The following is a 69,496-nucleotide window of genomic DNA, read 5'->3' on the forward strand; positions in this document are numbered from 1 at the left end:
GCACACTAGTCGAAGAAACATAGCTTGGCTTCAAAACCAAATTTACATCAGTACTAAACAACATGGCTCCTTTGAGAACCATCAGGGTCAAAACCCGCTTGGAACCACTTCTCAAATACAAGTCCAAGCTAGCTAAGCGCTTCGAAAGTGATCTCCAAACCCAACTGGGCATCCTAAAAACCCAACGAAACAAGCTAAGAAACATTGTAACTACCATGACTAAATCCGCTAAAAGTAACTTTATCAATGATAAAGCAGAGGAAAACAAAAACAATCCTCGGGAGCTCTGGAAGCTACTAAACAATCAACTAGGCTGCGGTCAGAAATTAAAAACCAGGTTTACAAACATAAACATCAAATCGAATGACACCCTCCTCATCACTGACAAGCTTGACGTAGCCAACTACTTAAACATCTTCTTTACAAACATTGCAACAACGCTGGTTAACAAACTGCCCTCCCACGTTTTGGTGTAGAGCACATCAAAGCCTTCTACAAAAACCTAGGTGTTTGTAAAGATGATTTTAAACTGACAATGGTAACAACTGAGGAGGTCACTCACTGGCCATGACAATATTCCCTCCAAATTTCTCAGAGACTCGGCCATCTCTATAGCTCCAATCATCACCCACATAATAAACCTCTCCATCAAACAGGGACAGGTCCCCCAAGATTTCACTGGCCAAAGTAACTCCCCTGCACAAGAAAGGGAGCAGATTAGACCCCGGCAACTACTGCCCTATTTCTATACTTAGATCCATCTCAAAAGTGATGGAAAAAATTGTCTATGAACAGGTTGAAAAGTATCTTGCCACAAAAAAATGAATGTATGAATTCCAATCTGGCTTCAGAACATCCCACTCCACTGACACATGCTGGATGCTGGCAAATACCTCCAAAAGGCTTTTGACACTGTGAACCACTCCATACTGGTTAACAAGCTAAAAGCAATTGGTTTTGATAGCACATCAGTGAGCTGGATGCAATCCTACCTGGAGGGGAGAGAACAGATGTTGGAGGTGAACGGAACACTGCCCCCCCCACCCCCCCTCCCAGTGAACTGTGGCGTTCCACAAGGAAGATTACTGTTCCTAATATATGTAAACGACATCTCGGACAAGAATAAACTGCAGGTTGAAAAGGCCCTCAGCTCTGAACTCGGTAGAATCTGCACCTGGCTCGCTGATAACAAACTATCTTTACACCTGGGAAAAACTGAATCCATTCTTTTTGGATCAAATAGTAATCTCAGCAAGGCAGACGGCTTCTTGGTTAGAGTGGGTGACAATATTATCACACGAAAAGATGAAATTACCTACCTAGGTTCCATCCTGGAGACAAATCTTTCCGGTGATAAAATGCCCACCAACGTAATCAAAGAAGTCAACCAAAGAACAAGATTCCTGTACAGGATCTCCTCACTGGTCAACAAAAACACCTTGAAGACCCTAACAGGAGCCCTCATACAAGGTTTCTTCGACTATGCATGCACCTACTGGTACCACAGCACCTCTAAGGCCCTTAAAATAAAGATCCAGACATCCCAAAACAAACTGGTCAGGTTACTACTTGGCCTCACTCCCCGAACCCACCTCACCCCTGCCCACTTTGACAGGCTGGAATAGCTTAGGGTTAACGACAGAGTACAACATCTTGCAATGGGTCTGGTCCACAAGATTCGCTACACCACCAAGATACCCATGTACCTGTCTAAATACTTCCTTAATGTCAACGAAGTCCACACCAGAGGGAGTTCAACAAACCATGTGCAACCCAGATTCGGCACAAACAAGGGACTAAATTAATTTCCTGTTTTAACTACTGTAGATGTGTATATTCGTAGGCCTACGTCTGTAAATGTTTTGATGAATTGAAGTGTAATGCTTTATGGTGTCATCCACTCACAGCTAACAGTTATTGTATTGAGTTGTACTTGAAATGTACTGTAATTCTGCAAACTGTTAATAAATCAATCAATCAATCAATCAATCAAACCATACTTCAGATCAGAAGGTGGCGGTAATGCACCAAAAAGCTGAATGCCAACCACCGTACAACAATAATAGTAATACGAAGAAGAGTACCTTATCGGTATCCGTAGTAATGCTAAACTTGTAGCTAGCAGGGTACTGTCTGTGTCAGTTGAACTAATTAAAATAAATATCAGTTTATTTTAGCTGCAAGTAAAGAGTGGAGATATAAAGTCCTATGACTTGAGTCCTATAATAACGCATAGCGGCATAGACAGACAGTGGTGGAATTTAAGCTACGAAACAATGAATTAATCGTAACCCAACACAACAGCAGACTGACTTGCAGCCATCAAGATATAAATAATACGGTAAATTATATTCTTAGGCCTATATGCCACTGAAAGTACGTTGCCGGTTATACACAAATATGTTCATAGAGAAATACTATTCAGAACTCAGGTTGTAATTGTATCATTTGACTGGGTTTAAAGTAAACTCTAAAGTTCTAAACGCACCCTGTTTTCAAGTTGATCAGTAGCCATGGTTCACATGACGCTCGTACTTCACGACAGTCATGTTTCAGGGCCAGTTGATCAGAATCAGATGATGCTCTCTCTGGCTAGCTCTGGTCAATAGCCCCCCTAATGCCCTTGCTGCCTTGCATTAGGGCTATGGACCAGAGCTACTCTCTTGCATGCAAGTGATGCAACAGCATTGAAAACGACCGCCATTCCATCTTAAGGTCTAGTGGGGTCAAGGTTATTCCATTTCCATAAATTATACCATGTCGGCATGAGCCTGAGCCATATATATTTGTGCATGTTCACTAAGCATTCATAATGGGTTAAGTGAATTACAGCTGCAATTCGAAACTGGCCCCCCGTAAAATCTGAATCCCACCCACCCCTTTTCCCCCTGTTGTTTCTTTCCCTTTTTACCTCCTTTATGATTAATTCCCGTTCTTTTCTTTGGCTTTATAGAAGTGTATATTTGTACGTCTCTAAATGTTTTGATGAATTGAACAAGGTGGACCCTCTTGTAAACAAGTGTAATGCTTTATTGGGTCGTCCACTCACAGTTAACAGTCATTGCATTGAGTTGTGCTTGAATTGTACTGTAATTCTGCAAACTGTTAATACATATTTCAATCAATCAAATGGAACTAAACTTAAAACACATTTTTCTATTCACAGGTGAGAGAACATGGTTGTGAATCTCTGCCAGACGCAATTTCAGACCACAGTGCATTGTAACAAGGTATGATGACGCATTGCAATGTTACTTGATAAGCACAGGCCAAAGGTGATATAGAAGAGGGGAAAAAGGCCAAAGGTGAAAAAATGAAACATATTGAGAGACAAGATCTTGTCCTTCAAGATGTTTCACATAATCACACACTGTGTGGATTGGGGAACAGATTCACAGTCGACCTTGCCATGTGCTTGTTTATGCTCTGACATTTTCTATATTCTATAACTATATTCCTGGCCTATAGTTAAGTGTCCCTGAGCAACACACTTACCGTAACTTAACCCTAACTGCTTCCCCCTCCCCGTCATATGTTTTCTCCCATCGTTTTGTCCACTGAAAATGGAAATGGAAAAGTGGTGTATCAGGCCTACTAACCTAGATACTAAATGTTTACAATAAAATACTTTTTAATTAACTTAATTAACTTAAATTAAATTTATGCATTTTATGTCAATGCATGTTTGCTTAGTTAGGGTTGTTTCTGTACAGATAAATACCATTCTCATTCATTGTCTCTTTGGCATCCACATGTATACAGTTATGTGCCGATGGGTATGACGTCACCAACCTTCTGTCAGTCGACCCTGCTGTCCGGAGGCGGGGCTTTAAGCTGGAATACTTCCTGCGTCCACCTGTGCAGGTACATGATGCTGTCTGTTGTACAGTTTTTATTTTACTGCTCATTATGACTGCTCATCTTTGATCATAGCATTGTATTATCATTAATCTGTCAAATAATTCATACCATTCTCCCAGGTGACTCTGAAGTTTGCCATCCAGGTGGAGCTGTGCCGAGTGGATGTGGAGCTATGGTCATGGGGCATGGACCGAGGACAGGCATGCAAGAAGGTTGAGATCAGTACCAGCTCAGATCCTCTATCTGCCCTGTCTCCTGGGCCATGTCAGGACTCTAAGCAAGGCCAGCGAGAGGACCAAATAAAGACTGTGGGCCCAGGCCAGCATGGGAAAGCCCAGACCCAAGAAAGACACCCGCAGCATTTAAACAGTAGGTCTAATGGACCTGTGGCGTGTGGGGAGTGGGATGAACATGAGGAGCCCCAACTTGAGGAGCCCCAACAGAGAGGCCGTGGTAACAGGCAGCATAGGGCCCCTCTGCAACCTCAGTCAAATATTGAGACCAGTTATGCAGAACCAGAGTTTAAACTAATGGGCCTCTGTGAAGTCAGGGAGAAGACCCTGGTGTGCTTCTCCCATCCGCACTTTCGGCCCCGGACGCCATTTCTCTCCCCTCCTCCACCACAGCCTGCAGACTGCCATCAAGAACAGCTGTGGAGCAGGCAAGCGTGGTCACTAGGCTCTGTGACGCAGCTTCGCGTGACAGTACCGTTTGGTGGCGCTGGCTCAGCGATGGGGCTCAAGGCTCTGGCAGTGTGGGGACTGCCTGCTAAATGCTGCTCTGCAGCCGAGGTAGAAAGATTTAAGAGTGCCCATGAGTCAAGTCAAAGACTGCTGCCATCACCTAGATTTTGGGCTCCATCTATGAATCAACCAGCACATTTACCGCCAGCAGCCACACCTAGGTATATATTAACTTTTCTTGATGTTGTATAAGTGAGTGATTGCACAGGTTTTGTAGTTGTGATGTTTTGAAACGTGCACAGCTGGTGACTACTGACTAATGATTCATTTTTATTATTTATAAAATAATGGTCCTATTCCTCTATTTCCTACTTGGTATTTGTTAAGTATATATTCTAATTTAATTGTGTTGTTTATTACACCTCAATGACCTCATTCATTGTGTCATATGTCACTCACCTTTCTATTGGTTATGACACAAATGAATACACTGGATTACCAATGCCATAGTAATTTCCTGTTCACTATGTTATGTGACTGCAGTTGCCTGTCAGTCCCAGAAGAGTTCCTTGACCCCATAACCCAGGAAGTGATGTCACTGCCAATGCTGCTGCCCTGTGGCATGTCGGTGGACAACACCACCCTGGAGGAGCAACAGAAGAGAGAAGCCACTTGGGGTCGTCCCCCCAGTGACCCTTTTACAGGCGTTCCGTTCACTGCAGCCTCCCAGCCCCTCCCCAACCCTCAACTCAAGAGCCGCATAGATCGTTTCGTGCTGCAGACGGGGCTGGGCCTGAGAGAGGGAGCTCTGGGCAGACATGGGGAAGGAGAGAAACCCCTGGCGTCCAGGCTCTTGGATTATAAGGTAGAGGGAGAAAACAAGGATGCAAGTACAAGTAGTAACAAAGGGATAGTCAGCCATGCCATCAACCATGATGTTAGTAACAGACACCTGGAGATGGAGCGCAATGGATTAGGAAATGGAAATGGCATGGCAAATCCTCAGCCTGGGAGATCAGGGGCTGGTCCTCTCACCAAACATATTGCAGACTCTGTAAGACAAAACAAACGAGAACGAAGTGGGAAAACCAAGGAAGCCCCACCACCACCCACAGATACCTTGATCAGGTCTAACCCAAACAAACAGCTGTTACCTGAATGCAAAAGAACAAAAACGGACAAAGTCTCTGGTGAGTAGCATATAAAAAGAAGATATAACCAAGTCAGCCCAATGTAGGTTCAGTAATGGTGAATTTACTCAGGCATGCGACCCGCCCTTCACATTCTGTCTCTTCCTCTACAGCTCCGAGCAGCAGCTCTCATGAGCAGCGCTTGTCGTCCAGCTTGGATGAGGCCCTTGTCCTGGCAATGCGTGGTCGACCGTCCTTCACCTCTCACCACTCCCAGTCGAGTGGGGTTACCATTGATACTGACACAGAGCTGGAGCCACCTCGCACCTCTCAGAGTTCCGCTACAGAGTCCCCAACAGGTAGGATCGGTTTTGGGATTAAGACTGTGTCTGTGATGTACTCGTAATATTATAGCGGCAACACAATTGATACTGTTTCCAATCTTCACAGTTAAGCTGTATGTCACAGCACTGTCCATCAAGGCCCTTTCCCAGTCCCAGTTTCCTAGGTCAGGGTTGTGATGTACTGGCTTCATTGGCTTACAGTCCAGTCAGTTTTAAGTTAGTCTCTCGAGACAGACTGTTGACTCACATCAAAAGAGGGCACTGTTTCTCCTTTATATGCCGTTGGGTTCTCAGATTGGTCTTAAGTAAAAATGGGCCCAACACAGGACAAATTACTTTCTTCAATACAAAACAAGACCTCTGATGTATGGATATTAGATAGCCATTAGATAATGACTTGGCAAGTAATGAAGTGAATGTTTATGAGCAGGGAACAAAACATCTGCCCAGGAATTTAAATGACATTGGCCCCAATATCATCTATTCGTTCATGAGATATGACTGATTCTATTTTTTTTGACCATGACCTAAATATTAACCGTCTCTGTGGCCTGGGGCAGCCAGCTGAAGTTTTATGAAAATCCAGGTAGGGTAATGTGAACAAAAAAGACTTGAGTGATAATAAAGGTCCAAATTCACTGATTCACAACAATTTTGAAATGCTTCTGTCATACAGTCTGGAGCATGGAAGTTCTGAAAATGAACAAGCGATAAAATGGATGTGACGTCCTCCTCCCTGCTTCCGTTTCATCTTTACAGTCGTGCAGATTTGTTCTGATATAAATCGAAATAATTTTAGCATACTGTATATAGCTTGCTGCTGAATAGAAACGGAAATAGTTCTCTGGCTACACATGACTATAACAGAGGTCCGCCGTGTTGGTGGTGTGTATTATTGTTCATGTGGAACTGACATTAGTTCAAATCAGTTCAAATTCAGTCAGTGTCAGTCATAATAGTAAGTAGGAGAAAGGGGTATAGGGTGGAAGTCCCACAGAAAATACAAAACCATAACATACAGTAGGTATACAGTAGGCTACAATTTCACTGTAGCATGAAATTACAGGTTTCCAAGAGAATAATCTTGTTACGAGTTTAAGTGTGTCTTCATGCTACAACAAACAACAGGTGACAAATAGCTTTTGGATTGTTCATTAATTTATCTGAAATGCTAATTTGTAGGAGAGTTGTAGGCTCTCATAACAATGCTTCAGTGTTGTGCTACTTCATTGATACATTCACTGCAGTTTATATTTAGGTGTATTTATTGCCAATTACACTATTGCCAAGCGCACTTCCGGTTTCCTTGAACACATACACTTCCGGAGTCCGTGACTGGATGTTGAGTCTTGTGCTTCCCCCGCGGCCGCAGAATGCTAAATCAAGCAAAAGAGGATCTAGTCATCTAAGTGAATTTGCGCGGTGACATGGCTGAATGTTGGTCGCAAGCTGTGAAATTGGAATAGTCATAATTGGTCCTAAATTATTTAACCACAAATAAAAGGCATTATTCTTAAATCTTAAATGTTATTGTATGCAAACCTGAGTCTAGGTGACCCATTATAATGTGGCTGTTAAAAGATGAATTGGAACATTTCAGGCTATTAAGATTTCTGTGCAAACCTCCTAAGTCAATGATAAAGTTCTCCCTCTCTCTTGTTTCCCAGGTGAATCAAAGTGTTCTCAGTGTTCCTGCTCCCTCTCACAATACGCCACATCTACGTCTGTCTACCGCCTACGTTGTGGTCACTTTCTATGCCGCTCCTGCCTACACAGAATGTCACGGCCACTAAACACTAATACTTTAGAAACGCAGTCGCACAGTCACATATTGTGCCCAAAATGCCATACACCTGCCCCCTGCAGTGACATAATACGTGTGCATCACTAACGAATCACATTCAATGGTGATTTGACAGCATTCCAATGCAACTGAGACCTGAGAAGTCATTGAACATTATGTTCTATTTAGGTGGAGATAAGCGTTGAAGACTTGAATTCCTATGTACTGTATGCCTAATGTTTAGGAAAGAAATCAAGGAAGTCTATGTAAGGTTACTTGTTTGCTAGTTTCTTTTGTATTCTTTCTTTTCATTTTTGTATATTAAGTTGCAAAACAAAATCTCATTAAACAATATAAAATACGTACATGCTGTGAGACAAGTCCATGTATGCCTTGGGATTTTGTGATAGCCACACATTATTATTGCAATATACAAATACATTATTTAATGTACTAATTCAGCACTCATTTCCCAATAAAACTGTAATTTCTTGAATTAAATATACATTTCTACACTTTCAACAAAGTGTCCCTATTTCAGGCATGTCATTATACTTGAAAACATTCACTTTTTACTTTCCATATTACCTGCCACTCATTTTCAAAAATGTTGCAAACATTGCTCTACATCTGTCAAAATGCTGGGTGTTTGAGCTTGTAAATGTACTGTTTTTGAAAACCACTGCATCATAACTGCACTATGTATGTATTTGTTGCTATTTCTTCATTTATGTTCTTTTGATATTACTAGACAGGTTCTCATGGATTCTGCCTAACCAACAATATCAATGAAATCACACTTAAAAAAACCCTTGTTCACCTCCCACTTCTCCATCTCTTTTTGTCTCTTCTTGGAGATGCACATGCGATTGCAGACTTGGATGTGAGGTTGTTATGCAGTGATACGCACATCACTTGCTTGAGGTACTGGGTTGGAAAGTATGAAGAAAAAGAATAGAGCCGCACACTCATCTGCTCTAATGTAATTTAAAGTTTCGAGCCAAGGCTAGTTTGACAAGATGAAGAGCCTTGGCTCGAAACGTCGTTAAATTACATTGGAGTAGAAAATTAACGTTTTGGGGACAGTGAAGTAGAAGAAAAAAAAGGTATATAGAACAACTTAAAGAATGTAAGAAGGCTATTTAAAAAAAGAAGAATGCCAAGAGTCATAGCCACTGACCTCTACATGCTGTATTAACCCATCCTTTCTCTTTTTGCACAATCACTGAAGCTTCATTGAAGTATTGTCATTCTATGTCCTCGCTCAAAGTCTTCAGTCTTTTTTTACGTGGAATGTCAGTAAATGTGTAACCGGTTCTGAGAGGTGGAGAGAAAACATGATTGTATTGGTTTTCAGCCTGCACAACAGCATAAAGGTTTATATGTTTCCATGACAACTTGATAACACTTAACCAAGATCGTGATCCTACATCTGTTTAGTAAGAAGACTGAAAGCAATCCATTAATGTGTCACAATTTCCATCAGTGACATCATGGGAAGTGGGAACAGATAGAAGATCAAATAGTGAGTGGGTAAAGGGAACGTTTATTAGAAACGGCTTCAGATATAAATGAAAGAGTTAAGTTATAACCTAATAATAGGTTGTGACATGACATGGCTGAATGCTGTTCACAAACTGCCATCAAATATGTGACCAGATTTGACTGAGAGCCTGCCAAAATCTAAATATGAAATAAATGCTTAAACATGTAGCTAGGTGTAATTTTAGAGTCCACAGAAGTGAACCTTTCAAGCCTGTTTTCTCAACTCGCTGTTTTCTGCAAGACATTACTCTATAAGCCATATCTCCAAAACTGGTGGGTCAAATTGAACAACCAATATGTCAATTTGAAGCTATGATTCCCTGCTTTAACAAAATAATCCAATGGCAGTCCCTCAGTCAAATGTAGTCACATATTTGGAATAGTTGGAGTTGATCCATGCTCATCCACTATGAAAGGACTTTCAAATCTACTTGTATTTCTTGAATCAGTGTTATCAGTTTAATCACATTCTTCTCCTCCCTTGCATTCATGTTCTTCTGTGCAATCTTATTTAGCATTTACCAGTTAATCAGCTGCATAATCTGAGGAACATAAGCCACTGCATGCAAAACACAGCATTGACATTGAAAATAAGTAATTGACCTAGACCCATGTCTATTCAAAATTCTAATCTTGTTTTGTGCCTTTCCCCACCAAAATGACTTAAATGAGATCACCTTTCACAACATGTCATGTTTTAATACCTTTGATGTCAGATATTCCATCCATAAACCCATGGGATCTACCATCTCAGTAAGATGTGTGTGTGTTGTCTTGTCAAGCTACATCTTGGTAAACACATGTGCTCAAAACAGCTAATGTAGCCTACTTAATCAGTGCGCTCATTGGAATAAATCTAATTAGTTCAATTTGTTGTTCATCTTAAACCGGCCTTTTGTGTGTCCCATCATGCCACCCATTAGAAATGTGTTGCCAAACTAATTGTAGCACAGTCTTGAATACTGACTAGCCATCTTCTGCAGCCAGTTTAGGTACATTGTTGTTTTCGTGTGTATATTTGTTTGATGGAGCATATGTTATGCTGAGAGGGATGTGGCGCGACCTTACTCACTTTCACACAACCTCCCAGCCCCCCCTCCCCTCCTCCTCCTCCACTGCGCGTATGAATAACAGAACAAGATTACACTGACGTCAAATGTGACAGTCGAATGCTTTGTCAGAACACTTCCATCCATGCCTATAAGTAACGGGTCCTCTCAGGTATCTGTCAGAAAGAGGAAACTGTTGCTTTTATCCAGACCATCAGCCATAATGCCTCATTCCCTATCTCCACTGTGCCTGTTCCTGGGACTCCTTGCACTGTCCTCCGCCTGCTACATCCAGAACTGTCCTCGTGGAGGGAAGCGTGCACTACAGGAGACCGGACTCAGACAGGTAGGGAACTCTGATTTATTGTCCATAAGGCGACAGTGTCACTTTAGAAAAATAACTGACACTTATAGATATTTTTTTTTCTTTTCTTTTTTTGTGAAAGGTCTCCTCCTCCCGTTATTAGTTTTTTATTTTACACATGAAACTTAAATGTCACAGATTTTAACTTGAGAAGTGCAGCCAAATCATCTGTGTGCCACAAACTATTCTATTGTAACTGCTCCATATTGTTAGATTTGGCTTGGTCAGATAATATATTTTGTAGAACTTGGTCATTTGAATAAATAAAACGAAGGGAAGATGATTGTATATTTAATTGACCAACAGGATGCTGCAGGTTAGTGTAAAGTACTTAGTGACTGGATATAGCCTAAATTCTGACAATGTTCTGTTCCAGTGCAAGTCATGTGGTCCTGATGACAGGGGTCGTTGCTTTGGCCCCAGTATCTGTTGTGGGGATGGACTGGGCTGTTTGCTGGGCTCCCCTGAAACAGCTCATTGTGAAGAAGAGAATTTCCTGCTCACTCCCTGCCAGACAGGAGGGAAATCCTGTGGATCTGAGGGGGGACGCTGTGCTGCCTCAGGACTCTGCTGTAACTCAGGTAGGTCTAATCGGAGTCTGATTTTCTGTCATTGTGTACTTTTAGTTAGTGTATGATGACTAATGTTTTCTCATCGTATTCTTTCTGTCAGAGAGCTGTGCTGTAGACTCTGACTGTCTGAGTGAGGACCAAGTATTCGAACCAGTGCACAGTGCCACAGTCACAGGGAACTCACCTGCACAACTGCTGCTGCGCCTGCTACATGTGGCCACCAGAGGGCAGACTGAATATTGATACCTCACAGGTTGTCCACAAAAACAGTGTCCTTAAAAGGACAACTTTGTTTTTTTTAGGTTGTTATTAGAGAAAGTAAAGTGTTCTTTTTTTTCATTTGTTGATTTCTTTAGTTTTAGCGATTTTAACTATTTTTGACGGGGGCGGGGGCATTCGAACATGAGGCTAAATATGTATTTCTTTATTTTTTTGTATTATTTACTATAGTCCTACTAGACCCCATCTGGCCACAAAAGATCACGGGAACTACTGGTGTGAAGGAGGAGGTGACAAACCTGACATGTTGAGCCTACAACACACAGTATGGGAGCCCCCAGTACCTCTACCTCCACACCAGTAGGTCCCGTGATCTTTTGTGGCCAGATGTAATTTCTTGGGGTCTAGTAGGATTTTAGTAAATAATAAAGAAATGCCCCCGCCCCCTGTAAACAATCACTAAAATCGCTAAAACGAAAGAAAGCAGCAAATGAAAATAATTTAACACTCACCTTTTACATTCTCTAATAACAACCTAAAACATGAACCTTGGTTGAAAAAAACTAAGTTGTGGAAGACCATCTCTGCTCCATTATACCAATGGACAAAGATTATCTGAGTGCTTTTTAGGGAATCCTGGCCTAGCCAGTTTCCACTTCAAACTTTATTCCCATTCCTAATCCCTTTACTGTTGTGTTGTATTTGTAGGGAATTGGTAGGGTAAGAGAAAAATAAATATATTTCCAGCTTGTATAGTTATTTGTTTTCTCGTTTTTTTACATCGGGGAAAGCAACAGCATGAATACTTAAAAAAAAGCCAGCAAGAATATTGAAAACAGCATTGCATTTGTCCACTTTCACAGAAATGCAATGCACATACTTGCCCAGTGTAAACATTATTTTTCTGTTTAATGTAATATCTAAGATCCCAGTACTACAACAATGTGAGATGAATATGTTGACCAAGGTGTTTGAAGATTGTTAATGAATGTTCTGATTGATACCTGACAATTCTTGGACACATGCCCATTGTAAATATGAAGTGCTTTATCTAAAAGCCCAAATACACTGAAATTAAACTACCACCTGATAGGCCTACAATTATCAAATGAAACACTGCTAAATCTTTAGTGATGTGAACTTGTAATAAATTACAATACAAAATATACCACTGCCTAAATATCGGTTGTCTGTTTTTTCATTTATTGCACAACTTTTACGGTAATTACACCTTACACAAACGGTTGAATATTACTGGCAAACAATGTTACTGGTTTGTCTTGTCTGCCAGGACTTCCCCTCCACTAATCCACAAATCAGTTTTTGTGTTCTTTAGTTTAGCAACTGTCAAATCTACTTTCGATCAGTGTGCATTTCTGAGTGCAGTGTGCAATTCGACACAACGTTCTCTGCAATGACATGTCAAGTCTCATGCAATTAATTTTCATGGCCTGTTCACAATTTTATGCTATGAAAAATGTCCCTTTTGAGAAAATTGCAGAACCCTTCTGTCTGTGACAATGTTTATCTGAAGGTTTTTTTTTTATCCATCACTAATCGATTTAAGTCAAATGATGCCATTCTTTCTGCTACTGTGGACATACAGTGAAATTGGGAAATCGGGATAAATAATTGTAGGTGTTGTAAATTGTCTTTTATCATCTTTGCAAGAGAAGGCTATAAACTATAGTAATTGTATACAATTATTTCCCACACTTTCAATTGTCCCAAAGGACTACTGAAGAATATCGAAAATAACTAAAGTTTGGATTGGTTAAATGTAGAGGACACGTTCAAATCGGCCCTTCCTTTTCCAGAAATGAGGTGCGAGTCAGACCTACAGCAATCTGGGAACCCAGGGGGGCGTAGGTTGTTTTGAATTTGCAGCTGCTGAATCTGTCTTGAGAGATTAGACCTACAGTAACTTGTTTCAAAACAAACTTTTATTCTGCATTGATTGCACAATACAAGACAAAGTCTATAAACCACACATGAACCTATAATGCTAACAGAATCAGTTTCTTAGTATGTTCTGACATACTGTACAATGAATTTGTCTTGCTAAGGTTGGTGCACTACACAGAATAATTACAGTAATAGGATAATATTGAGTCTAACATGGGTAAATAAATGTGAGTTATTGCACTTGTTTTTTCATAGAGGGTAGTAGCATAGGCTACTGTATTCATTCTGCATTGCACCTGTATTATGGACACAGGAGATCTAAGTGGCAACAACAGAAAAGGGGCACGCATGAGGCCCAGTGAGGAACAGGGGGCTTTGTGAGGGGGCGGGGTGGGGAGTAGTTGCAGTCTCTAGGGACTTTTAGCTTTTACAGAATGAGCTCATGGTATATTTATTTATATAAGTTTGAAACTTTTAGGCAAGGAGAATCAGGTTAGAACTTAGAAACATCCCTGATCATGAACAAGCAATAGTTTCCTCACAAAAAATAAACGGAATCATTATATACAGAAACTGTCGTGCATTTTTGGCTTTATTGACTTCAAATTTGTCAACACAACAATGAGGAGGCATTGGTGCGTGTCACTACGTGACAGTTTATTGAGACTGGGATGTCTGCATGACTGTGAGCCAATTGCGTTCACAGACGTGTTTTAATGCTTATTATTCTGAACTTGTTATATCTTGCCCCTGAAAAATACTCCTTATATTATAAAAACAAACTAAAACTATACTGAATACTGAAACAAAAACTAAAACATTTCAATTAAATAAAAACGTAACTGAAACTAGCAAGTCATGAATCTTATGCAAGTCATGAAGCACTCATGACTTGTAATTGAAAGTACTAGACCTGTACGTGCCCGTCGCAGTCGGCCATCGGCCTACTTGGGAACGATGCAACTTGGGAACCTAATGATATACGTTGTCATATCACCCGTTTTAACTGTCAGCCGGTGTCCCACATGGAGATCTGTGTATGTGCCTGTGTGCCCGCAGATTACTATGAAAATCTGAATAACCTGTCAGTCAGTCCATCCATCACGCCACCATATATGGCCGTCAGTCAGTCACACCTCGTGACACACTCCATATATGGCCGTATCCATATATGAAGATCTCGGCACTGACCTCATCAGACCCTGGAAAGCCATACACGGAGAAGACTGGTGGTCAGAAGTTTGATTATGCGCTCTGCAACTGTCTTTTCGCTGGAGAACCTACAATCCGTGTTTTGTCTGTATGTAAAATTGTCATAAGATCACTTCATGGTCACCAAGGGGCAAGGGCCGTTTTAATGAGCCCCATGCCTTATCTTTTTTTTAAATCCTGTTATTGTGACCATAGGTCACAGTTTACTATGAAAACCTGCAAAACAGTCCGTCCGTCCATCACGTCTCGTGACACACTCCATATATGGCCAAATACAGAATTCATTCCATATGTTCATCTGACCTCATCAAACCCTGTACACTCAAGACACTGCCTGCCCCCGCTGCCACCATATCATTTTATTTTAATATTTCAATTTTGTCTTAACTTGTATTGTTTTTGATATTTGTCTTTTGTAGTGTGGTTTTGTCTCGTCTTATGTGTTTAATTTGATATTTTATGCCCTTATTTTCCCCTTTGGTATATTCTAAAGTTTGACCTACCTTATTGCACGGTAGCAAACCTGTCCTGCATCCCTGTCTGTTGTGAGACTGTACCTTTCTCTCATGCCAGGCCAGTGCACATCAATCAAATGAAACTACGGTACTATGGTAGTAAAGCCTGTTGGGGCTTGTATACCAGAATGTCTCTCTCAACCACAAAATCTAATTACAAATTAGAAAGAAAGAAAGACATTGACATTTTGACAAGTTATGACGTTACTGTCATGAATAAATGCATTTGTTTTTGTGTGTAGTTGGCTACATGGCTATGTACACAGGCTCACACCCATATGAACATGAACATTTGAACTGTGTGTGTGTGTGTGTGTGTGTGTGTGTGTGTGTGCGTGCGTGCGTGCGTGCGTGCGTGCGTGCGTGCGTGCGTGTGTGTGTGTGTGTGTGTGTGGGGGGGGGGTTACTTGCACGTGCATGGGTTTGTGTGCATGCTCTATTGAATGACAAAGTGTGACAGTATTTAAGCAGTGGTGAAACATTCCGCACCTCATTCTCCCTGCGTGGCCATGGATCCCAAAGCTGTGGTGCTGCTCCTGTGCTTGTGTGCTATAGCCATCCCTTCCACTGAAGGTAAGCACCTACAATCAATCTGGATTTTAAAATGTGGAAACATGTTTTCATTTGTGAAAGACAATTCAGATTATGTTTAGCTCTAGCTCTGGTCCATAGCTCTAATGCGTTAGAGCTATGGACCAGAGCTAGTTTAGCTCTAAAATGTGTAAACTGTATGCGCTGACGAAGGGGTTGTACAAGGAGGAGGTGAATTTTGATATGATGCCCATACATATGTTAAACCTGTTTTCACAAGCTGACATTCAATTGACTATCAAGTGACCATACCTGTCTGTTCAGCTGCCCGTTTAAAGTCAGTCTTGTGTTCACCATTAATATAAACAATTGATTGCTGGTTGATAGTTTTCCCCCATGATTTCTCCCATTAAATGCCCTTTATTGTGCCCTTTATTGTGCCCTTTATCACCAAAGGTACTCTCAGATGCCACAAGGTGCCAAACCATGTGTTACTCTTTAAAGCTTTCACACTAGCAGATACCCCTTTAACCTCAACTAGCTCCCAGGAATATCCTTGAAGCTTGACCTATCCTAAACATGTAATTGTTTTCACTTGCATTGTACCACCAAAGTTATTCCAGATGATTCTAATCTCTTTTACCCCTATTGTAGGAGGTATCCCAAAGTGCTGTACGGATCTCACAAAAATACGTTTCTCTACACAAATGCTGTCTAAGGTTGCAAAATGGGATATGCAGCAAAGCAATGGCGCCTGTGACATCAAAGCACTTGTGTAAGTTGCAAAGACAACACAAAGTCAGATCGTCACAGTGCTTATGTCGATATCACACACTTTAGTTGCTTCTGTACTGTTCTTATACTAACACACTGACGAAGAACAAATTGCTCTGCTAAACATAAACACAATTGCAAGATTACATTGTAACTTGTGTCTTATCTGGATTCACAGACTGTATTACAGGCACTTGGATAAGCCTGTGTGTGCCCATCCCAAACTCCACGCAAGGCTACTGAAAGCACAGCTTCTCAATGGCACAAAACAGAAGATTTAGTGGAATTTGTGGTTTCCTTTCCTTTTATAAGACTTTGTATTTTACAAGCTGTTGGGCATGTTTTCCTTTTTATTGGTGATTAATCGTGTGATACTATAGTGTTATAACTGTGGCTCACTACTTTACTTGTATAATCAATGCCATAAAGATATATCTTTGTAATCAGAATAATGTATTAAATCTGAATATTCCAAATGCCTCTGTTTGAAGAACATGTCTCCATTTTATAGGAAATTCTATAACATCTAATACACAGTAAGACAAAGTATAGCCTAGTATTAGTTATACTTATTTTAACTCGATAAAGCCTGGTTGTGGTCTAACAGAAAGATTTATTAAATAGGAATTTACAATTATGAGTGATAATTTGTACCCTTGATATTTTTTATATGGGGAAACCCTGTGTTGGATGTGTCTGCATCTAGCATTTCCCACCATGTGGTTATGAAGACGCAGTGGTGGAAACTAACTAAGTACATTTACTCAAGTACTGTACTTTAAGTAATTTGGAGGTACTTTTACTTTACTGGGGTGTTTCCAATTGTCAGTACTTTTACTTCTACTCCACTACAGTATATCTCAGAGGCAAATATTGTACTTGTACTCCACTACAATTATTTTAAAACTTTGTAGATTTTGATCAATGATCAATACAAAACACATGAACCACTTCAGCCCTATATTTTGGCCATTTAATAATAATAAGTTGTAATCTGTCAGTTGTTTTCTTTGGCAGTCCAGAAAAAAAGTGCATTGCAGTAATCAAGCCGAGAAAAAACAAAGGCATGGATCAGCGTTTTTGCATCGTCCAATGACAAATAGGCTCTGATTCGTGCAATATTTCTAAGGTGAAAAAAGGCAATCTTGGTGACATGATTAATGTGTGAATTAAAATTCAATTCAGAATCAATAATGACCCTCAAATTTGAACATAGCAGATCTAAAAGCTCACAATGCGTCGCACCGCAACTTTTAAAAATATGTTTTATACATTGAACAATCTACTTTTGGTACTGTAAGTATAATTTGATGCAGATACCTTTGTATTTTTACTCAAATAAATGTTGAATACAGGACTACTTGTAACAGAGCATTGCAGAATTGATACTTTTACTTTACTAAAACATGATAGACATATTTTCTTTTATATGTTTTATTATTTTATGTTTATGATCACAACTTATAACCAATGTTGAAAAATAACAGTAGATGTTTTTCTATGTACTGTACACTGTTTTCTGTAATGTGTTAGTGAAATAATGGCCTAAGATGTGGACAACAATGAGTGAACAAACTATGTCCACAATGATAAAGAGACAAACCGGGTTGAGTGTGCCATTCAAGGACTCAAAGTGACTGGAGTCAAAAACAAACTTCAGACCGATGTTATGATGTTTCAACCTATGGACATTTGACAACTGTGAACTGACTGACATATTGAACATTTCCTTGGTATAAAATGCTTGGTATGCTTGATATTATATTATTCAGTGATTCATCTTGTACCATTTGTTTATACTTCTCTCTGCAACTGTAACGCTCTCTGAATCTGAACTAAAGAGACAACTTGAGTGATATACATCTACATTTTCGGTGTCAGCGTGTCCAATTCTTTCAGGTTCTTTCAACCTCTATTTTTCATAGGGTTGAATATTTTCATTTTGGTTAAAGGTTTTTAAAGGGAACTTTAAGGTGAATTGACTGAGTTTGGGTTTCTGTTGGCTAACATTTCAAAGCCATCTTTTTACTTCTGTCAGTACATATGACTGACATCACTGTCATCTTGTCAAAAGACAGCTGCATCATCAAGAAAGATTTTCATCAGTGGATGAAGAGTAATGACATCAGTTAATTAGGACTAATTGGATTGATTCCATGCCAGAACCTTTAAAGATGGGTATTACCGTATTATTTAGTAACATAAGCTTTTGATAGAATAAAGGCTTTAATCATCATTATGGAACCTAAACTGATCTTGTCTACACTTGCTCTGGGAACACTGGTGGACAGGTTTCTGAACTGCCCACAGCCCAGTCCTACTAGACACAGACTGTAGGAAAAAAGGTGGTATTTTATCATGAACATTAGTGAGGACCAATTATATTAAAGATGGAGTGCTGTGATTTCCCCCCCCTAAAACATGATCATCAGGTACTATGATTATGCTAGGAGGAAGATTTATTTCTAAAAAGTGTACAGAAAGTGTTAACTACATAAACACATGCAAAACAGAAAAAAGTACAAAAATCACGGTATCTTTAAGATAGGTTGAAAGGTGGTGAAGTGGTCCTTTAAGTTTTATCAGGAAAGGCCGTCCGGGCACCTAGGCTGACAGCGTGTCGGGGGTTTGAGTCCCGATCCCGACGACCTTTCCTGCGTGTCTTCCACCCCATCTCTCTCCCCGTTAACTGTCAACCTACTGTGTGTCTATCAATAAAGGCAAAACGCCCCAAAAATATCTTTACAAAAAAAAGAGGAAGTAGCCAGGACCCTCATGCTTGCATAAAAATATGTTTTTTATGACGTTGAACAATGTGAAAGCCATAGTGCCAAAACTGCAATGTGTCGATGAAGACAATACAGAGTGAGATCTTTGTTCGTTCATATTATGTCATCAACAGTGAGTCTTGGCACCTAGCTGGCATGGCTGTTTCGATCTGACATATAAGCAGAAAATCATCTTTGGTCAAATCGCTTTTGCCAAAGCTTTTGCCAAAACATGGCCAGAGGAATATGCTTTAGGTCTCTTGAAGACTGGCTTGAGTCTTCTCTGTGCAGTGACACATGCCAAGACAGGTTTCTCCATGGGGATGCATTCGTGTTGTCACAGCCCCCTGTAGTTTGGCCTACTGGGGCCTGTGTATTCCTGTAGACCTATGCATTTGGCTTCCCACAGGTTCTGCGTTGCCGATCAGGTGCATTGGGAGCACCTGGCCAGTGTTCCCAAGGTGCACTATAAATGGCTGGGCGTTGGCCACGCTCAGTCTCTCTCTCCTTACATGAGAGCAGCAGCACTTGTTTGTCACCATTCAACACCCCACCCCACCCCACACCACACTCACCACACATCCACTCACTTACATTACTGATCTACTGATTAACACACCCCACTTAGTACATTAGTATTGTTTGATGCATATTAAGTTGTTTATATTGTAAATAAAGATTGGTTTGTGCACTTTTAAACAGCCGTGTGTCTTCCTCCTTTGTTATGGCCCAAGAGCCAGGTCATAACATGGGGGCTCGTGATTTGAACTCGGATTGGTCGTGACTTTGTTAACAGGTAAAGTAACTAACTTCCTGTTTTGAACTTGTAGATTGACAAATTAGTCATGGTATTTGGTGTTGGGAGGAGGTGCACGGTAGTTAAAGTGTTTTGGATGTATTTATTTGGTTAACCAGTTTGGTTATAGATATTTGGTTTTGTGCTGGTCATTTCATGTGTATTGCTATAGTGTTAGAAGTTAGGATGGGTGTGACAAGTGTGTTTTGTCTGAGGCTTGGTGGTCCCTGTGTAGGATTAATGGTGTTTCCCCCTGTGGGACTCGCTGTATTTTTTCTAATTTGTTGATTTGTCTTTGTAGATTCTGTTCCACACAAGATGGGACAGGGTGGTACCACTGGGATGCCTTGTCGGTATGGGGGACTCAGGAGGGCTACTGAAGACCAGGGCAAGTGAGTCAGTTTAGTTTTTGGTTAGGCAGCTGAGGTAGGGGGATCACCGCACCTGTAGGCACGCCTGTCATATCTGTCCTGGCTTTGCAGGTTTGGAGAGCATTTTTTTTGTTAGTTTTTGTGTGTTGATTAATTGTAAATTAATTGTCAATTGTAATTGTGAATTGTAAATTCACTTGTCCTCATAGTTTGGTCCTCATAGTTTTCTGTCTGAATTGGTTGGTCCAGCATTTTGTTGTCAGTATATATCTTGTGAGCTCCATATGTGGGAGCTGTTGTTTGAAATTGGTAATGGCAGGAGTAGTCTTCACCAGGCTGGTGCAGCTGGGAGACAGTGTTGTATCTGTCAGGCTGTAGATGGTTGGGAGGTGTAGATTTTGGTTTTATCCTGTAAAGTTTGCGACTTGTCTCGTCAGGCCGGAATGGCTGGGAGGCAGTGTTCGTTTCCCCTGTCCTTCTGACATATGGGTCGGTTGGGGAGGGGGGTTTGGTCAAGGGCAATGCTGGATGGATAGATGTGGGGCTTTGTGCGCACACTCCCGGTGAACTGGGAGGAGCCTCCACCCTCTGTTTTATTCAGGTTGGCCTTATTAAAGGGTACTGAATGACTGGATTTTGTATATTGGATCAGAAAATGTTGTGGGGGAGTGTCTTATGTTGGACAACGTGAACTGTGTTTTGTCATTTTCAAGTCTGGCCTGTTTCTGTCTCGTATCTACCTATGTCCCTGTTCCTCTACTCTTAAATGCATCAAGAATACCGGTAATCTTAGTTGCTGATAGAAGGCCTGGTGTGCTGGATGCAGATTGAATTGGTTGAGCTGAAATTAATTTTGGAGTTTGTCTTAATGTTGGTTTATAGTTATCTTAGGTCAATTTTGTCTGGTACGTTGGTTATATTGGTTTGACTAAGTTGGTTTGGCAGGTGTATGGTTTGCGCAGATTCCCATCCTTAAAAATAATTGAATGAATTGACTATATAGCACTTTTGTGTTGCTGATTGTTAAAATGTGTAATGTCTGTTTGCCTTGTGGTAGACTGGTCACTGGTGTATCTAAGCTGCTGGCAGCTTTAGATGGTGAAACATCATGCCACAGTGTGGTAGTTGTATATGCTGGGGGGGACGATGGTCTCGGCTGGCCTTCCGCCTCTGAGAGTTGGAGCTCCAAACAAGCTGGTGCTGTTGTGCATTAGGGCTAGAGCTGACAGGGTTACCTGCCCCTCAGCCAGTTACTGCCACGGTTAAAACTCTTAACATCAGCAAGCATATAGGTTGTGCTCTATTTTGTATTTGTATTGGTTTGCTGTTTGCATCTAAATTGGGTGGGTAAGTCTGTGCAAACGGTTCGGTTTGGTGTGGGAAAAACAAAACATCTGCCAAACAGACTTGAATTATTATTGATTGCTAAAGGTCACAAATATTTAGTACATTAAATTATTAGCTGATAGTGTCTCGGTCCCTTAAGGGTCCTCGTTTTGTAGGGGGAGGGTGTCACAGCCCCCTGTAGTTTGGCCTACTGGGGCCTGTGTATTCCTGTAGAGTAGACCTATGCATTTGGCTTCCCACAGGTTCTGCGTTGCCGATCAGGTGCATTGGGAGCACCTGGCCAGTGTTCCCAAGGTGCACTATAAATGGCTGGGCGTTGGCCACGCTCAGTCTCTCTCTCCTTCCATGAGAGCAGCAGCACTTGTTTGTCACCATTCAACACCCCACACTACACTCACCACACATCCACTCACTTACATTACTGATCTACTGATTAACACACCCCACTTAGTACATTAGTATTGTTTGATGCATATTAAGTTGTTTATATTGTAAATAAAGATTGGTTTGTGCACTTTTAAACAGCCGTGTGTCTTCCTCCTTTGTTATGGCCCAAGAGCCAGGTCATAACAGTGTATCAGAGAACATTGCCTGAAGTCTTAGCACTCTCAATTGTACCTCTCACTTTGCTTTTGGCGATCAAATAACTTGGGTTCTAGCCGAGATTGTTTCATCACTTATAGAGTGCTGACAATCTAGCATGCTTGAAGCAAACGGACCGAAAATACATTAAGAAAACAAATGATGGGGACATTACCAAAGAAACTGTTATGCACAAAACATGTCCCAGCAGCTGACTTTTATTTTCCTGCCAAGGAGTTATTGTATTGATTGATTGATTGAAACATTTATTAACAGTTTGCAGAATTACAGTACATTTCAAGCACAAACTCAATACAAAGATTTAACTGTGAGTGGACGACCCAATTAAGCATTACACTTGTTCAATTCATCAACACATTTAGAGACATACAAATAGACACTTCTATATAGTCAAAGAACAGAACAGGAATTCATCATAAAAGAGGTAAAAAGGGAAAAGAAACATATACAGTGAGGGGAAAAAGGGGTGGGCAGTGGGGCAGGGATTCAGATTTTATGGGGGCCAGTTTCAAATTGCAGCCGTCCGTAGGTGCCGTTTGAGAGCGGTTTTTGATTAGCATATCTTAATGACTGTTGGTAGGGCGTTCCACATTTTGGTGGCATAGGAGCGAAAAGAATTTAAGTGATGTAAATAGGGTGCGTTTTGCGTCCCAAAACGCACTTTATAGTTTTGGGCCGCACTTAAAAAAAACCTCTGCGTCCACGGGATGCACTACTGTACTCAGGAAAACAAAAACAATCCTCATGAGCTCTGGAAGCTACTAAACAATCAACTAAGCTATGGTCAGAAACTTAAAACCAGATTTTCGAACATAAACATCAAATCTGACAACACTCTCATCACTGACAACCTTGATGTGGCCAACTACTTGAATATCTTCTTTACAAACATAGCAACAACTCTGGTTAACAAACTGCCCTCCCACTCTGGGCTCTTTGGTGTAGAGCACATTACAACCTTCTACAAAAACCTAGGTGTTTGTAAAGACGATTTTAAACTAGTTATGGTAACAACTGATGAGATAATTAAGAAACTGAGTGCCCTCCAACCCCACAAGGCCACAGGCCATGACAACATTCCCTCCAAATTTCTCAGAGACTCAGCCATCTCTATAGCTCCAATCATCACCCACATAGTAAACCTCTCCATCAAACAGGGACAGGTCCCCCAAGATTTCAAACTGGCCAAAGTAACCCCCTTGCACAAGAAAGGGAGTAAATTAGACCCCGGCAACTACCGCCCTATTTCTATTCTTAGTTCCATCTCGAAAGTGATGGAAAAAATAGTCTATGAACAGGTTGAAAAGTATCTTGCCACTAATAAATTATTGTACGAGTTCCAATCTGGCTTCAGAACATCCCACTCCACTGACACATGCCTTCTCTATTTGAGCGACCACATCAAACAAGAGGTGGACGCTGGCAAATACTGCGGCATGGTCATGCTGGACCTCCAAAAGGCTTTTGACACCGTGAACCACTCCATACTGGTTAACAAGCTAAAAGCAATTGGTTTCGATAGCACATCAGTGAGCTGGATGCAATCCTACCTGGAGGGGAGAGAACAGATGGTGGAAGTGAACGGAACACTGTCCCCCCCCCCTCCCAGTGAGCTGTGGCGTTCCACAAGGAAGCATACTAGGGCCTCTACTGTTCCTAATATATGTAAACGACATGACTTCAGCCTGTGACTGCAACTTGTTCCTGTTCGCAGATGACTCAGCACTGCTGGTCTCGGACAGGGACAAACTGCAGGTTGAAAATGCCCTCAGCTCTGAACTCGGTAGAATCTGCACCTGGCTCGCTGATAACAAACTATCTTTACACCTGGGAAAAACTGAATCCATTCTCTTTGGCTCTATTAGTAATCTCAGCAAGGCAAATGGCTTCTTGGTTAGAGTGGGTGACAATGTTATCACACGTAAAGATGAAATTACCTACCTAGGTTCCATCCTGGAGGCTAATCTTTCCGGTGATAAAATGGCCACCAACGTAATCAAAAAAGTCAACCATAGAACAAGATTCCTCTACAGGATCTCCTCACTGGTCAACAAAAACACCTTGAAGACCTTAACAGGAGCCCTTGTACAGGGTTTCTTTGACTATGCATGCACCTCCTGGTACCACAGCACCTCAAAGGCCCTTAAAACCAGGCTCCAGACTTCCCAAAACAAACTGGTCAGGCTCCTACTTGATCTAGCCCCCCGAACCCACCTCACCCCTGCCCACTTCGACAGGCTGGAATGGCTTAGGGTCGACGACAGAGTACAGCAACTTGCAATGGGTCTGGTCCACAAGATTCGATACACCACCAAGATACCCATGTACCTGTCTAGATACTTCCTTAATGTTAACGAAGTCCACACCCACAACACCAGAGGGAGTGCAACGAACCATGTACAACCCAGATTCGGCACAAACAAGGGTCTAAATTCTTTTCGCTCCTATGCCACCAAAATGTGGAACGCCCTACCAACTGTCATTAAGACATGCGAATCCCTTGACTCCTTCAAAACCGCTCTCAAAGGGCACCTACGGATGGCTGCAATTCGAAACTGGCCCCCGTAAAATCTGAATCCCCCCCCCCGCCCCCCCCTTTTTTTCCCCTCACTGTATATATTTCTTTTCCCTTTTTACCTCCTTTTTGATGAATTTCCTGTCCTGTCTATAGAAGTGTCTATTTGTACGTCTCTAAATGTTTTGATGATTTGAACATAGTGGACCCTGTTGGAAACAAGTGTAATGCTTAATTGGGTCGTCCACTCACAGTTAACAGCCTTTGTATTGAGTTTGTGCTTGAAATGTACTGTAATTCTGCAAACTGTTAATAAATTCTTCAATCAATCAATCAATCAAACTCAGCGTACAGTAATAATAATCCACGTGAGAAAAGAAATCGCGGGAAAAAAATGCGGTAAAACAAATAATCTACGGACACGATCATTTTGCATGGCCGCATGCGACCTCATCCTACGTTATAAACAATAAAATCCACGTAGGACTCGTTGTAGAACCACTAGTTAACAACAACAAAGTCTGACGGGCGCCGCCATCTTGCTCAGAGACGAGCGCTGAGCGGAGCGCAGCCTGGAGACCAGAGCCGTTTAGAGAGAGAGAGTGACGACAACATACCGTTCAGTGACTCATGAAGCTCCGTGAATAAACAGTGAACGGGGTTGTCGCAACTCTCTCATCTACACGGCGCTGCCTCCGACAGAAAGACAGGCGAACATTTTTGAGCATGACAAACAGAGTAGACCCGATTGAATGGGAAACACACATTGTGTACTGTAACAAATGCCGACACTGTTGTATGTTGTGCGTTGTGGTCCGGTGCCACCACACATTAACATGCCCCCCCCCCAAAAAAAAAAGAAGTGCCAAAGCCAACTGCAGGGCAACAAAACATATTTGCAACCCTATTTTCTAAATCTAACATCATCATCTGCTAATGATGATGTGTAATGAAATGAAATGAAATGAAATCTATATTTACCCAGGGTATCTGGGCTAAGCTCAAGAACTTGTTTCCAGCCAGGCCCTGCTCATAGAACACATTTCATCGTAGTGGTTGATGCCTTGTTCAAGGGCATTTCAGCGGTGGTAATTTTAACGTGTCGGACGGCTGATTCGAACTGGGAACCTTCCGGTATCTAGACCGCGCCGCTATCCGTTCGGCCACCGCTGCTGCCACCGCTTCTGCTGTGCACAGCCTACCTCCTCCATGACTGCTTCTACTTAATCTCCAGGTTAGTTTTGTAGCATTCATTTTGATTTTGTATGTATTGTGTAATGTGTCATAAAAACATTATTAACAGTTAAAACTGGCAGAATTATTATAGATTTCATATAGCCAAAATCAAATGAAATATGTATGTAGTATGAATGTAGAGCATCTTTTTTTATTCTAATTTATTTTGCTAGCTTTAGTTATTTTTCTACATGAATATAACCACATTATAACCATATAAGATGAAATGGGAGTTAAATGCTGCAATTTGTAAAAATGGCAAAATATGACTCTTAAACGTCGCTGAAGTGGGACTCATCAAATGTCCCTGGGACTCATCTAAAAGACCACCCCTGCATCCCGGGACTCATTACATTGAAAACCTATTTACATCACAGGCTTGTTTGTGCCGAATCTGGGTTGTACATGGTTCGTTGCACTCCCTCTGGTGTTGTGGGTGTGGACTTCGTTAACATTAAGGAAGTATCTAGACAGGTACATGGGTATTTTTGTGTATCGAATCTTGTGGACCAGACCCATTGCACTCTGTCGTCGACCCTAAGCCATTCCAGCCTGTCAAAGTGGGCAGGGGTGAGGTGGGTTCGGGGGGTGAGGCCAAGTAGGAGCCTGACCAGTTTGTTTTGGGAAGTCTGGAGCCTAGTTTTAAGGGCCTTTGAGGCGCTGTGGTACCAGGAGGTGCATGCATAGTCAAAGAAACCTTGTACGAGGGCTCCTGTTATGGTCTTCGAGGTGTTTTTGTTCAAGGTGTTTAAAGGAATCTTGTTCTTTGGTTGACTTTTTTGATTACGTTGGTGGCCATTTTATCACCGGAAAGATTAGCCTCCAGGATGGAACCTAGGTAGGTAATTTCAGTGTTAATTTGTAGTATTTGTAATGTTTCCAAGCAATTACTCATTCAATACAGTAAAATTGAAAGTTGAAGGCTATGCCCCATCCTGCTTCCTGAACCTGCAGTTTTTTTCACGCTGCTGCCCTCAGGGAAGAGGTAACCAGAGTATCAAAGCCAACACAAGCATACTGAAGAACAGTTTTCTCCCCCAGGCTGTAAGACTCCTTAACAAGCCTAAATGAACAATGAACGGTTTTACGGCCTTGTATGCTGATCTGAGTTCTTTTAAACTTTTGTAAACTTTATTTATTTACTGTTTTTATTGTATGTGTATTGTGGAGCATCACCCAACCTACATTTTTCACAATGCATGTACTTGTACATCTGTGTGACAATAAACATCTTGAAATCTTGAATCTTGAAACATCATCATGACGTAAAATAGACACTATGCCTATTTGCTCAGACACTATGACGTAACATTCTCCATTCATTGTCAATGGGAATTTAATGTTTGTGTGGGACGAAAATAGCCGATTTGCTATAGAAAATCTACACTGTCTAATAGCTGAATCTAAAGATAAAATAGGCCTAATTATTTTTGTGTGTGTTTTTTGAGGGCCTCTATGTCCAGCTTTGAGGGTTTGTGCAAACACAAACATTGTGTTAACACAAACATTGAATGCCATTGACAATGAATGGCCAGCTTTGAGTGTTTGTGTAAACACAAACATTGAAGACGAAGGTGAGGACGCAAATTGTGATTGGCCGGAATGAGATGATGTATGATCATCATACATCATCTCAAGAGCGCCCCTCACTTATTTTTTAAATGAAATTTTAATTGAAAGGTTTACAATTGTGTGATGTAGTATGGCAATTTCTTTCACAGTTTAAGAACAAAATTAAAGGGGGTGCAGTTGGGCAGTCCTATCCAATCCATCCATCCATCCATCCACCTACCCAGAGCAGTACCTACCTACATACTGTACATTAGCCTACCTACATACATAGGCCTACCTACCTACCTACCTACCTACCTACCTACACCTACCTACATAACCTACCACCTAGTACCTACCAATCATAGCCTATTAAATCTGAAGGGGTTAGACTTCCACTTCGTTAAACCTGAGGAAGAGAAGGCACAGAGAGAAACTGTTGATAGGTTACAGTAGTGTTCACCTGTTTTAAACAGCCTGTTTAATCAGTTCGACACTTTCAGAACATACTTATCAGATGTTATGCAATAGCATCCTCTAGTGGACGTTGGAACCATGGTTGGAACACAGAGATCACACAAACTCTATAACCTCTCCCTCTACCTGTTAACTGTATAGGCGTAGCTCCGTAGCCGCCTACTGTGTCATGTCAGTATGTCAAAGGCTTGATGTAGCCTATTATATTACGTGCTACATACATCAAACATATTATCTATGTGTAATCAAAGGTCCGGTTACTTAGGACACTTCTGAATTATGTAATAAATTTGAGGTCCGCCCCCTTTCCGTCAGCAAACAGACCAGTCAGACTCAGAGAACAAGGAACAGGAATTATACTTTCAAAACTCGGTAGCTGATACAAGACAACAATCATGTCTGTCACACATTCTCCAGAAAATGAACACTCCGGATTACTCAAAATATCATCTGCGGTATTTTACGCCTTTAGTTCGTTTCTCATAACTATAGTAAACAAAACTGTCCTGACCAACTTCAGGTATGTTTATCATGATGATGTCACGGATACTACAGAATTTGCACAACCCGGATGAATAATCTGTCAGTCGGTGCATAGCACTAACGTTACGTACCCATGTTGATGTTGGCTGTTGCATACTGTGTGGACTAATTATTATTATTTATTTTTTTACGCCATAGATTTCCTTCATACATGTGCCTAGGGATTGGACAGGTGAGTTAGTTCTCTCTCTCTCTCTCTCTCTCTCTCTCTCTCATTCATATTACTGTGTATGTCTGCCAGTGAAGTGATTCTTATGATTTTCAGATGATCACCACCATTGTAGTCCTTTATGCTGCCAAAATGAACCAAACGGTTCAGTTTCAAGATTTTGACAGAAGCGTTGTCTTTAAAGTAAGCATTTTCATTTCATATGTAACCTCACATTTCAGTCATTGGTGTGTGTTGAGTCAGTGGAGCCTGCCTGTAAAATGACATGGGGGGGGGGGGGGGGGGGGGGGGGGGGGGGTCCTTTTTGTGGGCGTGGCCAAAAGTGGGCGTTACCAAAAGGTGGGCGTGGCCATGACCGCCAGAAGTCTGTCAGATTTTGACAGCTTCAAATTAGTGTTAAAAATAATATAACCCAATTGACTCCAGTCCTCTCTGTTTAATTAACTACAGTAAGCACTTGTGTTATTTGTAATGTGTTCTTAGAAGACAATTGTAAACAGCTCCCTGGATAAATTGTAAAAGTATACTGTACCAATTTTATAATCATTTATAACCTCTTAATAAAAATGCATGACAAAAATAAAGTATAGTTTATTTGAGCTTGTTTCTAAAGTGTAGTTGTTTATGGAGAGTAGGTAACCAAGTGATTAGATGTAAAATTGTGTAAAATTCAGGGATAATGAAAGTTAAAACAACTCCATGACACATTAATTTAAACCAAAGATGTAATGTATAATGAAACTATATGTACTTCAAATGCTTATCTTTCTTGACACCCATTCTTGACAGATTTTCCCTCTCCCCTTACTATATCTTGGGAACCATATAACAGGCCTCGCAAGCACCAAAAAGCTAAGGTCTGACCAAATCTTTTTTTCCCCAACTTTCAACAAAACTGATGATTTTAGTAAATTTTTGGATTGCTGTTGTTAATTTGTCCATTGTTTACAGCTTACCCATGTTCACGGTGTTAAGGAAATTCACCATATTGATGACAATGATCATGGAAGCTTTGATATTAAGGTTTGTCATATCTATGATCTTTATAATCTGTTTAAGTTTTTAACCACACACACACACACACACACACACACACACACACACACACACACACACACACACACACACACACACACACACACACACACACACACACTCAAGAGTACATTAGAGTACATTAGGACAAGCTTATTCTTGCAAACAGTCAAAAGTAAGAAATGCTGCAGGTCAAATACAGAATAGTATAGGAAGGAACTTGGAGAAAGAGAAGTTAAAAAGAGCTAAGGAGAAGAGTGAGAAACCCTTTTAAAATACATAAACCTGTTCAACTACAAGTGTACAAGAAATATGTGAGAGTTGATTTGAGTTTTTTTCCACTCACTTCTGCTTTTGAATTGTATGCTTTTTTTCAGGAAAACATTTCCCAGGCCTCTTGTCTACTCTGTTTTGACCATAGTCTTTGGGGCATTGGTTGCTGCAAGGTACTGTTGTTTTTTTCTCAACCAGACTCGGTCATCCAAGAATAGTTTATTTTTTTATTTTTTTTAGGAAATGAGAGCTTTTCCAATACCATACATATTGGAACAAAAGGTGATGGCTGTGCTTTACCTTTCACTTCTCTATCTGTCATATAGTTCTGACCTGGCCTTCGATGTTGGGGCTTATACTTTCATCCTGCTCAACGATGTCTTCACTGCTGCCAACGGTGTGTACACCAAGCAAAAGCTAGGGACCGATGTAAGTTTCCCTGCATGTTCAGAACAGAGGCTAACAGTGTATGTCATATGATGGAAGAACGGTCTTCCGGCATTCAGAAATCATCCAGTAAATAACATTTTATGAGAGTAGGGGAATAAGCCCACACTGGAATGCTCACCCAAGAGCCGCCTAAACAATGTTAAGGATACTTTATCAATATCATCAATATAATGTAATTTCCCAGTTAAAAGTAGAGGCTTGAGCATTGCAAGCGTACCATAGCCGGTTTTGAATGCAAGACATTTACAATTTACATTTAATAGACCAACATTATACCAAGTACAGCCAGTACGTAATGAATAACTAGCTACTTCCTCTATTCGTGATTCTTCATACCCAGACAGATGCTTTTTCAGCAGTTTTTCTCCCTTTTAAAGGGGAAAACCACCCATTTTCAACATTTTACTATGTCATTAATATACCTTAGAGCTGTTGTGTGGAAATAATAAAAAAGTCCCCCATTCTGTGTTTCCTAGAACTGTAATGATGAAAAAAATCATTAACATGGTGAAACACATCTTGATGACATCATCAAGATGTGTTTCACCATGTTAATGATTTTTTTCAGACCTCTAGTTCTAGGAAACACAGAATGGGGGGACTTTTTTATTATTTCCACACAACAGCTCTAAGGTATATTAATGACATAGTAAAATGTTGAAAATGAGTGGAATGCCCCTTTAAGTAATTCCTATATAATTGTTATTAGAGCAAAAAGAAACCAACATTGTAGTCTAAATGTAAACTAGTAGCCTTTGTAAATATCTAAAGTTGTTCCTTATCTGTTGTTGCCCTACTTTTAAGTTAAAAAAATGGTTTCCCCAACAGGAGCATACCATGATAGATCCCTGCAGAAGCATACATAAACACTATTCTAGATACACAGAAGTGAAAGGGGGCGAGGGAGCATGAAATGGTACATAAGTATAGAAAGAAATGCCCACCTAAAACACACATTTAGAATGCTGATAACCCGTCTTATCTGTCGGTTTTACCCATTTTATCTGTCCGACCATCCTGGCAGTTGGACTGACAGACAGTAAATGTATTAGAATCAATCTCTTGTACATTGTGCGAGGAGATTTGCAGCATTTCTAACATGTGCAATTCCCTGTGTCTGACTCAATCAGCCTTACAAAGCAGGCTCTTTGCAGCATTACTGTAAATTTATGTCTCATCATATATTTTTGTCTGCTTTGTTTTCTTCTTGGAGGGTCTTGGAAAATATGGAGTCTTATTTTACAACGCGTTACTTATTGTCATCCCCACTCTGTTGGCAAGTGCATTCACAGGAGACCTGCACCAGGTACAGAACGTGTGTGTGTGTGTGTGTGTGTGTGTGTGTGTGTGTGTGTGTGTGTGTGTGTGTGTGTGTGTGTGTGTGTGTGTGTGTGTGTGTGTGTGTGTGTGTGTGTGTGTGTGTGTGTGTGTGTGTGTGTGTGTGTGTGTGTGTGTGTGTGTGTGTGTGTGTGTGTGTGTGTGTGTGCGCGCGCCTGCGCGTTACTGTGATAGTGATCAAATGTTATCCAGATTAACTTTCTGCCTTTTCTGTTTGTGTTCTCAGGCAATCACATTTCAACACTGGGCGGAGGCCACTTTCATTCTTTGCTTCCTTATGTCATGCATTATGGGGTGAGATAATCATGCAGACTGGTTAATGTATCAGTCATTTCACAGCTATCCTAGCACTAAACCATTGTTCCTAATCCTAACCTGTTTGCTTTTACATTAACCACATTAAACCTGGTGTCCCTATTTTGCGCAAAGTTTCAGAAATCTTTGCAATGTTTACATTTCTATTAAAGTTTTCCATGATAACAGATCTACAAGCTTGTTGCATCGTTAGCTTTTTTTAAACATATGTTTATTAATTTTCTTATTTGACAAAAGTATTTTCACAACAATTATTCACATATACCCCCCCCCCCCCCTCATACACACAAATGGCAGTGCAAATATTGAAACAAAAGTATACCGTTTATAGGGCTTAAGTGGTTAATACCCCCTCATGCACAAACAATGTGCTAATGTGCCAGAACTATACCATTTCAGGTTTGTGCTGATGTACTCCATAGTTCTCTGCAGCCATTATAACTCGGCCCTTACCACCACAGTGGTAGGTGCAATAAAGGTAAGAACCTTTATTTATACCTTTAACTTATATGAATTGCCCTTTCTGATAAAGCAAGAACCCAGTGATTACACATTTTTACAAATGTAACCAACCTAATTGTCTCCACCAGGCCGAAGGCATGGGGAGAGAGTATGTTTTGCACTCCGTCCGTGTGTGTGTGTGTGTGTGTGTGTGTGTGTGTGTGTGTGCGTCCGTCCGTCCTTCCTTCCTTCCGTCCGTCTGTTACCAGCTAATCTCCGGCACCGTTGGCCCGATCCATGCCAAACTTTGCGCACACACTCTCTGGATGCCAACAACGAACCTCTGCCCCAAATATTCCTCAACGGCCTGTTATAGCGCCACCATGAGGCCGATTTAGGCAAAACACATTTCTGTAGATTACTCGTACACATTTTATCCATACATCACACAATTCGGTATACACTATCTCCATAGTCATGTGATCAACACGGATCTGCACCATTTCCCATCTTCCTTCCTGATTGGCTAAGATTCGCTTCCAAAGCTCACATGATTGGTCCGTTTCGAACAAAATGCCACAAATCACAAACACAGTGTGCAATTTCCGTGAAATTATACACGCACATTTCCACTAGGCTGAGGACGACATGACACAATTTATTTTCCAAACAGCCTCATGGTGGCGCTATAACAGGGCAATTCCTGTTTTTATCTATAACTGCATCGATCTGTGTACAACTTTGTATGCGCACTCCCTAGAGGCCATGGAAAAACATTTTCCCTGCATCCCTCCACATCTGCCGGTTATAGCGCCACCATGAGGCCGATTTCTGCAAAACACATTGCTTATGTTAGTCGCACAGATTTCATCCAAATCTCATGCAAATCGGTATACATGATCTCTGTAATCATGTGATCAAGACGAGCCTGTTGGATTTCTCAGATTCTACACTGATTGGGTAAGATTGCCTTCCAAAGTCTTCAGGAGTGGCCCGTTTTGTACAAAATGCTGCACATGTCCTGCTCATCCAGAATTCTATCCTCAGAGATGCTATGAGTGATCTGGCTCTGCATTTCCTCAACAAAATGAAGAAAATTGTTGCAAAAAACAAACAAACATGTTTATATCACTCCTAAACATTTTGCCAAACATCACACACACTCCTATCCTCCCGGTGGAGACCTGTGCCCAGAAGGGCACTTTTTCTAGTTACGTTCTGTTGTGTTTCTTTTCAGAATGTTGCTGTAGCCTACATGGGCATCTTCATTGGTGGAGACTACTTGTTTTCCTGGACAAACTTCTTGGGGCTTACCATTTGGTAAGAATAAACGTTTCTACAGCATATATCTTTCAGCTACTTTCAGTAGTAGCTATAACTCTAGTTGTAGACTTTTAGTTCTCTCTTCTCTAGTCTCTTGTTTGTGTACATTTACTTCAGAGTGACGCCAGGCCTGGGTAAGTTACTACCGTAAGCTAGCATGGTTATTGCTTACAGAGGAGTAGAACCTAGTTTATTACTACTACTGAAGACCATAAACCAGTTATCTTAACAGACATAATTAACATATTGAGAAATTGTATAAATAACTGCCATTACTCAGTCACAAATATGGTGCTACAGAGGAATGCATGTACATATAGAGCAGTGGTAACCAACCTTTTCAAGCCCAAGAGCCCATTTTATTCCCAATTGTAAGCCATGATCTACCACTAAAATATGTTTTAAAAAACCACTTGTTTTTTGCGATTTCTGACAGGCTCAATGCATGCGCACACATCCAGACAAAGACTATAGTTTAAGAATAAATTCTGATATATAATTAATGCCTAAATATTAAGACAAATGTATTAGAAATATACATATTAGGACAAAAATACAAATAAAAGAAAACGCAAAGGACATGAAATTAATTGCTATTCACATTTACAGATGTCCAAATGACAAATGCATACATGACCATATATTTGAACAGATATGGTGACCGTGACAGATACAATACTCTCAGGGTCAGCACACCTTAATGAGACTGCTGTGACTGACTGCACATTATCTGCAAGCGTTTTGAAATCTGGTTCATAGTTAGTGATTGCCAGTCTGAGGGTGTCATTAAGATGTGAGTCATTCATACGAGTTCTAAACTTGGATTTTATTATTTTAATTTGTGAAAAGGCCATTTCACATAAGTAAGTGGAGCCAAAGTAGGCATGCAGCTTGAGTGCACACGACACAATCAGTTGATAGGGCCTACTTGTCTCTGCTCACAAGCGACCAAAAGTCTTGGTCTAGCTCTGCCCTGCAGTTGACAGTCATTTACTAGTTCAGAAATCTCCATTTCATCCGAAGTTAATGCAAACACAAATCCTGAATGAACTCCTAGCATCGCCGGGGAGTTCATTCAGGGCACCGTCAGACACCGTCTGTTGTCATTGATAGGATTTTATGAAGAGGAAGCTTGTACTCATGCACGTAACCCTTGAATGCATTGTACACATTCTCACCCTGGGTCCTTTTTTTTCAATGGAATAAGGGCAAGAAAGTCCTCTTTGGTGGTAAAATCAGGAAAAAAACATTCGGACAAACACAATTAGCTGGGCAGTGTCCGTGACATCAGTGGACTCGTCAAACTGAAGTGAAAAGTATTCACAAGTCTGTTCTGTTCTGATATGCATGACTATTATGCACAATGTTGTGCATCACAACACGGGGGTTACCGGAGATAGCGGTCAAACAATAGAACAAACAAACTCCGCAATTGATGGCCCAATACACACATCTGGGACCATCACTGCGAGCTATTCTAAATCCACGTTCTGTGTAATGGTAGTGATGGCTGCCTGTCAGTCTGACACCCGCTCACTCCGGGATCTACTTGAATGGCTCGTGCGAGCTACTGGTAGCTCGCGAACCCCTGGTTGGTTACCCCTGATATAGAGGGTATGCCAAATTGCGCATGCATAGTGTGTGGCAAATCGAGTGGCAAAGTGAGTTTAACGTTGTTTAACAGACTTTTCTGTTTGGATGTGTGGGCTAGCCTGTCAAGGCCAGAAAGTCGTTTTTGCCACTCGGCGTTCCCACATAACTTATACCCTCTATTCAGTACATATCAATCTTTAAACGTGTCCATTCCAGCTAGGCTTGTATAACCATGTTCTACTATAAACATATAATCACTGCCAGGCATGTCTTGGGTTCATTTAATTGCCCCCTCAGTCATTTAAGTCATTCTATTCTTTTCAGTAATTATGTCTATTCTCCCTTGGTCTGCAGTATGTCAGGTGGACTGGCGTACTCATACCTGACCTTTACAAACAAAGGACCATCGGAAAGTCATGGAAACAGAATTCCGGGACAACTGAAGATCCTCATTGATGAGGACTCTATAGAAAAGCGTTCTATTAACTAAATGGACCTAATTTAACCGTACCGGTTTATGGTGCTGTTTTGCTCCACATTGGAGCAAGTGATTTATAGTCACTCTTATATTTATTTAAACATGTTAACTGATTTCCTGTCATGCTTGATTGTATACCAAATATTATGTTGTACTGCCAATTGTATAATTGCAATATATATGGAAAGAAATGCATGTTTGTCCAGGGTCATGATCAATGAACAATGTTTATTGAAAACCAGTATAAAACAGTGTGGAGCCCTGTCAGAGTAATTTGACAATCTGTAGTAACAATTCTACTGAATCAAGCAAGACTGTATTTCTGTAAATGCAACAAACATGAATGAAAAATGTTGATCTGCGCTGGGGTTGGGGGACTGAAATCCATAACAGTCTAATGTCAATCTCAAATTGGTAGATTGTGCACACTCTATTCTAACAAATACACTGTGTATATATATATTATATGCCAAACTTTCCTCAAACCAATAGACAAAGGGTTAGAGATACTTTAAGATATACTATTCTTGGGCAGAATAAATCATTTTGTGTTTTGATTATCAACAATCCAATTGTCTTCCAGTTCCACATCAACTACATAATTTCAAAAACATGCATCATAAGTGTCAGATGTTGCATGGTGCACACACACTTCCTAATAAAACCACAAACCTACAATACCGCAAGGGCAACTTTTTCCTCTGACTGATGTTGCTAGACAAAACAGACTTTTAGTTTAAAATCTGTTTCATAGAGTGACAGACATCAGGAAAAGTATAAATTAAACCTAAGTAATTGGCCAGTCATGAGAGACTTCCTACAGTGTTAAATACGTAGTGTTCCTAGTCAAAGTAACCCTCAAACACTGCAGATATTCTGTTTATGAAAGACAAGTGCCACCTTCTTGGACATGCAAAAAAAATAAAAGAAATAAATGAAAACAACCCAAAAAACAACAACCAATGTTTGTTCCATTGCAAGCTTAATCCATGGATGCAAAACATTAGATGATACAAGTGCTAGATTGCTGTGACTTGGGGACTACTGCATCAATATTGGGGTCAACTAAGATATGACAGGTAGCCTATGTAACTAGAACGTTAGCTCAAAAGGACACTTAGTTATAACTACATCTTACAAACAAAGTTATTTTTAGTTGGAAGTTAACCTTTACAAGTTAACTGTGCAAGGCTGGCTGTTTACAGACCTATGGAACACTACACATTTTTAACTACCATAGACACAATGTTAGCTTAAAAGGAAAAAAAAACAACACTTAAATAAATACCTTATAAAAGTGAAACATGATGAAATGAGATTACTTTAACATAAACCACTGCAAAATGCCTAAATCGCAAAATGGTCTGTTACCTTTTAATATAAAAGATAGCTGTATCTTTAACATCACACATGATTGTGCAAGACCTCTTGCCCAGTTTGAAATCAGCCTCAACAGAACAAAAAGAATGTTAGATGTTTGAAATATATCAGCAAAAAGTTCCAATCAGCAATTTAGAATGTTTCAACCAATTACTAGCATCTGACCTATTTGTTCTTACATACAGGCTATCTTAAAGTGAGTTGGGGAAATGCTAGATACAGCTCCCAATGCCTCCCATACTGTCAGTTTATGTCATTTTGGTTACAGTCACAGCTGTGTGACACTTGGGGTAACTCTTGGGGTGAGGTTGGAGGCTTGGTGAAATCTTTGTATTTTTAGACCTCTGGATTAGGCTTGCAATGGCTTATTCCAACAGCTGCAAACAACATTCTACCTCCCTTCCTTTCATGATCCACCTGCAGTTACCAGTACCACCTATGTGAAACAAATGTATAGATGAGAGTAAAACTACTGGACATGCATGGTTATCATCACTGTCACTCCGTGTTTTGTTTCAACACAGAAAAGGACAAAAGATGCCAGTTGACACATCCTGTCTGAACACACCCTGTTTCATTCGGTTTCGATCTCTTAGCTTAATCCATACATATAATTATATACACGCAATATTCACATCAGTCATATAAAACACCTCTCTCGTACACACTCACATACTTGTCTTAAACTCGTTTTAACCAAAGTGCAAACAAAAAACAAAAAAAGGTACTCTTTCTTTGCCTTTATAAGGCAAATGAAAGAGAAAGACATTCTTCATATAATCAATCTACGATCATAGCAGCCTATAAAAGGATAACATGAAGCTGTAAGGTGCTTTAGTTTGTGGCCTCCTGGTGCCGTGCAGGGAAAGGATGGTGCTATCCATCAACACTGATCTACGACCTATTCTCTCCTCGTCATCTTCGTCATAGCAGAGTTTCTACCTATAGATCATATTTGCAGGAAAGCGCAATTGGGTTAGACAGGGAATCGGGTGGGGCTTCAGGCAGACAGATTGTTGGCCAGCTCAATGAGCGCCATGGCGCCATGGAGACGCTCCCGTTGCTCTTGGAGACGACGCTTGGCGGCTCCCCCCTGGATGGCCTTTTCTTCTTCTGCTGCCTCCTCCTCCTCATCCGACTGGAGGAAGCCCATGGGATCCTGCTGCTCCTGGTCTTCAACTCCGCCTTTGCTCTGGGGTTTCCCCTTGGTGGCTGTGGGTGCAGGGGCACGCTGCTCACGGGTTTGCCAATACCTGCAAGGACAGAAATGACAATGTAAGCAATTGAAATGCAGGCATTACATTATGTTGGATTCTACGCAATTATAATGCTGCTATGACTAAGCCATTATAATGTATGTTACCCCAATTTTGTCTGTCCTCTGATGTTTTCATCATGGTAATCTTTCACCAGTGAATCAAAATTGCATGAAAATATGTAATTTAATATTGTAAATAAATACTACCTGAGCTGAGTAGTAGCTGAGCTACTACTGAGCTGTCTCAACCTAATACACTTTTAACTCTGCACATTAGCTTGTACCGAAATTAAAGGATTATAGATTTAATGATATCGGGGCATGGCAGTATGCTAATAGCACTTACTATTACTTAACACTTACTTATTATAATGTTGTTATTATAGCTGTGTACACTTGCTTCCTGCAACTATTTATTGGGAACCAAAATAAGACACAGGCCTACTTCTGGTAGGACTCCACACCTGACAAAAAAGTAAAACTAATAATGTGTTCACTCACTTTTCCAGCCACTCTGCCACAGCCTTATTGTCCACAGACTGGGCCTTCCCCAGGCTGTCTTTTGGCTCCTCCCTCTTCAGCCGGGAATACGGGTGTTTAGGACAGTGTCGATTGGCATGTGTGAAGCGGTTGCCACATCCTACAATGAAGTCCACATGTCAGCAGCAAAATAAAGATCAAGTTGGTTCAAATTGTAACGAGTGAAGGCTTAATCTTTACTATCTTGGACTTGGAGCTAGCAGATTCTAAGGCCAGGTATAGGGTATTTATTGTGTGATATTGGATTTAGATACTATCACAAACAAATAGGCATACCCAGATGATGCCTATTTTAGTCCAGATAACTTGTGATCTGAATGATTCTGCATTTATCACCATTTAGGAATTTTAACTGCATTGATTAATAAAACAAAAAATATATTAGCCTAGTGTCCTTCATCCTTCAAGTCTGAGTCCTGGTGACTGCTGAATGCTGATCTACGAGAGTAACTCACCCTTCTCAGAGCAGACGAAGGGTTTTTCTCCAGTGTGGAGTCGCTGGTGGGTTTTCAGCTGGCCGCTCTGGACAAATGCCTTTCCACAGTCAGGATAGTCACACAGATAGGGCCTCTCACCTGAGAGAGATATAGATTTTCAATTTGTAAGTAATATACAGCCTGTTAACCACTTACACCATATACACACAGTATACTTTGTTGACCAGAGTCCCCCAGGACTCTAGGTTTGCTCCTTTTTTCCTGTCGCAACCAAATATCTTCACCGAAAAAAAGCTGATTTTTTTTTTGCAGAATGTTCGAATAGGGATGAAGACAAGACATAGATATGCCATGTTGAACTTTCTTCCTTTTCAGAATGTTGGCGTAATATTGTTTCTTTGTTACAATTTAGACATTTAGCAGATGCTCTTAATTCAGAGTGACTACAGTAAGCAAGAACAACACATGGTAATACATCAAATACATATAGTCATCAAGAATCATAAGCAAGGGCCTGGGCCGTGGCTCAGCGGTCCAGGCACCTTGGCCGGTAGCCTGAGCCTGGCAGTGTGCTGCGGGTTCGACTCCCGATCCCGACGGCCTTTACTGCATGTCACTCTCCCATTTCCTGTCAGCCAACTGTCTGTCCCTCTTCTATAAAAAATATAAAAATAAAGGCGAAAGCCGCAAAAAAAAAAAAAAAAAACATTCAAAGCTAAAAACTTAGGGACGCCAGGTTGAAAGTGGCTACAGGCTGGGTGCTTTCAACAGAGCATGTTTTTGGTTCAATAACAGTAGAATTACATGCTATGAATATACACTATACTATAACTATAGAGTGCTATGTCTACATAAAATGCTATCTAAATTACAGAAGTTTGGCCTTTGCATACGCCTGTGAAGTCGTCAAGGCTAGTGCAAGTGCTATGGTAAGTGTGTAAGGAGTATATATTAATAGAGACGTCAGAGGATTTCTCCTCCCATCCACTTGCATTGAGTTGCTCCCCCATCGCATGCTTAGAGTATATATGAATAGGCGATTTCACTCCTCCTTCCGGGTAGGAACAGAGTGCATTCTGGGATTGATTGGGCCAAACTCATGAACGCGCTGGCCGCTGACTGTCATTGCACTGAAACAGCGTTCACGTGTCATCATGAACGTGCGCAATGATAGTCAACGGACCAGCGCGTTCATGAGTTTGGCCCAGCGCTGCTATACCAAATTCGGCCACTATGTCCATTTCGCCTCAGGGTTTCCTCCGGGTGCCGTCTCTATTCATATATACTCTAAAAGCGCATGAGGCGTTCTTCCGGGTTGGAAACAGTGCATTCTGGGATTGCTTATGGGCCAGACGTGAACACGCTGGGCCGTTGGCTATCATTGCGCGTGTTCACGTATCAATGCCACTTTCGGCCTCAGGGTTTCCTCTCGTTGACGTCTCTATTATATTTATACATAAAACCCACTTGTCAATAGATACCTGGCAGGGTCACAGAATCTACATAATTATCACTACACCACTGCTAGTGACACTACGGTAATGCTGCCCTAATGTGTCCTCTCCTGTGCTCTCTCTCACCTGTGTGTGTTCTCTTGTGGGCTTGCAGACTCTTCTCTCTGGGGAACACCCGGTTACAGATGTTACAGCGGATGCGGCTGGAGGAGGTCTCCCCTTCGTTGATCAGCTCTCGGACCGTGTCAGCACGTGGGCGGCCGCGGCGGATGCCATCCTGAAGGAAGAGAAGTGAGGTTTAATCCCTGCGGCTACATCATTAAATAAATGTCAAATGATTGTCAAAGTGTCTCTTTGTTACTGAAAGTATACTGCAGTATAACTACTAGTACCAGCAGCAAATTAACATAACATATTCCCAATGGTTGTATTTATGGCCTCGTAATCAGTTTTATTGTTTATTATTATCATCATTAACGTGGGAGGTTAATAGTAGACATGGCTATTCATAAGGTGACCACTGTACACTCTATAGAGCTCACATTGGCTGCAGTGCATTCATTGTTAGGACACATCATTCATGCATATTCATTTCATTCACATCCGGTTACATTTTTGGCGCGCGACTAGACGTCATGTATGAGCAGCTGCTCCAGGACCAGGAAGAGTATGGGGTGGTTTAAATACAGCATGTCACGCCCTTCTGCGCGGGCGTTTTTTAAATGACTCCATTTTTATAAGACCATCATATCAAGCTTAATTCGAATGAATTCTAGACATATCCTATTTCTATGTGTTATATATTTAACTCATGGTTATAGAGATTGCCTGTTCAGGCTGCAAGCATGATCCCCTTTCTTCTTATTTTTTTTACACACCGATATATAATGACGTTAGCCTGTGTTTCTAAAAGCACAATGATCAGACCTAGAAGATCCATACATGCATTCGGTAACAAATCTGTTAGTTGTTGAGTTTGAGTGTGACCGTGTTATAATAAGTCATTCAATATTAAACTAAAAAAGTATTCGGAAAGCATGAACCTGCAATAAGTTTTCACTTCAGGCTCACTTATGGCTGCGAGATTTAAACGTAGCCTTAGCCTACCTTCATCTGGTCAGGTGAAGAGTCAGTCATGTCAGCTTCAGTTTCACTGGCTGTCTTGGTCCCAGTAGGAGACGATGCCCCGTTTACAGACCCCGGGCTCAGTGTCACATTGTGGGCATTCTCTCCCCACTTCCATGGGTACACCATGAAGTCACTGAAACCTGGACTAGTCGGCATCAGGACTTCGGTCTTCCTCGGCTTGATCGGAGTAGTCTTAATAACAGACACTAAAACTCTTTTAGGAGAGTCGTTACAAAAAATAACATGTGGGTGCTTATTGTCAGCCATAACTGGAACTAAAAGCAACTCCTACTGTCAGATGTAAAAAATAAAAAAGGGGGAAAAGAAGACTCAAACTCTATGAGCAGAAAATCCAGCCGAAAGGGAAAAATAAGTCGCTTTTTAGTCGGGCGTGAATATATCCTTCATTTCCAATGAGACCAAACAATCCAGTAAAGCAGTCTTTGTTGCAAAGTGTCCACTGTCCAGCAGATGTTCCTTGTGTGACCGTGGGCTCAGGCTGCCTGACTGTCCTGTGTGTGAAATGTATCTATCAATGAAGTGAAGTGTGCGCTCTCCGAAACGTTGTCCCGCGTTGCAAATCGCGCCTGAGCAGTTGACCGACAAATCGTTTTGAGGGATCCAACCACATGTGTCGGAAACCACCTATTACATGAGCCACAGAGCCGAGAACGCCCACCGGGGCAGCTCTGCAGCCAATGACAGGACGATGTGAACAGTGCTGGGTGTATACATCTCACCCAATGAGCTTTAAATACTCACTGCGCGCCTCTGTACAAGTGTACATTGATACCATAACTGGCCAATAGAAATGAAGGACAGTCGTGTTCTGTGACAATACAACCAACGACAGTAAAGGGCGGTTAATTTTACAGTGCAGTCGGATCAGATGTCTTTTTCCCGCGCCGAAAAGTCTGTTTATGTTATTGCATTTTGGCCAATTTAAAGGGAAAGGAAACTGTGATTCAAAGGCGCCAAAGTTACGTAATCATGTTGCTGGTGGAAGCAGTGCTGAAACAAAGCTTGCTCTGTTGCTCACGTGGAAAATATGCCAACACACTATAGGCATCTTAGGGTATTGGATGTGGTTTGAGAGCTATTAGCTAATTGATATGATAAGAATATGAAATGAATATGAAATACCCCCCCCCCCCTCCCACCACACACACACACACACACACACACACACACACACACACACACACACACACACACACACACACACACACACACACACACACACACACCTCTCTGTCATTTAAAATATGACTCAAATGTAGTGTAGCCTATTATAATATAGCACAAAATTAGGACTAACATAAACAGGCCAAACACCACTGAAATCTGAAGTTTTTCTTCCATCTTGGCTCTAGATTTATGTAGGCCTTATAGACAAATTTAAATTTAAATTTAAATTTAAATTTAAATTTAAATTTAAATTTAAATTTAAATTTAAATTTAAATTTAAATTTAAATTTAAATTTAAATTTAAATTTAAATTTAAATTCTTCTTCTTCTTCTTCTTCTTCTTCTTCTTCTTCTTCTTCTTCTTCTTCTTCTTCTTCTTCTTAGTAGTAGTAGTAGTAGTAGGCCTAGTAGTAGTAGTAGTATAAGCAGGGACGTGCTGGGCCCCTAATTCAGCCTGGGAAGTGGAGCTGTAGAGACTTGGCAAGCAAACACTCATTGGGCTTAAAACGGCCATGCCCACTTGCCCAAATGTGCTGACATCAGCATTTGTGATGACGGCAATGGCCGTTTTTAGCCCAATGAGTGTTTTTTTTTTGCAAAACTAATGCTTGGAATGGATTCAGCATCATGAAAACCCCCTAGTTTGACACATCACATGCTACATACTGTATAAAGCATGATGACATTTTGAATTTGTTGCCTTCTATATGTTGTTATAGCCTATGTTACATATTATGCCAATTATGAAAATTGCTCAACATATGCAAGTTAGCATCCGGCAGTTTCTACATGCTGGGGACCCATACTCAACATTACTAACATAAAACCTTGGTGTACTCAACATGTCCGGGTTCACAATGGGGCTCTATGGGCTGGCAAGTACTAGACCAGTGGTTCCCAAACTGTGGTGCGTGCACCCCTTGTGGTGCGCGAGCGCCTTCTAGGGGGTGCGCGACATGAAAAGTCTAATGGGGGTGCTATGGTTTTATTTTAAATATATTAACATATTATGCCAATATATGGCAAGTAATGCAGAATATAGCCTATGCTGCATATATTATGCCATAATTCAGGTTCATATATGTGCATATATGTGGATAAAAAGGAAATATATGTCTCTATATAGCTTATGCAATTTATATTTCCATGTGGGGGGGTACATCAGCTAGGTCGGAAGGTAACAGGGGGTGCATGGCCAAAAAGGTTTGGGAACCGCTGTACTAGACTAATAGGTTTTAAACATAGGTCTAGGGCTGTGCTTTGAAGCACTATTGCCTCTAGAGGGCCTACCACCCATTGTATTGTAATGCATAAACTTTCACAACAGATAGGTCGCAGACTCGCAGTTTACTATGAAAACCTGAATTTCATGTCAGTCACACCTCGTGTCAGTCAGTCTGTCACGCCTTGTGACACGCTCCATATATGGCCGTCTCCATTATGAACCCTGGATAGCCAATCATGGAGAAGACTGGATCATCACATATGGAGCCGGCCAGCAACTCTACATCTGACTTCACGTACACCAGGCACGTGCAGAGGGGGGGGGGGGGGGGCTAGGGGGGCTTGAGCACCTGCCCTTTTGCAGAAAGTGCCATTTCCCTAAAAAAAAAAGAAAAAGGAAAAAGGACTTGTGTGGGGGGGCAAATAAGGGCTTATGTGGGGGGAGGGGAAAGGCTTATGTGGGGGCCAATAAGGGCTTGTGTGGGGGGCAAATAAGGGCTTATGTGTGGGGGGCCAATAAGGGCTTGTGTGGGGGGCAAATAAGGGCTTATGTGTGGGGGGCCAATAAGGGCTTGTGTGGGGGGCCAATAAGTGCCATTGGCCCTTCAAGACAAACATTTGACAAGTAATGATAATTCCACTATCATAATGAATTATCTTTTAATCTGCCATCAGTCTGTTTTAGTTTCAGACTAATGAGAACATATTGCTTATTTTACTGTCCAATGACATGAAATGGCACAAGGGACGGACTCCACAAAAAGACCACCCCAAAAATCGGCGCGCGCTGCGCAAGCGCACATGTGCCCTTTTCTGGAGTTTGAGCCCCTGCCCCCTCAGTGCTCTCTGCACGGCCCTGACGTACACCATGTTGATCTGACCTCATCAAACCCTTAGATCTCCATATATGGAGCTGACCTTCTCTGACATTCCACATGTTGATCCTTCCCCACCCTTACTTCCTCTTCGATGTCTCCCTTTTGACTGATACCTGTCCATTCAAACTCTAGACGGGCCTGCCCCAAAGTTAGCGAAAACTAGAGTTGATTGATTGATTGATTGACAGTTGATTGAACAGTTTGCAGAATTACAGTACATTTCAAGCACAAACTCAATACAAAGACTGTTAACTGTGAGTGGACAACCCAATTAAGCATTACACTTGTTTACAAGAGGGTCCACCATGTTCAATTCATCAAAACATTTAGAGACGTACAAATAGACAAAGAACAGAACAGGAATTCATCATAAAGGAGGTAAAAAGGGAAAAGAAACATATATACAGTGAGGGGAAAAAGGGGGGGCGGTGGGGGGGATTCAGATTTTACGGGGGCCCGTTTCGAATTGCAGCCGTCCATAGGTGCCCTTTGATAGCGGTTTTGAAGGAGTCAAGGGATTCGCATGTCTTAATGACTGTTGGTAGGGCGTTCCACATTTTGGTGGCATAGGAGCGAAAATAATTTAGTCCCTTGTTTGTGCCGAATCTGGGTTGTACATGGTTCGTTGCACTCCCTCTGGTGTTGTGGGTGTGGACTTCGTTAACATCAAGGAAGTATCTAGACAGGTACATGGGTATCTTGGTGGTGTATCAAATCTTGTGGACCCATTGCAAGATGCTGTACTCTGTCGTCGACCCTTAGCCATTCCAGCCCGTCAAAGTGGGCAGGGGTGAGGTGGATTCGGGGGGTGAGGCCAAGTAGGAGCCTGACCAGTTTGTTTTGGGAAGTCTGGAGCCTAGTTTTAAGGGCCTTTGAGGTGCTGTGGTACCAGGAGGTGCATGCATAGTCAAAGAAACCTTGTACGAGGGCTCCTGTTGATCTACAAGGTGTTTTTGGTGACCAGTGAGGAGATCCTGTAAAAGAATCTTGTTATTTGGTTGACTTTTTTGATTACGTTGGTGGCCATTTTATCACCGGAAAGATTAGCCTCCAGGATGGAACCTAGGTAGGTAATTTCATCTTTACGTGTGATAACATTGTCACCCACTCTAACCAAGAAGCCATTTTCCTTGCTGAGTTCTCAACAGGCCCCGAAAATTAAGGAATTAAATCAGAGGAATTAGCACACATTTTACGCCCCACCCCGCCGGCCCACAAACGTCAGTAATAAAAAAGGTCCATATAGGGGCATTCCCAGACCTGTTGTTTCAGCACCCTTTGGGTGAGGTCGCTTCTCGCCCTCAGGGCGTCTTACTGGTTATTATTATTATTATTATTATTATTATTATTATTATTATTATTATTATTATTATTATTATTATTATTATTATTATAACCCAAGTACCTAAATAATATATTCAACAAGTTTACAATTTAAACATTTTAATTATTAAAACGCAAAAGGTAGGCCTACAGTAATTGATTTGATGACTGAAGACCCATGTTTAATAATAATAACTATTCATCATTATTTAAGTGAGCATCTCTGTATGATTGCATGCTGTGCTTCTTTTTGCAAAAAGTATTCAATCTGTCAGATCATGCAACGGTCCCAAGAGCTAATGAATATTGAGTAAAGGGGCGTGGTATTTCATCCCCACCCCCACGTGCAAACGTTTAAAAATCTCAACAATCAAACAGCGTTTGCTGCCGGGTGGCGGGTGTTGATTGTATCGGTTTGTCTGTGGTTTGAATCTGTACGTTAAAGATACGAATTAATGTTTCTATAGCATAAACTGTAGAACTGAGGTGGAATTGATGATACATATAGCGACGATGCTACCAGACGCCTATGGTTGTGTTGTGGCGAACAGATTTGGGGAGCTTCTGGATGACGATGCTGACCCCTTCGACTTGATCAATGAAGCCGAAAGTGAGAAAGAAAAGAAGAAAGAGGAACTGAAGAAGAGCGCTGTTAAACAGAAGAAACCCGGACAGAGAGAGTCGAGAGGGATTTGCGTTCCGATTGATAGGACGAATCAAGGGTCCCTGGCAGGTAACTGTAGTACAGTAGTAGTAGGCAATGTCTTTCTTTCGCGACATCATCATCATCATATCCGGAAGTTATGCGGGAACGCCTACTGAGTGGCAAATAACTACTTTCTGGCCTTGACAGCCCATACATCCCAACAAAAGTCCTATTTGATTGCATTAAATGACTTTAAACAACATTAAATTCACTTTGCCACTCGATCTGCCATTCACTTTACCCTCTTATCACAATACATGCTAGACGGCGTGGATCACACAGTCTTGTAATGTGTAATCTGGCAAAGCACAATCTAAAACCACCAGTAATATGTATATTGTGGTCAATGCTTTCTCTTCTATGCTTTAGTCTGACTCAGAGCCATAGAGTAAGACCACAGATAAGTTACGAAAACTCTGTTCACTTCATGGGGATAGGCTCTTCGACATAGACTTCTATTGGTTTGTCCCAGTTTACGGAATGCATTGGAGTCTATGGGCTCGCGCGAGTACTGTCATGAACCACGTTTTTTCTCTCCCTGGAAATAAAAATGTCTGGATTTCCGAGGCCTATGAACCACGTGACCAGGCTGTTTTCTGCCCTCTCAATGTCGTAACTCTGTCTTACTCTATGGCTCTGCCCTCAGCTCGTTTGAGCCCTGGCCCCTGGGCATGCCCAGTTCAGTGCAATCTCTGGGCTAGGCCCCCGAGTGGAATAGTAAGAGTGGTGACTGGTGACACGCTTTGATCTCGCCGCAAAGCGGGTGCCTATGGGCTATAAGTTCCAAACATTTGGAACTATCCCATTGAGATAGAATGAGCACTTCCGCATTCCATTGGAGTGGAGTCAACGCTAGTGTCGCCACTCATACTATTCCACTCGGCTAGGGCCTAGCTGCTAGGCTGGTGACTGGTCAGTGACAGTTAACTCCTATTGGCATCTGTCTGGCATTTTGTTTTATAATGCAATTTTGGGTCATGGCTGGGATGGACGACCTAAATTATTTTCAGCACGGACTCTATTTGAACAAGCCATTTAAGCACTGTTTCTTGCAATTTCTGAGGACGACATGCTCCAGAACAGTGCCAGTAAGCCCAGCACACTGCATAAGGCTAAACTCACTTCACCGCACTTCAAAATAATGTGTGAGCATCCCCATAGCTGTGGGCAAAAATCTCACTTGTCTCAGGCCGGCACTGTGCTTAACTGTAGTCTTGATTATAAATGATTGTAATTATTTGCTTTAGGCCGTAAGCCGAAACCACGTGGTGGAGTGGTGAATAATTTGACTGGCAATGCAGCAGTGGAGCCCCAGGGAGTCATGAACCGTCCTGTTTTGAGGGAGCTCAGCAGGCGACAGGGTGGTTTAAGGGAGCCTAACCAAGAAGACCTCCCAAAGGAGTATTCCATTCCAAGGTATGTATTTACAAATGCAGTTGACACACAACCCTATATTTATTATTTAATTTTACATGGTGTTGGTGTATTAACTATTAGGCTATGGAGCCCCCAAAGTCCAATGTGTGCTTTAAAATGAACCCCATCATCAGCTGGTCTAGGAAACTGCGTAATCGATACATTTCTATTCTAATAAGAAATGCTGCCCTGGCCCTCTCATCTCTCAGGGTCACTATTAGTGGGCTGAAAAGAATTCTGATGTAATTTGTCCTCAGATCATCCTATGATGCAGACTTTGATCGCAGAGGTCGAGGGGGATACACAGGGAGAGGTGGAGGAAGAGGTGCATACTCCAGGAATTCAGAAGACTTCAACCCGAGGGGCAAGAGAGAATTTGATCGGCACAGTGGAACGTAAGGCCTAATTTTCCTCTCGGTGTCGTTCTTGCTGGTCTTGTCTCACAGGGTTGTCTACATGCAGTATGGTTGCTTCCTTGTATTACAAGGTTTTCTGAATGCAATGTGGTTCCTTGTCTCATAGGCCCTGTTTAGAATGGCAGCCACATCCAGTCTAAAACAGATTTATCATTAAGTGCCATATCCAGATTGGAATCTGATTTGTTTTATGATGTGGAATCAGATTGTTTTTTTGTTTTTTTTTAATCAGACTTGGGCCACATGTGGTTTCAAATGTGATTCAAATCTTTCTAAAAATGTCTGTCTGAACGCTCTAACGACCCAAGTCACATATCCAACTGTCCAAAATGCACTTGCAGCAAGAGCCAAGTGCCACTGATATCATTTGAGAGTGAGAATTGATCTTGGGTAATCATGAAAACAAAACAATAGCGGTATTATTTTACGGAAGAAATGGCGACAAAACATTTTCCACTGTTTTCATGCATGTTTTCATGAATTGCGTCATTAGCACTGCTACTGAAACGGATAGGTTGTGCAGGGAGGCTCTGGGTTGTTTAAATCAGTCTTGTCTAAACACACAGATCTGATCACTTGAGAATAACAGTCGGTCCTAAAGATTGCATTTGAGAAATAAATTGGATTTGACTGCAGTCTAAACGGGGCCATAGGGTCATTTACACTTTTACAGGCAAAGTACCATAATAATATTTCTGAACCGCATTTTGGGTTGTTTTCGTTTTGCTTGTAATTACAGGGGCAGGGGCTTGTCCCCAGAGGACAAGAGAGGAGGCAGAGGACCTTATAACTGGGGTCCTGTTGGAGACACTGCTGAGTAAGTTAAGTTGACCTTCACCAATGACGTGATGACCTTTTGTATAAGGTCATGGGAGCGGGGTGACTAAGACATTGTTTTGTTATCTTTTAAAAGTGAGTTGATGGAGGTTACATCGGAGGTGACATCAGATGCTACAGCCAAACCTGAGGACCCTCAACCCAAGGACTCCCATCCACCAGTGGCGGGAGAACCCCTGTAAGTTATGAAGGCCTAAAGGGCAATATATTTAGGTCTAGTCCGCAGTTGTTGGAGATGAGAGGCACTTCCGCGTTGGCCACAGAAGCGGGTGGTGGTGGTGGTGTGTGTGTGTGTCCATGAAATGGCTCATAAGCAAACAAAACATCTGTCTTTAGAACAGAGAACGGATCGTTTTGATAAAAAGTAGGTTGTAGTTAATGTGCGTCTACTACCAAGACACTTCCCTCACCTTTTTATAAAACGGGCAATTTACTTTAATATATGAAAGCATCTGAAACAGACATTCTCCTGTTGTAGTTGTATGCTACATGTGTGAAAGGCTCACACCGGACTATGTCCAAACTTGATTCCCTGGACATTTTCCAGTGTTCAAATGAGAAAGCAGCTTATGATGACCTTTTTAGGTGAAAATGGGCCATATCATGCTCAACTGTGGGGTTGGATCATACCTTCCATGTGAAAATGGTCAATATGACCTTTGTATTCAGTATGCAAATACACACTTATGGCAAAAAGTGGTGCAAGAACACAATTCCTTTCCTTTAGGCCTTTAGGGGGATACCAAAAAGACTAGTACTGGTACACAGTAACCTGTGCCAAGGTTCCAAACAAGCAGCTGTAGCGATACCGCAAGGCAATGAACTCTGACCAGTTTGATCTGAGAAACTTTATTTTTTAACTGTACAGGTTGAATAGATTGTTTGCAGAAGCACTAGCTTTAAAGGGATAGTTCACAATTTTTGAACTTAAGTTGTGTGAAATACTTGCCATTAATATAGTGGTTGCAACTGTATTAATTGATTGCCCGAGTCCCGTGGTGGGAGTTCTGCTCTGGTTTTGGTGAATATTAAGTTGTTCCGGTCATTTTGTGGGGGGCACTGGGGCCATGCATTAAAAGTAAATTAATCCACAAAACTAACGTAATTTGTATTGTTGACCCACTTCTAAAATATTAGTGCAACTTTCGTTCAACTTTGACCCCTCTATCACATTCTATTTTTCGCAGACTCATTCTACATTCTATGAGTCTGGATGAGTGGAAAGCCCGGCAGGAAATGAGTCGCCCCAAGGTGGAGTTAAACCTACGCAAGGCCGACAGCAAGGTCCCCTCCAAAGCTACAGTCATACATCAGTCCAAGCATGTGGAGGTGAGAATGTGTTTCCCATTTCATGGGAAAAGGAGCAGAGATCATTGGCCCAGCACAACGTGCACATTATGGGCCGCAGACGACTGCACTAAGACCCCATATTCAGAACGGGATCCTGCTTTATAACATTTTAGCTGAGTTTTAACCGTGGCATTCCTATTTTGGTTATGCATTATAGGCACATTTTTCAAAATAGTTTAGAAAATGGATGTACAACTCATTACACTGAGCTTGTACGATCAGCTACTTGATAGTGTTATTTCAAATTAGTCAAAATAGGGCGCAAGTGATTAAAAGCTATATTATGCTGAATCACTTGATGGCGCTGCTGTACTGCTCTTGCTGAATTTATGACTACACCCAGTGATGATCAGTGATGTGATGTCACAGAGCAGGTGTATTCCACCAGTTGTTATTCGAGCCAGTGCAAAAAATATTGTCGGTCTCACTCAGTCCATAGAGAGGAGTGCAGCAGTAGCTTTTTACCCTACCTGTGGATTCACTCATTTAAGTTGATGAGGGAATAGGTGACTGTTGTGAAGTGAACTAGCCTATCAACAGGCCTGTGGAAATGTAATGGGGATTTGAGTAAAATTCACAACTGGTTTTCTATCATACCAAATTTGTAGTGAAACATTTAAGTGGGTAATTCTGTAAAGCAGCAGTGTTGAGAAAGAATAATTGTATCCCATGATGTAGTTTTCAGAACGGGACTGAAAATGCTGTTCTTCCTCTTGCTAGAATTTGAATGGCTGCTAATGTAAAGGGCATTGACAGCCACTTAGCCAACCAACCTTCTGCCAGATGCCTCTGGTTTCTGCCTCGTTGCATTTTCCTTTCCTTGAATTGACTGCATTTCTCGCAATTCCTCTCCAACCTCTGTCTACAGAATAAGGCGTCTCTGGAGTACATTGAGGAGGAAGGCTACTATGTGCGCAAGGCAAATGACATCACTTCCTGCCTGGACATCAATTTTGGCAGCCTGAAACGCCCTACACGAGGCAGAGGACGAGATACCAGGGAGAAACCAACCAGTCCTACGGAGAAACCTGAAACCAGGAGGCCCTTGATGGTATGTTCTCAATGTCACTGTATATTAGATGGACCTTCCTTTTTCTGAAGGCTTACAGAACATAAAACAAGTCCACCACCCATGTATGATAAATTCACTGAATCAATAGGCGTGTGACATCATCATACCCGGAGTTATGCAGGAACACCTGAGTGCCCAAAGAAATTGCCAGCAATAGGAGTGTCGTAGAAAAGGAATTTATAAGGGCTAGATATTCTCCATCAGTTGTTTTTTTAAGTAATGGCGTAGAGTTTAGTCTAAGCCTGATTTATAACATGATGCGTTGTGTATGTTTTTGGTCACAACAAAGTCTAACTCGAGCTTAACGTCTTGTTTTTAGTTCCAGACTGAAGTGGCTCCAAACCCAGATGACCCAGAGGACTTCCCAGCTCTAACAGCAGGAAGATAAATGGACTTTGGCTCTGTGGGACATTTCTCTCCTCACTGGTGTAAAAAAAGGGTTGTACATCAAGCATTGCATTTGTTTTGTGCATGTCAATGTTTGCTGGGTTTTATTGTACATTTTCACTGTCCCACTGAAAGCAATGTTTATTTGACCTGAGAATAAACCATACTGCAAATGTTAAAATTGCTGGTCTTTTTCTCACCCCATGTTCTTTGACATACCTGGAATTTATGCGGGAACAACTGAATGCAAAACCTTCCGCCCATACATCCAAACAGAAAAGTCCTGATGTTAAACTCTCTTTGCTAATCACTTTGTGCATGTGCATACCCTCTATTTTTGAGTGGTGCAAACCACTCCAACGACTGGCTTTGTTAGTACGTGTGTGTTTGTGCCTGTACGGGTGAGCATGGTTGCTATGGTTAGTATGTGACGTCACTGACATCACCGACATAAATGTGTAGTTGCACCACTCAGTTCATACGGGTGTGATTTTTAACTAGTAGGGTGAAAATCTTCAGGTTTACCTTTTTAAAGGGTAATGTATCCTGGCATCACCTCAACCTTTTTCTGACAAGACCGCTTGGAGTCATTGGACTGAATATGTAAGGACAAGACCTTCATAATTTGGAGTTTTCAGGTCATTAGTATTAAAGTCAATTTGGACTAGTGTCTGAATGGCTTGTTACTGTTCATAGCCTTTGGTGGAAGTTTACCTCAGCTTGTTGGTGGATTTTAAAATTAACCAGTAAGACGCCTCAGGGTGAGAAGCGACTTTGCCCTAAAGGGCAAGGTCTCGTGCACTGGCCATATGGAGCGTATCTTGAGTGTGATGCGGTCAGATCAAGATATGGTGTGGTTTGGTCCATTGAATTCCATGCCTTGGGCAAATGGGCATGGCATCACCAAAATCCTAAATGTTTGCCAAATTCACAATTCCATGCCAAGTCACTCCCAGTACTCAAATCTCATGACTCGCTGTTGCTAACTTGCTAGATCTTGCTGATACAGACTAACAAAAATAAATCCTGACTGTCTATTTTGGGTACAGTATTTACTTCGAGTATGGGGCAACGGTAATGTGCTCATGATCACTCCATTGTAATTAAGGCCAACGTCCTACTGTACTCAGAGGAAATCAAAGTTTGGGTGTGCTATGGCAGTGGTTCAAACATTGTCATGTATTGGGCAACGGACTCCATCTGAAGATGAGTGCATTTTTTTTCCAAACTGATCTACAAGGTCACAAGTGAACTTGAAGATTGCCTACTTTAAAATAGCCTGTTAAACACTTTACTCAGTTGGATGAGAGCAAGCATGAAGTCAATTCCAGCACACTCCAACCAGTAGTACAAGTTATTGGGTTCTGAAATAAAATCTGTAAGTGCACTTTTTTGCATAATGAGGGGGTCACCAATCTGTAGTTTATCACTGGTGATCATGAAGGAGCAGGGTGCAGTATTTAGTTTAGACTTGGTTTAGACTAGTCATTGGTTAGACCAGTCATTAGTCCTACAACTACAATATCTCAAACCCTCATCCTAACCTCCCACGGGCAACACACCTAAACCTAACCTTAACCCATGTCTAACCAATGACTAGTCTAAACTATGCACCCCGAAGGAGCACAGTAAATTCCATGGCAATCTGCTAGTAGTTTTCATAATGGTTGGGACATACAGTATGTTGGACTGAATGGCTATGATGGGGCCATTCATTGAGCCCCATGTCTGAAAATACATCTTGAAACAGCATGAGAACAAACTGTACCACAAACCAAACTAGGAGTACAGTATGTTTTAATTAAAAAGTGTTGTCTCCATGTGCTCTGAGCAGATGTTTAGTGCATCATGAACATACTGTAGGTAGGCTATTAATTATGGCCCTGACAAGCACAGATCTCTATTTGATAACATGATTCATTCCAACATGTAGTACAAAATATTTACAAAATACAAACTTCTGTATATCAAATGAGTCATCTATTTACAGTTTCAAAATACAGCAGCTAAAGAGAAATAAGCTCCACAAGAAATGGACAAATAAACATGTAATGAGCTAAATCTTAGTAGCGGTGCAGAAAAAAATAAAAGATGCACGCGGTACTGCAACAACATTGGATGCAATCAGTGGCATGAAAATTGCAGTGGAAAGTGCATTCATAATGTACGACCATGAAGCTCAGCTAAAGCTTCGCGCAATTTAACATCAAAACATTATTTAAACTTAACATGCCCCTCAGGGACTAGAAGCTTGCTGTTTGAGAAAATTCACATATCGACGTGACGGTTTGACAGTTCAGAACCAATCTGAGGATTACGAACGCATGCATCAACAAGTATAGAAACAACAAGGCAATGATTAAGCTATGAAATTGTTGCATGACGCTGTATTAAATAACCATTAAAATGAAAGAATTGTCAATCTGGCTGTACATGTTGATTATAACTATTGAATTTCAAAAGATCATTTCTTAAACATGATCCACAATGAACTAAACATAAGACCGAAATGTATTCCAATCAATTCCTTTGAATTTGGGTAAAATAAAATTGAAGAATTTCCTCAGCATATTCCGTCCACCATTCAACGAAGTAGAGGTGCTCTAGCTGTGGGTATGGAGTGGCTGCAAGGACAAATGTGACACAATTAAAATAAACATCCTAGTCTATAAAACCTGATGTTGCAAAGACATTTTCAAGATGGCAAAGCAAATTCATTATGACACATAAAAGAGGCAATGAGTGAAAGCCAGACGGTGGAAATGGGAAGAATAGAAGAGGTAGATACCAGAGCCTGGAAAAGCGCATCGAGTGCAAAGGGGAGCGAGCTTTTCGTCCTCTGGACACAGTGTGTCTGTTCCAGAGAATAAACATACATACAAAGGAAGAAAGAGGGAAATGGACATGGTTATCCGATTAGTGCCAACAGAGGACACAGTCACCAAGCAGCCATTATCTCAAGGCAGAAAGACACAGTGAGGAAAGTGAGGAAAGCAGAGACCAGAGAAGCTATAGCCAATCATACTCCAGAATCACCTCGTCAGAAACGACATGCAAGAAGCCGTTTAGGAGAATAGGGACCGGTAGAGAAACATCTAGCAACCAGACAGTAGTACAGAATGATGTGTCAGAAGATGACGTAGCACCTAGTATTGAGCACATTACTCTCATTTTTGATTGACAACAGAATAGTTTTAAAAAGTAGGACTCCACATGGGGTCTGAAGAGAGCTTGCCTGCTGATGGGCGTGTACCATGTTTAGGTTGATTGTGTTGGTTGCGAGTCTATGGTCGACGCATGGCTCACAACATAGCGGGTCACTGTCATTGGCCACTACATGCAAGTTGCCTAGGGACTTGGCTAGCCTGGTGTGACAAAGGGAACTGGGAGAAGGAAGGAATTAATTGTGTTAAAAAAGAAAACAGGTTCCATGAGTGGCTATAGCTTCTCACTCCACTTAAACTTTTGTAATGAATTATATTTTCTATTAAATTCTGATAATTGAATACACAAAGAACGATGGGGGACTGAATCAAATTGCTACATTTAGTTGTGCTACCCATCCCAACAGCAGATCTCTGGGTGTGGTAGATTAATGTTTGTAGTGTGACGAGCCCGCCCCACTAACCTGCCCACTACTCCGTTTGCTGGCAGTGAGGTTCTGGTCCGCTTTCTGCTGTCCGAGTGGTCAGACAGAGCTGAGGGGTTCACGCTAGCCTTACAGCTCTGCCCACTGGACTGCAGGATGGTCCTGTGACAGGGATCAAGCAGAGTGCATGTTTAGCTTGAAGAAAACTTTGACTCTGTGTGCACTGTAGCGCAACTAAAAACACACTTTACTTACCGAGGAGACTGCGATGATGACCTGGTGTGAATCTTGTTCTCTTCCTGTCTATAAAGACACAAAACAAGGGAAAGGGGAAGAGACAGCGATGAGGGAGGCATGAATATATTCTGGGCGGAGACTGAGAATATATTCCGTGTAGAGAGGCAGCCAGCAGCCACAGAATCAAACTATTATATTAGACTTAGATTTATAGTTCAAAATGCAGTGGAGTAATTTGTGCAGCTGCAGCAGACAGTGGATGTAAAGTGAAGCTATATGCAACAGGGAAAGCCAGGAGGTGCCACAAATCAGTACAGACCAAAGTGATGCTGTTGATCACATCAATTGTCTGAAAGTATGAGAAAGTTATCCTGAGGGAAACTTCAGAGGGAACCAGCTAAGTCAAGAGATGGTTCGATTAGTCTTTCGCCCCTATACCCAGGTCGGACAACCGATTTGCACATCAGGACCGCTGCAGGTCTCAGTCCAAATCGTCTCTTAAACAGTGAGAGTGTGGGACAATGGTAATGCCAGGACTGTGATGTGGCACAGGGAGAAAACATTGTGCAGTTTCTAAAACTGATTAAAAATATATATATATATAAAAAAAAAGAAAACTCAATCACCAACAAATCAAAAACACCCTCAAGTGTTGGGATGGGTATTGGGGTTTGTAGAGTTGTGGGAGGGAGGATGGTTTTGGGGCTCACTTACAGCATTGTCAGGGCTCCCAGGGGGGCAAGGTATATTAAATGGAAGTAAGGTCACCAACGTCATTTTCACTATCATGCAATTCCAGATGGCAGATTCGTCGCACCATTGGAGCCAAACTGCACCCGGAAGTTCGGCAGAATGCACTGTCAATGAGAGCTCAGTGACCAGCTCATGAACAAACACTATTTCTGAATGACGGAGATCTTTTGTAAAGTAATCACTTCTGGCAAATAACAGAAGACATTTAACACATTGTCTGCTGTGTTACTTTTCGATGTGTACACTGTGTAATTTTATAGAGGTATCTAAAGAGCAAAAAGTACGTTTCTGAACGTGCCAAGTACTGCCCTGTGCCAAGTATCGCGTGACTGCCCACCGTTTCCTGTCTGGCAGCCAAATCTCACAAGACCCCCGGGAACAGAAACGATACCTGCTGCTGTTTAAATCCTAAAAAAAAAAAAGTACTGTGCACTCTGTGCACATCGAAAAGCAACCGATTAGAAAACAAACTGTGATACGTCTTCTTTTATATGCCTGAACCGATTATATGACAAAGGTCTCAATGGTTCATAAATAATGTTTGTTATGAGCTGGTCCAGCTTGCTCCATTCACTGCTTTGTATACATGTCACTTCCGGTGCGAGATTTGGCTCCCATGAAAGTGTCATGGTGCAGCACAGTCACGTGACCATGACACTTCCTTCTCTAATTTTCCTTTGCAAGGGGCAGGAAACAGGATAGGGGTTTGGGACACAGTCGGGCAGCAGAGATCATTGAAATGCTAACATTTCAATAAAGAAATGCAGGCTGGAAGAAGGGAAGCCATACATAGTCCTCCACAGGGCAAGGGTACACATAACAGGGATGAGAGCCATGGCTACCAGCCATCTGAAAAGGACACATACAAACAATAAAAGAAAAAGACAATGACAATAGAGAAAAATAAAATAAAAGTACAAGAAAGGAAGGAGAGGCGAGAGATGCCTAAGTAAGTAGGTCGGGAATGGCTTATTGTCGGATGTCGGTATCAGCCGGTAACACGCAGGCAGAAGTCTGTCCCCGTTACAATGCGCTAGACCCCTGGGAGATGGATGCTGAGGTGGAGCGCCACACCTACCATCAGCTCCCAGTACTTACCACACGACTTGCTGCACCCAAGTCGTGCTACTCATACGCCGAGTTGGTCCAAAGGTAAGAGCTCTACCGAATGAGCTACCCGGACACGAATGCAGTTGATCAGAATGTAACTAGAGAAATTCACTATTAATTACACCCTTGAGAATTATTAAAATAATTTATTTGGTTGATAGTGTCCATGGAGAGATATAGGTGTGTGAGAGGAAACAAAGCATGTGATGGTACAGGTACATATTCACTGAACGAGTCACAGATGCAATGGGAAACCAGGCGATAAATGAATGCTGAATCCTGCCATGTTTGCACAAATTGAAAACAGGCATATTCGGCACTCATGCATGTCTCAAAAGTTTTCATGCTTGTTGCCATGCAAGAAGGGAAGAGGTCAAACATACTGCCACTGTGTGTTCAGCATGCATTCAGCACTCTACATAACATAAAATAAACACTGGAGCCAGATGGTGGAGTTAGATGTTTGTGTTATCTAGTATGCTGATAAGGTCTTTGGGTCTGATGTATGCAAACAAACCTGACCTCCCTTCTGACAATTGAGGTTGAGGGACCCATTTTTTTATCCCCCTCTCTCTCTCTCTCTCTCTCTCTCTCTAGTCTCTTTAGCAGAAAATAACTTGGGCCACTCAAACTGGGGTTAGAATTTTAAAAGGGCTTGGGGTTATTTGTCATGCCATCTTTGAACAATGCCACATGAAGCCACACATTAAGCCACCAACACCTGTGTTGTGTCTAGAAGGATAAGCCTATTACAGTTAACTATTAAAACCTATGTGCACATACAGATACAATACTTTTGACAAGCACATTATGGCTACTAAAACCGACGACTAAAGTACCTATAGTCGACCAAGAGCTACAAAAATCAAACGTTTCTCTTCCGAGTGTTGTTCTCATGGGAAGTGCCAAGTCAGCAGTGTGCCAGGCCAGCCAAGCACTAAATCATGTTAGTCAACTGATCAAGATCTCGCTTTGGAGCCGTGATCAGTTGACCAGCTAGTGCAGGTGCATGAGTACTGAACCGGAGTGCTTTCCTTTAAATCAGCAGATATGCGTAGATATCAGAACAGAGCAACTCAGCCCGTGTCAAATAGTGGCCGATAGCGCAAGACATGCGCAAGTCATGTCATATGGTCAGGTGCATCCATTGACTGCATATCCGCCTTAGGGTTAATTTATACTTCGTCAGACAACCGTGTGAACAAACAAAACAAAACAGCAAATGTGTCATGACTTGTGACAAGCTTTTTAATGGAAAGTCTGTTTCGTCAAGCAACACGGTCATGCGACGAAGCATAAGTCCGGCGTTACACCACAGACCGACACGCCAAAAGAAAGGCAGTCGGCCATACCGTTAGCCATACCATTCACTGGCATAGCAACCGGGTCTACAGGAAGAGGATGTCAGTTAGTAAGTGACATGCACTTACCTCCATCATACAAAACCTCATATCCTCTCTCTCTCCCCTCTGCCCCACTCTCTCTGCCTCTGTCTGCTATCTTTTGAACGGCAGGCAACACACTGGCCACACCGTACCCATGAGATTGCAGCAGAACACTACCGCCTGCCTGACATGGGATAACAAAGGCCAAAGCCATGTAGGTACACAGGCAGAGGCACGTTAACCATCCACAGAATTAAGTGCAAAAATGGTCAATAGTTGAATTCACTCGGGTACAAGTGATCTGGTTTGACATGACTGTTTGAACAGGGACATAATTACATTCTTAGTGGTTCCTCTGTTTTCAGTCATGCAATGGTATGATTCATGCCACAAAGTGTCTAACTTCATAGTCATAACTGCAATACAGTGCCCCCTGTTGGTACGGTTGCCACGCTATTGGCTGTGTAGAATGATTTACATAGTAAGTAAATATTTTTTTGTCCACGTCACCCTCACAGATTTTGATGAACGGACACAGCTTATGATTTTAAGTTGTGTGATATATTGTATGTAAAGCAGTTTTACAGTTTTTACAATTTGTTTCCCCTCTTCAAATCAAAGTTGTCAGGGAAATAAATACGGCAATAACGTTGAGATGTTCTGTAAGTCCAGTATTTGACAAAAGGCATCTTCATTGTACATCAGCAAAGACAACCTCCATCCAACTCTCCAAGTAAATTTGTCTTCCACTCCTTGCTCTAAAAAATGTCATAATCACGCATCCTTTAGCAGAAATGTTCAAGATTATTAAAAAGAAAAAGCTCACAATGTGAGCTTTTAATTCAACTATTAAAATAAAAAAGAATCCAAATTGATTCTCCCCTCCTAGGACTTACAGGTATATACATGCAGGACTATAGAGGTATATAGAATACTGTACGTAAATAAGTAAAGGAAAGTAGCCATGCCAAAAACAATGTCTATAGCTACACTGAACTAAAATAACTCTAAAGAAGCATATTGTGGACGGAGGCAATGGTGAAAGAATGACAAAATAAAAGTATGCATGAATCCTGTAATTCAAACTGTGCCACAAAAGAAAGAACAGATTGGAGTAGCATTACATAACCTCTTTGGGTTTTTACAAACCCTCACCATGTTTTTTTTAATCAATATCAACCAAAGAATTGTTATATGCCTTAAAAAATAATAGAGGGGTCCCTTATTTCAATGTACTGAACAAGCCAAAGTAATGACTCATGTTGGCAATTTGTAGGCAGCTTGGATACTTACGACAGCGAGCCTGTGGATGATCTGGACTGCCTCTTGCTCTTCAGGGCCCGCAGTTTGTCCCCTTGTGTTAGACCATTCCTCTCTTCTTCATCGTTGTACTGAACATTATCCAATACAACACAGACACAAAGAGCAAGGACTGATGAGTCATTCAATAGCTTTAGTTACTGCTTGTGGAAGTCATGTGAAGAAGAAACCATACTCAATCATGGTAGTCTAAGAAGAGCAGGATCTCTCTCTCAGAACTCACCAGCTCTGCTTCCTCCTTATTGAGTGTGTTGTTCTTGTTGTTCCCGTTGATGGTGATGTCGTCGACCCCGGACAGGATCCTGGTGACCGCCATCTTGCCGTTCTCCGGCTCGTTCATCGTCTTCTCCCGGAACACGTCTCCCTCTGCCCACATATTGTTCTGCTTGCTGACAGACACAATTAGGCCGGCTTTAGACTGCAGTCACAAAGTCAAATCCGATTCAAATCCGATTTTTTTCCCGGTCATTCACACTACAGTTTGCAATTGACCAGATCCGATCTGTGCATTCAGACTGATTTTAACAACTCAATGCAAACGTCAGTAGCGCTCGGGTCACACTGCAAGTCACGTTTGGACAGTGCGATATGTGACTTGGGTCACTTCATCTGGTCGGATTTAAATCAGATTTGAAACCACCTCTGAATGTGACTCAAGTCACACTTGAAAAAAAAATGTGTCCATGTGACCTGTCTGCATTTAGACTTATTTAAGCAAATCAGATTTCTGTCTTTAAGTGACACAAATCTGATTCAGGCTAGATTTGGCTGCCAGTGTAAATTAGGCCTTAGAACCGGCCTTAGAATTCCCCTTGTTTCCATGCCAAAACTCTGAAGTCAGTAGCCATCCACGTCTGATAATTTCACGGTAATAGGAAGTAGAAATTGGCAGTGCAATGAGCTGGCCATGACATAAACAAAAGATTATGAGCCGTTAGAACTTAAACAAAGACTTACTCCTCGACAAAGTTCTGCTGAGGCCCGATGACGGATCCTGGTCGGCAGATTCTAATCCATGCGATGGCTTCTGCAGCAGTCAGGCAGTAATGCTTCATCATATAGCAGCCAATCAGAGTGCCGGTTCGCCCCAGGCCAGCTGGAAACACAGCTGTAGTTGTTTACAACTGTTTATCGACAGGAATCGTCCTATAAACAGTCACTGAGATGTTTCACCCATCTTGGAAAAGGTTTACCAGTGCAGCAGGTAAACATACTTTAACATACTAGGACATGAGAGGGCAAATTGAGTCTGACATTCCCAGTCTGTTTTCACTTACAGTAGTATACCATCTCCAAGAGGGTTTCAAACATCCAATGCAGCATCCCATACTGCTCTGATGTCACATGAATCCTCATGTAAAAATTAATCATCTAGCTGCGATCAGCCCGATTTCATAGAACACGGCTGTACTGGACTGCTTTCCTGAACACAACTCTGAGACCTCTTTTAGACGGCGACCATCTCCAGATTAAATGTCAAAGTCCCGTTGCGTTCTCATTTTTTATTGACCCTTTACACGAGAACGCACACTTTATGAAAACGCTATAATGTCGCTAGGTGGCGGTAACGGGCTGCCAAATAGACCAGTCACACGTTGTACAAGAAGAAGAGCCAGCTCCCCCTTCACGCAACCCTATCAGGGTTTTGCTTCCAGAACACAACGTGGTTGTGGCCGTCGCTCACTGCCTGCTTTCTATAACGCATCGAGGTGACAGACAGGCTGACAGACAGCCCAGAGCATGCAGGCAGAGCGCACCACGGGATGGTTATATATTTTATAATACATTAGGCTACATAAATGTGCCGCCTATAGCAAAGGCATTTTATTTACATCAAGGTTTTACATTCACCTTCGCTGATGAGCAGCGCTTTGTAGGTGAGGAGGGAGGCTTGTTCAGGAACTCCATTATATCATATATGGCACTGCATCAATGTAATAAATATGCGCTGTGAGCCAACGTGAAAGCCATGATGTCATAAGTTTTGCGGATTCACCGTTTTGCCTGTTTACATGGAGAAGGGATAAAACGGCATTCTCAAAGATTTCCACTCTGGAAGGTGGTTTCACTTTGTTGCGTTTTCACCTCCTGAAAACACCGTTCTCGTCTAAAGGGACACCAGCAAACGATACTTTATTTTGCGGTTTTCTATGAACATCATTCTCGTGTAAAGACCACCTCAGTGTGTACAAATGGAACCAGTTAATTTGCGGATGCAATGGACACACCTGGAAACCATAAACAAATCTCAAGGGAACAAATTACATTTGTGTCTTATGCTTGGTTGAAGATAAAAGAAGGGGAAATTATGCTTGGTTGAAGATGAAAGAAGGGGAAATTATAATAAAGCAGATGTTAATGTCACAACCTTTAAGTGTTTATTTAGTGGAAAAAGCTCTGATGGAGACCATTTATCAGACCAATAGTGGGTAGGGATTGGTTAGGTAAGCTTTGCTGGACGTTTCTCACCTTTACAGTGGACGGCAATGCCTCCTTCTGCATTTTCACAGATGTTGAGAAACTTCCTGACGATGGCATCATTTGGCGTGCTTCCATCTACAAAGAAGAGGTCGTGGTGCTCAAATCCTGAGTCTGTGAAGCGTCTGGCGTCGTACATCTTCTTGTTGAGACGAATGATAGTGGTGATATTGTGTTTCCTGAAGTAAGGGAAGTATGCCTCGGGAGCATGGAGAGGGTACCCTTGAGGAACAGACAATATATTCAACATTTTGCAGACAAAAATGCCAATTTTATCCATTCAATTCAGAGACTAAACACATTTAACACATACTGTATTTGTAGTCTGCACGTAGGTAAATTACATTAGAAAATGCAATGACAAATGTAAAGTTAAGCAGTAGCAGCAGCCAATGCATGTTTGTTTAACTCACCATTCTCAATTTTGCTTTTTGGGTGAGGCCCACTGAAAGCAAGGAACTTTCCAGGAATGATCCAGTTGAAATCTCCATTTTCTGCTCTCTGCAGCAATAAAAGGTACAAAAAGGTTAAAACAAATACCCTTACCTAAAGCTACACAAAGAACTTTTATCAAAAGTCTTCGTTTCATACCTCATAGTGTTCATATTCCTCTACATCAAAGTTGGAGAAGTCAAGCCAGCCAAACTGCAGAGCCTTGGAGAAATGTTTATTGAGAGTTAGAAGCATGATATACTTATTTTTGAGTGGTGTAAACCACTCCTACAACTGGCTTTGTTAGTTTACGTGTCTGTCTGTCTGTCTGTCTGTCTGTTCGTACCAAAAAATGTCAGACCACAGCTGATCAGTCTATATAAGACCTTACACCACTCAGTTCACACGGGTGTGATTTTTTAATATATTAAGTTAACTTTGTAACCCAAGTGCTATACCTTGTGGACAGCACGTAGACAATCCAGAATGTTCAGGTTGTACATGCAGGTTCCAAATGATGCATCTCTGAAAAACACAAAACAAATCTTGACAATCATTCCCAGTGTGGCTGTTCTAACTAAGTGTCTTTTCTCTTTCTTAATATCCTCACCAGAATCTGCGTTAGTGTGTTTGGTTACCTGAATGGAAGGTATGCGTAGTTCCTGTACACCAGCAGACTGTAGGCCTCCTCTGGCATCATATGAAGATGCATTACCTTCAAACGAAAGTCACCTGTTTAACACATTTCTCTTGGTTGTTTTGAATACAAATCTGTCTGTGATAATTTACCACACAGACCTTAGGTGCACAATACTTACTGCATATGAGCCAATGAGGTAGGCAGCATTGGCTTGCTTCTTTTGGTCTCCACAGGTATAAAATATGATCTTCTTCTTGGCATGTGTAATGGACTGTACCAACAAATGAAAATACAGTGAGTGTGCCGATTCCTGCCATTAAACAATGTAAACTTGTGTACATAAATTGATTTCATTTCATTTTTGTCTGTCACAATTTATTGTTTGGTACAGTCTGTTGTGTGAGAATGTCAGTTTGACTGCTATGACTATTGAAGTTCCTGGACTGTCCTGTTGTCTTCCCTTTCACTGCGTGCAAATAAGTGTAGTAGGTTTCTTTACCTTGAGCTTCTTTGTGAGCTTGCAACAGAAGCGATAAAACATAGCCAGGTTAAGGGGGCCAAAGTCCGCATAGAAGCTGTGTGTGTGGGGGGGAGAGAGAGAGAGAGAGAGAGAGAGAGAGAGAGAGAGGGGTGGTCAGTGTAGCTTTTCCTTATACATATACCATACAGCAAAGGTCCGCCCAGTCTGGGTATCACAGCATTAGCCATTAGAGCCTATCTGGTATGCTTCTTAACTACTCGGCCACCGGCGCCCCTGATATGCTGTCATTTTGTAACTTTATGGGATATATTCAACCACCTTACTTGTATTGAAAAAAAAAAACAGGGGGTAAAGACTATATTAGGAAAACACCTGCAATATTGGGTCAGCTGGAACAAGCCAAAAAAAAGCTGAAAGATTAGAGGACATTGTTGTATCACAGGCATAAATACTGGGTACAAAAGGTCATTCATATCCTATGCCGTATCCACCTTCAATACGAGTTCATTGAAACAGCATTTTCTCTGTCCCACAGGACCTGAAACTGCTACTGCAGCAATGACAACTATTGTATATTCACTTGGTTTGTTTTCTTTTATTATGGATGTTTTAATGTGGATATTTGTAATTCTGCCAACACCAAATCAAAACTCCTATAGTACAGTAGCAGAAAATTAAGTTGTTAAATTCTTAGATTTGTGTAATACATTTTTTTTAAATTACATCGATTTTAAAATAAATAAAAGACATCGAATAAAAAGTGATTCCGTCTTGAAGTTATGAGCAATTTCCCTGTTAGTAAGTTTTAATTCGATTGTTTCCCCTTATTTTTTTTGCTACATAAAAGTGCTCAAACCAGTTCCAGACAGTGTTCTGGAGGTGTAGGTGTCAGATGCGCTAAACAACACAAAGCGTGTTAAGCATTGTCCGCCCTTTTCACTGCTGTCTGTCAAACATGAGACAAACGTCACAACACAACAGCAGCAATGCATATACAACACTAATCAATCATAACGATAATAATCTTATACACAAAACAAAACAGCATGTTCCATAACTAACTATATATCTGGAATGGGACTCTCAACTTACTTTTCATATGCCAGCTCATCGTCTATGCAGAAACAATGTCGCTCAGCTGTGCTTTTTATCTTCTGCTTTAGTAAGGCGAAACATAGTTTATCTGGAAAACACGGAAATCAGGAGGCAATCAATTATCACACACACACACACACACACACACACACACACACACACACACACACACACACACACACACACACACACACACACACACACACACACACACACACACACACACACACACACACACACACACACACACACACACACACACACACACACACACACACACACACACACACACACACACACACACACACACACACACACACACACACACACACACACACACACACACACACACACACACCAACTTCATGTTTGGGCAACAACTTACCTTTGACGAATTCGACACTTTTAAATGAGATCATCTCGTCAACGGTCATCTTGGACGCAGTTTTCAACATGCTGTCTTGTAATGCAATGCCTGCTTGTTTTTCCTCATAAAAGTGCGCACACAACGATTAAAAACCCGAAAATTGCCCGCTCAAAATAGCGTTTACTAAAACGTAAAATAGAAACTTTGAACAAATCAAAACGTATAACGCGATCGACTTAACAAGGAGAAAGTTACAGAGCAGCAGCGTCGGAGGAGGGCAGGGAGGGAGCTGATATTGCGCACTCGGCTAAAAAACGAACTCTGTCAAAGCCCACCCCCTGCAACTACCAAACTGTTTCGTGTAACGCTATTGGCTGAGGGAGATCGAGGGCGCTACCCCATTGCAGGGTTTACCCGTCAATCAAGCTTCGCCCTGCGCCTTACAATTTAAAGTTCTGCACAGGAGACATATGATAGGCTCTGGGAACGTTGCCCAAGCGGTTGCTAGGACAATGAATGGACCAATGACAGCATGCGCTCTACTTCTATGAACCTCCCTTTCAGAAATCATTTCAGCTGCTGCTTCTCAGCCTGAGCCTGCAGACATGAGACTACAAGAGAAAGTTCTGTTGATGCTGCCTCGGGAGTCGGAAGGACAAATATGACACCGAGCGAGCTCACATAGCACTAGCAGCCCTTCCTCATCCTCTCTCTCCGATCATCCGATGGGTCCACAAGCCACAACTATCTCTCACCAATCCATACAGTGAATATATTAATATAATATGACTAAAATAACGCGATTCACTCTCAGATAAAACGCATACGAAAATATGTGTTTACAAAATTATAAACTTCCGACCATTTTGTATTTTGTTCTACTACACTACAGACTGCGGAAGGTAGTAAATGACGCAAAGCCAGGTTCTGATTCTGACTGCACCGACGATAGGGGACAGATGGTGTCGCCATTTTAGGTCAACCAATATATTTATACAAAAATAAACGAAAATGAATACAAATATGAAATATGATCTTAACTAAAAATGCATTCGCGGTGTGCGGCCGGATGTGCACTATCAGTATATATCCTTGCTGCTGGTGGTCATTGGGTTCGTTCCGCAGTCTCTCTCTTACCTGTTATGCCAATGTAAATATCACACTTTGGCTCCGCCTCTGAGCTGTGAGCAGCACAGCGCTTTTTTCTCGACTCGGGTCGCCTCCTCTCGCTTTTGCGCTTCATTTTGGTTTCATGCGCGCATTGCCGACATTCCAGAATAGCTCCGTCAGATCTCCGGCGTGCACTGCAGATTGTCCCAGTATTTTTTTAGAGCATTATCACGTTGTCATCCCTTTGGTCCTGACTCCTGCGGCTGCGTGTCATCCGAGGAACAGTCGCCTTCTCCTCCAGCCTCTCTTGTGGTGGTGACGTCTGTGAGCAGAGCAAGTTTGTTCTTTCTGAATCTGAATCCCCTGCATGTGACGTATCAGGCTCAGTTATCTAGTTGTCCAGTGCCTGCCCACCCTTCACTGTTCAAAGCCGCTGCTGCATACAATAAACCCATACTGGATATAACAGCTCACCATGATAGATGGATCATGGATGCCTGTACCACTTGATGTTACTAGTATCACTTGCTCCTTCCAATAACTAAAAACGGTCATATGATCATTATGATAGATGATACATTAGCTAGCTATAAATATTAAATACACAAATAAGTTGCAGATAGCGCTAATTATAATATGAGTGGAGAATGCAAGAGGTAGGCCCTATGTCCCCCCCTCCCCCTTTCCCCCATTACTGTAGTGTATATTTGTTCATCTCTAAATGTTCTGATGAATTGAAAATGGTGGACCCTGTTGTAAACAAGTGTAATGCTTTATCAGTGTGTCGTCCACATAGTAACAGTCTTTGTATTGAGTTGTGCTTGCATGTGAAATATACCCATTCTGCAAACTGTTATAGTTCTCTAACATTAGGCAATTTTTACCGTTTTTAAATTAGGGCTTCTTTATTATGACATAGTAGGCCTATAAAGCAGCACCACGCACAGATCCATTTTATGTAAAAAATAAAAAAAATAAAAAGCAGAATAAAAAAATAAAATAAAAACACATCCAATGGCCAGAGTTGGCACAATTCCATAAACAATACAGTTTCCTGAAAATTAGCAGGAAGAATGACATCAGAAACCTCACCCACATAGTATGCATTGTCCAAACATGCAGTCCCCTGTGCACCTCATAAAAGAGGACTTCCCTTGATAGCATGCAGAGGAGCTGCAGACTAGAGCTCAAAAGCAGGCTGACATGTACAATAGACTCAGACTGTGCAGTCTACCATCGAGCTACACATGAATGACCTTGGGCTTATTATTAAAGTCCAGAGTGTGTGGTACTCCAGCAAGCTGCAGGAGCCAGTTAATGGGCATGTGGTCCAGGCGGTTCATGTCAAAATGGACGAAATGAACATCAGAACCTGCAGAGGACCGAGAGATCAAGC

At 41.6% G+C, this 69,496-nt stretch overlaps 7 protein-coding genes and 1 long non-coding RNA gene across 10 annotated transcripts in view; 5 read left to right on the forward strand and 3 right to left on the reverse strand.

Annotated features, from left to right (window-relative positions):
* The first annotated feature begins 2,056 nt into the window (after positions 1-2,056).
* Positions 2,057-8,160, forward strand: ubox5 (U-box domain containing 5). The gene is made up of 7 exons (XM_079516637.1): positions 2,057-2,341; positions 3,167-3,230; positions 3,763-3,864; positions 3,981-4,765; positions 5,088-5,734; positions 5,848-6,033; positions 7,686-8,160. Exons 2-7 carry the CDS (start codon positions 3,177-3,179, stop codon positions 7,907-7,909), a joined length of 1,998 nt encoding a protein of 665 aa, XP_079372763.1. The 5' UTR covers positions 2,057-2,341; positions 3,167-3,176; the 3' UTR covers positions 7,910-8,160.
* Positions 8,161-10,618: 2,458 nt separating this feature from the next.
* On the forward strand, positions 10,619-11,574 carry avp (arginine vasopressin; the record flags this gene model as incomplete). The annotated part of the gene is made up of 3 exons (XM_079516641.1): positions 10,619-10,741; positions 11,136-11,340; positions 11,432-11,574. The coding sequence occupies 3 exons, from the start codon at positions 10,619-10,621 to the stop codon at positions 11,572-11,574; spliced, it is 471 nt and encodes a 156-aa protein (XP_079372767.1).
* A 4,050-nt stretch (positions 11,575-15,624) lies between these two features.
* On the forward strand, positions 15,625-16,965 carry LOC306934489. Its single transcript, XR_013791310.1, has 3 exons — positions 15,625-15,755; positions 16,368-16,488; positions 16,666-16,965. It is a non-coding gene; the product is annotated as an uncharacterized lncRNA (long non-coding RNA).
* An 11,536-nt stretch (positions 16,966-28,501) lies between these two features.
* slc35d2 (solute carrier family 35 member D2) lies at positions 28,502-36,121 on the forward strand (the record flags this gene model as incomplete). The annotated part of the gene is made up of 12 exons (XM_079515526.1): positions 28,502-28,671; positions 28,833-28,866; positions 28,960-29,046; positions 29,653-29,720; positions 29,815-29,886; positions 30,276-30,344; positions 30,498-30,600; positions 31,835-31,927; positions 32,186-32,253; positions 32,674-32,752; positions 33,953-34,035; positions 35,986-36,121. Exons 1-12 carry the CDS (start codon positions 28,547-28,549, stop codon positions 36,119-36,121), a joined length of 1,017 nt encoding a protein of 338 aa, XP_079371652.1. The 5' UTR covers positions 28,502-28,546.
* A 2,348-nt stretch (positions 36,122-38,469) lies between these two features.
* On the reverse strand, positions 38,470-42,840 carry znf367 (zinc finger protein 367). Its single transcript, XM_079515527.1, has 5 exons — positions 42,286-42,840; positions 41,305-41,455; positions 39,743-39,862; positions 39,249-39,387; positions 38,470-38,742 (listed from the first exon to the last, which is right to left on the reverse strand). Exons 1-5 carry the CDS (start codon positions 42,571-42,573, stop codon positions 38,490-38,492), a joined length of 951 nt encoding a protein of 316 aa, XP_079371653.1. The 5' UTR covers positions 42,574-42,840; the 3' UTR covers positions 38,470-38,489.
* A 4,449-nt stretch (positions 42,841-47,289) lies between these two features.
* On the forward strand, positions 47,290-53,284 carry LOC306933483 (intracellular hyaluronan-binding protein 4-like). The gene is made up of 8 exons (XM_079515729.1): positions 47,290-47,652; positions 48,873-49,041; positions 49,299-49,436; positions 50,197-50,274; positions 50,371-50,472; positions 51,482-51,623; positions 52,513-52,695; positions 53,036-53,284. Exons 1-8 carry the CDS (start codon positions 47,415-47,417, stop codon positions 53,102-53,104), a joined length of 1,119 nt encoding a protein of 372 aa, XP_079371855.1. The 5' UTR covers positions 47,290-47,414; the 3' UTR covers positions 53,105-53,284.
* Positions 53,285-54,884: 1,600 nt separating this feature from the next.
* cdc14b (cell division cycle 14B) lies at positions 54,885-67,372 on the reverse strand. 3 transcript variants are annotated; one of them, XM_079517068.1, is made up of 16 exons: positions 67,009-67,371; positions 66,621-66,711; positions 65,547-65,622; positions 65,226-65,318; positions 65,046-65,122; positions 64,866-64,932; positions 64,567-64,629; positions 64,389-64,476; positions 63,967-64,197; positions 62,455-62,593; positions 61,721-61,886; positions 61,471-61,568; positions 56,948-56,995; positions 56,732-56,854; positions 56,357-56,486; positions 54,885-55,727 (listed from the first exon to the last, which is right to left on the reverse strand). In XM_079517068.1, the coding sequence occupies exons 1-16, from the start codon at positions 67,076-67,078 to the stop codon at positions 55,707-55,709; spliced, it is 1,581 nt and encodes a 526-aa protein (XP_079373194.1). In that variant the 5' UTR covers positions 67,079-67,371; the 3' UTR covers positions 54,885-55,706. The 3 variants fall into 3 exon arrangements, with proteins under 3 accessions (XP_079373194.1, XP_079373193.1, XP_079373195.1); XM_079517067.1 differs by having other exon boundaries at positions 56,339-56,486; positions 67,009-67,365; XM_079517069.1 differs by lacking the exon at positions 56,357-56,486 and having other exon boundaries at positions 67,009-67,372.
* A 1,632-nt stretch (positions 67,373-69,004) lies between these two features.
* The window catches only part of prxl2c (peroxiredoxin like 2C), a gene marked incomplete at its 5' end in the record, with an annotated part of 6,432 nt that continues 5,940 nt past the window's right edge, over positions 69,005-69,496 (reverse strand). The window contains one exon of the mRNA XM_079516924.1: positions 69,005-69,472. Coding sequence (XP_079373050.1) covers positions 69,342-69,472 — 131 coding nt within the window. The 3' untranslated portion in view covers positions 69,005-69,341. The remainder of the gene's footprint in view (positions 69,473-69,496) is intronic.

This window comes from Electrona antarctica (genome assembly GCF_951216825.1).
Source record: "Electrona antarctica genome assembly, chromosome: 12".
Taxonomy (NCBI): domain Eukaryota; kingdom Metazoa; phylum Chordata; class Actinopteri; order Myctophiformes; family Myctophidae; genus Electrona; species Electrona antarctica.

Coding starts and splice junctions, on each gene's coding strand:
- znf367 (XM_079515527.1), bottom strand. CDS start 42,573: ATGGCTGACAATAAGCACCCACATGTTATTTTTTGTAACGACTCTCCT. Junction 41,456..42,285: donor CTTCACCTGACCAGATGAAG/GTAGGCTAAGGC, acceptor CTCTTCCTTCAG/GATGGCATCCGCCGCGGCCG. Junction 39,863..41,304: donor CCACAAGAGAACACACACAG/GTGAGAGAGAGC, acceptor TATCTCTCTCAG/GTGAGAGGCCCTATCTGTGT.
- LOC306933483 (XM_079515729.1), top strand. CDS start 47,415: ATGATACATATAGCGACGATGCTACCAGACGCCTATGGTTGTGTTGTG. Junction 49,437..50,196: donor TTTGATCGGCACAGTGGAAC/GTAAGGCCTAAT, acceptor TTGTAATTACAG/GGGCAGGGGCTTGTCCCCAG. Junction 52,696..53,035: donor AAACCAGGAGGCCCTTGATG/GTATGTTCTCAA, acceptor TCTTGTTTTTAG/TTCCAGACTGAAGTGGCTCC.
- ubox5 (XM_079516637.1), top strand. CDS start 3,177: ATGGTTGTGAATCTCTGCCAGACGCAATTTCAGACCACAGTGCATTGT. Junction 3,231..3,762: donor CCACAGTGCATTGTAACAAG/GTATGATGACGC, acceptor ACATGTATACAG/TTATGTGCCGATGGGTATGA. Junction 3,865..3,980: donor TCCTGCGTCCACCTGTGCAG/GTACATGATGCT, acceptor CCATTCTCCCAG/GTGACTCTGAAGTTTGCCAT.
- cdc14b (XM_079517067.1), bottom strand. CDS start 67,078: ATGTTGAAAACTGCGTCCAAGATGACCGTTGACGAGATGATCTCATTT. Junction 65,319..65,546: donor AGCTCACAAAGAAGCTCAAG/GTAAAGAAACCT, acceptor TTGTTGGTACAG/TCCATTACACATGCCAAGAA. Junction 56,996..61,470: donor TCATCCACAGGCTCGCTGTC/GTAAGTATCCAA, acceptor GTGTCTTTATAG/ACAGGAAGAGAACAAGATTC.